This window comes from Prenolepis imparis, unplaced genomic scaffold (genome assembly GCF_030444845.1).
Source record: "Prenolepis imparis isolate NDT839.2.m4 unplaced genomic scaffold, iyPreImpa1.0 SCAF_133, whole genome shotgun sequence".
Taxonomy (NCBI): domain Eukaryota; kingdom Metazoa; phylum Arthropoda; class Insecta; order Hymenoptera; family Formicidae; genus Prenolepis; species Prenolepis imparis.
The window spans coordinates 2,877-74,965 of NW_028141291.1; the positions used below are offsets into that span (position 1 = coordinate 2,877).

The 72,089-nt window shown below is 37.7% G+C and overlaps 2 protein-coding genes and 2 pseudogenes across 2 annotated transcripts in view; 1 reads left to right on the top strand and 3 right to left on the bottom strand.

Moving 5' to 3' along the window:
* Nucleotides 1-8,925: 8,925 nt before the first annotated feature.
* LOC145947738 (uncharacterized) lies at nucleotides 8,926-11,049 on the bottom strand. The gene has a single exon (XM_083057515.1). It carries the CDS (start codon nucleotides 11,047-11,049, stop codon nucleotides 8,926-8,928), a length of 2,124 nt encoding a protein of 707 aa, XP_082913641.1.
* A 1,574-nt stretch (nucleotides 11,050-12,623) lies between these two features.
* Nucleotides 12,624-46,233, bottom strand: LOC145947739 (uncharacterized; annotated as a pseudogene).
* A 12,943-nt stretch (nucleotides 46,234-59,176) lies between these two features.
* Nucleotides 59,177-60,394, top strand: LOC145947737 (uncharacterized; annotated as a pseudogene).
* Nucleotides 60,395-71,821: 11,427 nt separating this feature from the next.
* The window catches only part of LOC145947740 (uncharacterized), a 4,015-nt gene continuing 3,747 nt past the window's right edge, over nucleotides 71,822-72,089 (bottom strand). The window contains exon 5 of the mRNA XM_083057516.1: nucleotides 71,822-72,089. This exon is cut by the window's right edge and continues 91 nt beyond it. Coding sequence (XP_082913642.1) covers nucleotides 71,822-72,089 — 268 coding nt within the window.

Below are 72,089 nucleotides of genomic sequence, written 5' to 3' on the forward strand. Positions count from 1 at the left end.
TTTTAGTTTTATAATTTTATTTTTCATTCGAATTTTATTTGTATTTTCTTTTTCAGACTCATCTAAATTTATGTTGTTGAAATTAATTGCGTGTCTTTTTTTTTTTTGGTTGTTTATTCGGAGTTTTGCTTCAATTCTGAAATGTCCTGACTTGTGTGATAGGATATATTTTAATATAATGTGGTCTTTATAATTGATTACTATTGCAAGTACATATGTGTTTTCTTGATTATCAATTGATATTCGGAATTGTGTCGGTGATTTTTTCAACATAAAATATTTTTCTCTTCCATTTATCTTTCATGAAAGTCCGAATATGTTTCATGTCTTAATATGCAATCAAAAGTGATTGACATAGGCTGTCAAATGCACACGTATTAATCACTCTTACCGATTTGTCTGTCAATTTTATTTCTCGCAGATAATTGTCATTTTTTAAGATTGGTATGTTTGCATTTTTTTTCGATTCCAAAATTTTGTTTTATTTTTTCCAAAATATTGTTTTTTATCGATTCCAAAATATTGTTTTTTATCGATTTTTTCTTTTTCAGATTTATATGAATTCATATATTCGTCGAAATCAGTTGTGTGCTTTTTTCATTTTTGTTTGTTTATTCGAAGTTTTACTTTTTCAATTCTGAAATATCCTGATTTGTGATAGGATATATTTTCACGAAAACATAATGTCGTGAAATGTCCTGATCCTTGATAGGATTTGATATGACGTGGCCCTTTATAATTAATTATTATGCAAGTATATATGTATTTACTTGCTTATCAATTTATAATTGAAATTGTATGGATAAGTCTTTTAACATGAAATATCTTTCTCTTCCATCTATATGTTTCTATAAAAATCAACGGACCTAAAAGAATATAAATTATAAATTTATTAAACGTACAAAATTAATCAAATTTAAATGTAACATTTACCAGCTACTGTAACTTTATCTGTAGTACTCGAAAAACACATCTTGCAATTTTTTGAAATTTTTGACGTTAAGGTTAAATAATTTTGAATTACGTCACCAAATGATTTTTCCAATAATTTTCTATCTTCTAGGAATAACGTATTTATAGTAGTACGTTTTTTGTACAGCCATTTGAGCAGAATATTTCTTGTTCAATGTTCGCGCAGTCGATCATTGCTTTACTCGTAATGTAGCCAATGCTACAATAACAATTAATTTTATTTATTTTGCCTTGAATATTTGGGGTAAATAAATTGGACAAAATCTCAGCTCGCATTTTATGTTGTTTTTTTGTGATTTTTCTAACTTAGAATATTTCTCTTTTCCATTTATCTGCCATAAAAGTTCGAATATGTTCCGTGTCATAATACGCAATCAAGAGATTGACATAAACTATCAAATGCGCATGTATTTATTACTTTTACTGATTTGTCTTCTAATTTTATTTTGCTTCCTCATAGAGGAAGCTTTGTTTTCGTGAAAAATTTTTTTTTCAGATTTCTATGCCAATGTGTTTAGAATGTTCCAAAACATCTAAAAATAACATTTTTTAAAAATGTCCGTATGTGTGTGTGTGTATGTATGTATGTGCCAACCCATGTTTTTTTAAATTTAAATATCTCAAAAATTATTTGACTTGCAGTGCTCCAATTTGTCATACAAGTAAAGTAGAACAACACTTTTATTTACTGTCATTTTTATAAAAATTCATACTGTTTCATTTTTTATAAAATTTTGAATTTTTTTAGAAATGTCTGTAGTTACTCTAACTTCCGTAAATTTTAAGATATCGAGATAAATTGTTTTACATGAATAGGCTATCATTAAAGGATGGTTGGAACTGAATGTGACGAGAATCGGTGAAAGGATTCGATTTTTATAAAATTTTAGATTTTATTAAAAATGTCTTTGGTTGCTCTAATTTCCGTAAATTTTAAGATATTTGGGGAAATTTTTTTACATAAATGGACTATTATTTAAAGATGTTTGGTATTGAGTTTGGCGATGATCGGTGAAAGGATTCATTTTTTATAAAATTTTGAATTTTTAAGAAATGTGCATTTTCATTTTTCGCAAATTTTGAGATATCAAACTAATTTTTTTTTACATGAATAAAGTACCAATAGGATCTTTGGTATTGAATTTAACAAGGATTGGTGAAAGGGTTCATTTTTTATAAAGTTTTTATAAAATTTTTTTTGAAATTTATGTGTTTATTTTATCTTCTGTGAATTTTGAGATATCAGACAAATATTTTTACATAAATAGAGTATCATTAAAGGATGTTTGCTATTTAATTTGACGAGGATCAGTGAAAGTTTTTTTTTTATAAAATTATCAATTTCAAAAAATGTTTGTACATGCTTTAACTTTCGTAAATTTTGAAATATCGAACTTATCGAACTTTTAAAAATTTCATTAAAGAATGATTGATATTTAATTTGGGGAGAATTTTTAAAATGGTTTTTTTTATAAAATTTTTAATTATTTTAAAATTTAAATAATTTTTTGAAAGTTTTGAATAAAATATCATTAAAGCATGATTGATATTAAATTTATTGAGAATTGGTCAATTTGTTTTAATTGTAAATTAACAAATTATACAACATTTAGAACACATTAGCATAGAAATCTTTAAAAAAATTTTTTTAAGAAAATATTTTTTAATTATATATAGGGTTTGCTAGTATTGGAAAAAATTGTGCAAATTGAAATTTGCACATTGCTTTCTCACCATTTTATTTTGCTAATTAAGATGGTTTTTCAATTATAGCTTCCTTATAGAGGAAGCTTAACTTGCACATTGCCATAATTGGAAAACCATCTTAATGAGCAAAATAAAATGACGAAGAAGCAATGTGCAAGTTAAGCTTTCTCTATGAGGAAGCCATAATTGAAAAACCATCTTAATTAGCGAAATAAAATGGTGAGGAAACAATGTGCAAATTTCCATTTGCACAATTTTTTTTTAAAGTTGCCATTTTTTAAGATGAGTACATTTTGTTTTAGTTATATAATTTTATTTTTCATTTGTATTTTATTTTTCAGACTCATCTAAATTTATATTGTTGAAATCAGTTGTGTGCCTTCTTCTTTTTTGGTCGTTTATTCGAAGTATTGCTTCTTCAATTCTGAAATGTCCTGATTTGTGTGATAGGATATATTTTAATATAATGTGGTCCTTTATAATTGATTACTGTTGCAAGTACATGTGTGTTTTCTTGATTATCAATTGATATTTGGAATGTACACGAAAGACGATATAAATAATTATTACCAAGCATTCTGTATAATAATATGCTTAGCATCAATATTATCGTAATTAGCATATTTTGATAAATAATGGCTCTTAAAATTGATTCCGCATTGAATTTCTGTTTCCTTGTAAATTTTTTGAGCTATTATATCTTCCCATTCTTTGCTTTTAAATCGGATGCAGACTCGTCTACCATACACTTTTGTAATTAATAAATCTTGATATTCTTTGTGCGTTAATGTAATTGTAAATGTTTATTCGTTATTTATATTAGTAACATCATTTGAAGCATTGATAGATTGACTACATTTTTATTTTTATTACACGAAAGTATTATTATTTTATTATTTTAAAAAAGTTTGGTGACACGCTAAAAAAATCGATCCATAGTTATAAGGAGCATATTAACAATTGCGATGTCGCTTCCACAAAACACTTTACCAATGTTTTTAGCATACCTAAATAAAAGTATCTCACGCCCGAGAAATCTGCTAATTGTCGTTCCTTGGGAGAAAGAAATAGGGAAACTTACTTTGAAACTTTTTTTGGTCCTTTGATATTTGTTTTTCTTATTTAAAAATAATCCTTTTTGAGGAGATTTTTTTCTGTAAAAAAAAACACATTTATGCTTCCTCATAGAGGAAGTTTTGTTTTTGTGAAAAAAATTTTTTTTTAGATTTTTATGCCAATGTGTTTAGAATGTTCCAAACCATCGAAAAATAACATTTTTAAAAAATGTGCGTATGTGTGTGTATGTATGTATGTGCCCACCCATGTTTTTTTAGATTTAAATATCTCAAAAATTATTTGACTTGCAGCGCTTTAATTTGGCATACAAGTAAAGTAGAACAACACTTTTATTTACTGTCATTTTTATAAAAATTCATAGTGTTTCATTTTTTATAAAATTTTGAATTTTTTTAGAAATGTCTGTAGTTACTCTAACTTCCGTAAATTTTAAGATATCGGGATAAATTTTTTTATGTAAATAGATTATTATTAAAGGATTGTTGGTATTGAATTTGACGAGAATCGGTGAAAGGGTTTATTTTTTATAAAATTTTAGATTTTATTAAAAATGTCTTTGGTTGCTCTAATTTCCGTAAATTTTAAGATATTTGGGGAAATTTTTTTATGTAAATAGATTATTATTAAAGGATTGTTGGTATTGAATTTGACGAGAATCGGTGAAAGGGTTTATTTTTTATAAAATTTTAGATTTTATTAAAAATGTCTTTGGTTGCTCTAACTTTCGTAAATTTTAAAGATAAATTTGTTTACATGAATAAACTATCATTAAAGGATGGTTGGTACTGAATTTGACGAGAATCGGTGAAAGGATTTGATTTTTATAAAATTTTAGATTTTATGAAAAATGTCTGTGGTTGCTCTAATTTCCGTAAATTTTAAGATATTTGGATAAATTTTTTTACATAAGTAGACTATCATGTAAAGATGTTTGGTATTGAGTTTGGCGATGATCAGTGAATCATTTGTTATAAAGTTTTGAATTTTTAAGGGGATCCCTCGCGACTGTTTTCTGACCGACAAAGCACTATTTTCGTACTTTTAGTCTCGTTGCATTGACTTGACAGAATTAAAAATGCTTCTCTACGATTGCAATACATACATCAATGATCTCAGCGAACTTCGATTTCATATGAAAAATGAGAAATAATTACAAAATTACAGTTTTCGTTACATCATTTTATCTCGATATGACGTCTCGAATTGCAGACGAGCTGTCAACTCGTCATAATACGTGCTTTATATAATAAATATACATTTTGTATGAATAAAAAGACAAGTTCCCTAGGATTGAGGTGCACGAAAGAAAACACTGTTATCCTCTAAATCTGAAATAGAAGTCTAATATAAAAGTATAACTTGGACTACGATTCGTACGTATGTGTGCGGAGGCGTTACGACTATCTTAAGCGCCCCTACACTAGGATTTGTTCGCGCGCCCCAATGCCAAGCTACAGAAGTAAAAAATAATTTTAAAAATTCCTGCTTTTAGCGCTACCCGAAATCACGACGAGGACGTAGCAGGATAATGGTTCCGTTTTTTTTGTTCTTTTATATTTTTATATTTTTTTGTATTTTTATATTATTAAATTTTTATTATATTTTTAATTTTTTTTAGTTTTAATTTTATTTTTATGTTTGTTTTAATATTGTTAAAAGTATTAATAGAATATATTTTATATCTTATTTTTTAATAATATATTTTGTAAAAATGAAATAAAAAATAAGTCAACAGTGTAGGCTCCCTGCATTGATAAATTACAAATTCAGAAGGAGGCTATATGGAGCCACGCGTGGGATGTACAGTACCGGCCAAAATTATATCACCTTTTGATTTTTTCAGCATAACTTGTTTTAAAGTGCACGGATCTCTACACGAATCATAACATATTTTGAAGGACGGTATAACATATATTGAATTATAATTCAATGTTATATCAACCTTCAAAACATGTTATGATTTGATAGAGATCCGTGCACTTTAAAACAAGTTATGCTGAAAAAATCAAAAGGTGATATAATTTTGGCCGGTACTGTAGGTACGCAAATACTAAACACAAACTTGTTGAAATAACAAATTTATTAAATTTAAACGTTTCGGTCCTTTCTTTGGACCTTCTTCAGTAACTTTAGTACAATAAATTATAATGGGGAATCTACATACTGACGCACGCAGCGCTAAAAGCCGTGAGCCCCCCGATCGATACCCCACTAAATAGACAAAGTGAAATAATATGTCATGAGGTACTCAAATGTGGACTCTAATGAAGAGTATAGTGAGGAATTTCCGAAAGGGGGCTCACTCTTCCTCACACATTCATCCATCACCCGTTCACACGACCGTACGCGGACGCGTCCGACGCACGAGTGAAGAAGGTATTCGGTTTGATGCTATTTATAAGGCGCCATACAATGGCTCATAGCCTGTTATCGATGTCAATGTCAAACAATGTGTGGAATTTATTTCTCTCCCTCTCTCTCTCTCTCTCTCTCTCTCTCTCTCTCTCTCTCTCTCCCTATCCCTCTCCCTCTCTCATCCCCTTGTTTCCCTCCTTCCCTCCCCTTTTTTATTCCTTTTTTTCCCCTCTTCGCCCCTTCCGTCTCTCTCCCTCTATCCCTGTCCCCCTTTCCCTATCTCCCTCTCTACAACATACAATGTATGGAAATTAATGTTACGAATGATTTATGGCTCTATAAAGGAATTCGATAACAACTAAACGAAGACCGTCTTTCAGGAAATTTGTGGCATATTTGTCACAACAGATATATATGCGTGATTTAGACACTCTGTGTCTTCTTGTCGGTTTAGGCCATTTATCTGGCGCCTGATAAACAGCATCTCCGATACAAGTCTCTTTCTTAGAAACGGTTCCTCATCCAAGATCTCAACGTTATCCCAATCAAATTCGTGGTTATTCAGCCTATGGTCCGTGATCACGGACTTTTGCGCAGTGTTTCTTTTTATGTGATTTCTATGCTCTCTAATGCGTGTTCTCAAGTGTCTGCTGGTCTGACCGACATAAGAGGCATTACAATTTTGACATGAGATTTTGTATAGAACGTTATTATGCCAGTCTTTCTGCAGTGTGTCTTTATGCACGCGGATAAACGAGCGTAACTTATTCAAACTTGTGTAGGACATTTTTACATCTAGATCACGGACCACATGACTAAACCGCTCGGAAAATTTGGGTATGTATGGGACATTAAAATATGCAACGCGGGCCGAATTAGTATCAGGTGTTCTGTTAGCGTCACCTGAATTATTATTTTTATTGCTCGCAAACAAAGTCCTAAGCCTTTCGTGAAGTGTTTCAAAAATCAGTTGTAATGGATACCCATTATCACGTAACATCCCAATGACCAATTCGAGGTTCTTTTGGTGATATCTTGGGTGTGATAACCAGAAAGTCCTATCTATTAGGCCAAATATTGTGCCTCTCTTGTGGCAGAGAGGGTGACAGGAGTAATAATTCAAATATCTTCCCGAAAATGTTGGTTTATGGTACCAGTTGAATTCAACATATCCCCGGTTTAGAATGAATGTAACATCCAAAAAATCGAGTCTATTACCCCCCCTTTCCAAAGTGAACAGTCATCTATTATGACACGCGTTAAACTGTCTTAGTATCTCCCGGCTCGTCCCGGGAGGGACGGCCAACGCGATATCATCAACATAGCGTACGTAGATCGGGAGTTCAAAAGGAAGGTCTCCTATCACCCTGCTCTCCAAATCGCGCATGGTTAAATCGGCTACTATGGGAGACAGCGGAGAGCCCATGGGCGCTCCGAAGGTTTGTTGATAGATTATGCCATCAAAGGTGAAAAAAGTTGAGTGAAGAACAAGCTGGATTGCTCCCAAAAATTCCACGCGCGGTATCGTACAGTTATTCTCTATGAAACTCCACCTCGCGGCTATGCCGTCGACTGCCAAATCCAATGGGATGTTAGTGAATAGAGAGACCACATCCAGTGAAATAAGTTCACAATTGTCACCAATGTAAGTTCCATCGAGTTTGTTGACCAGTCGAAAGCTATTCTCCACATGACTGTCCGCCGCCGGGACCGACTTGTATATGATTTTGTGGAGAAACGTCGCAAGATGGTGCAGCGGCGTGTTCAGTGAGGAGACGATGATTCGCAGGGGGTAGCCCGACTTGTGAATCTTAGGGAGCCCATAGGCTCTCGGCAGTACTCCCTCCGAACAATTCAACGACCTGTATGTCGTATCGGATATGTAATCTAAGTTTTTCCACCTTGTAAGCAATTCATGCAAACTGTTGATAATTCTTCTGGTGGGATCCTTCTTTACTCTAATGTAAGTATTTGTATCACCAAGGAGGACCTTTATTTTGTCCAAATAAGATGTCTTTTCAAAAGCGACCGTTATATTGCCCTTATTGGCTCGCGTAAAAATGATATTAGGATTATCGCGTATAAACGTTCTCGCTGCTAGGGACGCGCCCGAGAGCTCCTTATCAAACAAAGATTCTTCAGGGTTGCAACTGGCCAACTTGTTAACAATTGCCGACGACCTCTGGCGAACCAGGGCCGCTGCTCTGGGAGATCTGCGTCTTCCGCGAAGTCGACGTCCGACGGCCAGGCCTCCGGACTCTCGGTGAGGAAGCGCGGTCCCTCCCACCAGAGCCGGTGGTCCAGCAGTTCTCTCGGGGACACTCCTCGAGAAGCGCAGTCTGCAGGATTCTCTCGGCCAGGTACGTGATGCCACCTCGCATCCTGATTTTCCCGTTGAATCTCTGCAACCCGGTTCGCCACATATGTGATCCATCTCGCAGGGTGACCACGCACCCAGCCAAGGACGATCGTGAAGTCGGTCCACATGTGAACAACCGATGACCTGAGGTCCAGGGTAAGCCGCACTTGCTCTATCAGCTTGGCCAGCAAGGCGGCAGCGCACAGTTCCAGTCGCGGCAGCGAGACTCGCTTCAACGGGGCGACCTTGGATTTCGCGGTGACCAGAGAGATGGCTGGCTGCTCGTTTACCGTCGAGCGCAGATAGACTACGGCGGCGTATGCGCGTTCCGATGCGTCGGAGAACCCGTGAAGCTCCATGACGCTTGCTGGGGCGTCGCAGCGCAGCCAACGCGGCAATCGAATCTTTTCTAGTAAGGGGAGTTACTGTGCAAGGCTCTTCCATGCTGTAGCTTCCTACTTGGCTAAGGGAGCGTCCCAGTCCAGCTGTTGCAGCCACGCTGTTTGGACGAGGAGCTTCGCTCGAACGATCATTGGCGCTAACCAGACAAGCGGGTCGAATAGTCGCGCCGTCTGCGAAAGTACCGTTCTCTTCGTTGGAATGCTATAAGGGACCCTACGGACCGAGAGCCCGAAGACATCTGTCTCCGGGCTCCAACGTAAGCCAAGCACAGAGTGTTCGTCCGACGGTAGTCGAGCGCCCGCCGACGTCCTCAGGCGATGCTCAGGCGGGATCTCCTCCAGGAGGGTCTCGTGACTGGCGGCCCATTTCCACAGCGGGAAGCCGCCCGCCATACAGAGCGCCGATACTTGCGCCAGAAGCCGACGGCTCGCCTCCAGGTTGTCCGCTCCGGTGAGTACATCGTCCATGTAGACGTCGTGTCTAAGTACCTCAGCTCCGAGCGGAAAGCGGTCCTGCTCGTCCGTCGCGAGCTGTCGTAGCACGCGTATGGCAAGGTACAGCGCGCTTGCAAGGCCGTAGGTCACCGTATTTAACTGATACTCTCTGACTTTCTCCTCTTCTCCCCACAGGATTCGCTGAAGATCCCGGTCTTCAGGGTGTACCAGAATTTGGCGGTACATCTTTTTCACGTCGGCGATGAAGACGTAGCGGTGTCTCCGCCAACGAGTTAAGATGTCCACCAGCGCCGGCAGCAAGTTGGGACCGACGTGTAACGAGGCGTTGAGTGACGCGCCCGCAGCGGTGCGCGCTGAGCCGTTGAATACGACGCGGATCTTTGCATCGGCGCCGGAACCCCGTAACACTCCATGATGCGGGAGGTAGCACATCCCTGGAGCGGATGGCCTCTCAGCGACCGGCGACATGTGCCCTAGCGAGATGTAGTCTCGTATAAAGTCGCGGTACAGAGTGCCGAAATCGCGGTCTTGGCTGAATCGCCGCACCATGACACCCAGCAAGCCCGATGCAGCGCGGCGTGTAAAGCTGAGGTCCGGCAGCTCCGGACGGACAGGCAATCGGACCTGATATCGACCGTCGGCCAGCCTCTCATGAGTGCTCCGGAAATGCTCCTCACATGCTTGCTCGTCGACAGTCAGTGGCCAGGCCTCGCGCGGCGGCTCCTCGGTCTCCCAGAATCGTCGCACTTTATCGGCGAGCTCTTCCACGGCGGAGCACTGAAGTGATAGTACTGGAGTCGCGGCGTGACCGTCTCCCACCGCGCCCAAGAATACCCAGCCGAGACTGGTTTGTTGCGCGATTGGCTCCAGTGTGCCTCTACGACGAATGCCCGGCAGGGCGATACTGCTATAAGCGTCGGCTCCGAGTAACAACTCCACTGGATCCTGACGATGAAATTCGGGATCCGCTAGCTCGAGTCCTTCGATGTGTGGCCACGAGCGGGGTCCTCCAGCCAACGCACCACTATAGATCGAAAGGCGCGGCAACACGAGTAAAGACACGGACAGCGAGAACGATCCGGCACGCGCGATCACTTCGACGATGATTCGTCCTCGCGAGTAGCCTGTCTGTACACCGCCGATGCCGAAGATGGCCACCGACGTTGGAGTTCGCGGCAGACGGAGTCGTTGCGCTAGCGACTCGGCGATCAGCGATGTTTCGGACCCTGGGTCGACCAGGACGCGAACCGCATGGCGGGTGCCCGCGCGATCCACAACCATGACGCGAGCGGTCGCGAGAAGAACCGGCCCGCACTCGACTGCCGGTCGCTTGGCGACGTGCACTGTCGGTGATGAGATACTCCCGGCGGCTGGCAACGCGACGACCGCGAACGTGTCGTGCAGCGTCGTGTGATGTCGCCCGGAACACTTGGCGCAAACCTTTGCTGACGTGCAATCGTAGAGCTGGTGGCGACCCAAGCAGTTCCAGCACCGCTGGTGAGTACCCACCGCTTCGCGCTTTTCCTGAGGCAACTTCCTTTTGTACTGATCGCAGTACGCAATAAAATGCTCCTTCTTGCAGAGGGGGCAGTTGCGGCTGAGTTCCGACCCTCTATGTCCTATGTGGTTGGCACGCGTTAAACGGCTGGACTTCTCGCTGGTTTTTTCCGTGGACTTCCCGGACGCCTCCCCACTGACGGTTTGCATAACGTCCTGCGTCATGAGCTGCTCCTGCAGGAACTCGCGAAGGTCCTCGTAGGAAGGAGGCTCGGAAGATTTACCCAACGATTTCTCCCAGTCGCGTCGCGTCTTGAAGTCCAGGAGCTCGACCACAAAGTGCACGAAGATGTCCGTGGATGCGGCGATCGATGCCCGCCAGGCGGCCGACGGTGGATAGCACGCCGTGGAAGATCCGACGGAGCCCGACGGCGGATGGCGCCTTCATCCGCGGAAGCGCCGTAAAGGCGGCCAAGTAAGCTCTCACGAGCAGCCGTTTATTTTCGAAGTGTGCCAGCATGGTCCAGGCACTTTCGAAGTTGTCCTCCGTCGCGGGCAGGTCACGAATCAACTGCTCGGCATCGCCTTTTACACTCGACTTTAAGTACTGCATTTTTTTTATCTTTGATAAGGCAACCTCCTCGATGACCATCGATTTAAACAAATCCCGCCAGGCAGGCCAGTCTTCGAACTTGCCCGAGAATTGCGGCAATTGGAGCCTGGGCAGGTCGCTGCGTGATGACGAGACCTCCTTCGGTGCGGTCTTGGTTTCCGCCGACGGGCCAGCAAATTGTCGCTCGATTTCAAGGAACTTTGCCTGCTGTTGGATGAAGGCGGCCTCGACAGTGCTAACGAGGTCCGAGGTGACGTATTCCGTTCCCGCGAGTTTATCGCCATACTCGCGTTGCAGACTTTCGTGCTGCTCCTCGAATTTATCCCACTTCTTTTCCAGGACCGACATCCAGGCCGACTGGACCAGAGAAACTGATATCTTAGCAGTTCCGGCCTTCCTCAGATTGTCGTAGGATCGGGCAATGCGCCCGAGAAAATCCTTTTGAGACGCTATTAATCCCTCCATTTTTGCAGGACACTCACACTTCACCACGGCGGCACTAGTTCACCCAGGGTGCGACGGTCCCCCCAGTCTGGGAGAGGACCAATGTGGTCCTCACCCCAAAAGGGGGCAGACCGGCGGGCACTCCCTCTGTGTACAGGCCATATGTTTGCTGGACGAGATCGGGAAGCTATTGGAACGCATAATAGCGACCCGACTCGTCCGGCATCTTAAGGAGATAGGACCGAACCTCCACAAGGAACAGTTCGGATTCCGCGAGGGGCGATCAACAACGGATTCGATTCTTCGTGTCCGCTCCCTCGCGGAATCCGGTATGGAAGAGAGCAGGGTGTTGGCGGCAGTGTCGTTAGACATAACCAACGCTTTCAACAACCTGCCCTGGGGAAAGGTAAGGGACGCCCTGATATACCATGGCGTCCCTCAATATCTCGTGGAGGTTGTCAAGTCCTATTTCCAGAATAGGGGCCTGGGGTACCGTGACAAGAGCGGTACCCAACGGGAGAGAGAGATGCATTGCGATGTCCCGCAGGGGTCCGTTCTGGGACCCCTCCTGTGGGACATCGCATATGACCGCATATTACGGACTACCCTCCCCCCCGGCTGCAATGTCGTCTGCTACGCAGACGACACGCTATTGCTAGCTGGGGGAGAAGACTGGGGGGAAGCTATCAGGATGGCGAACCTCGCGATGGCGCAAGTCGTGCGATCCATACGGAACATGGGCCTAAGTGTGGCTCCCAAGAAGACGGAGGCCATCTTCTTTCACGATGGCCTCCATGGGAGACCACCAATGACTCATATCCAGGATGGATGACATCCCCGTCCGACTGGAGAACAGTATGAAGTACTTGGGTGTCCAGTTGGACGGGAATTCATCGACCACACTGATCGTCTGGCCGTGAAACTGGATAGGGTAGCAGCGGCCCTTAGTTGGCTGCTGCCAAACTTAGGAGGACCAGACGATCGTGTGCGCCGCCTTTACGCAAACACCGTCAATGCGGTGGCCCTTTACGGGGCACCGGTGTGGGCGGGCGAGGCGGTGGCCACGAGGCGCATAAGAGATACCCTGCGAAGGGTCCAGCGCCGAGTGGCCATCCGCGTCGTCCGCGGCTACCGGACGGTGTCGCATGCGGCGACCTCGGTGATGGCGGGTCTTCCGCCCATGGAGCTTGTAGCGCGTGCACACCAAAGAGTGCACGAGCGAGTTAAGGGGATCCTAGTCGGATGGTCGAACTCCAACGGATTTGCGCCCTCATCTGTGCGGAACTAAAATTGTCGATAATTATCGATAATTGTAGTTCTGCCATTACCGACAGCGTTATACATGTTACAGGGCAATAAAAAAGCGAATAAAAATTGTGTTCAATATATTGTAAAGACAACATCATATATTTCTATTATTCTATCGCTTTGCACGCGTATCAAAAAGTATCGAAGCGAAGCGCATAGATAACAGTATATCATATGTGTGTCTGCCTTTATTACATGTTTCAACACAATTGTTAGTAGTGATACTAGGAGAGTTCTAACTATGGGGCAATGAGGGGGAGTGAGGGGCGAGGGGAACCCAGGGCGCGGGGGAATGACGTCACGCGGGAGGGGGAATGACGTCACGCGGGGAGGGGGAATGACGTCACGCGGGAGGCGTCCGCGATGTACCGCGATGTAACGCGAGGGGGTCGCGGGGAGAGGGAAGCGTCCGCGATTTTGGTACCGGGTCCGCGAGGGGTCCGCGGGGAGGGGGAAGCGTCCGCGATTTTGGAGCCGGGTCCGCGAGGGGTCCGCGGGGAGGGGGAGCGTCCGCGATTTTAGGGTCTGCGAAGGATCCGCGGGGAGAGAGGAACCGCGAAAGACCGCGTGAAGCTTTATGGGTGAGGGGTCCGCGGGGAGAGAGGAACGCGAAGGAGAGCGCGAGGCACACGTGAGAGAGATGATGCAAGCGAGACGTATATGCAAGAGCGAGAGAGATAGTGCGAGATGGTTAGGTAGCGAGATGACGCGAAGGAGAGCGCGAGGCGCACGCGAGAGAGATATCGCAAGAGCGAGAGAAATAGCGGTCGCGAGATGATGAGGCGATGGAGAGCGCGAGAGCTGATGCAGCGAAGGAGAGCGCGAGGCGCACGCGAGAGAGATATCGCAAGAGCGAGAGAGATAGCGGTCGCGAGATGATGAGGCGATGGAGAGCGCGAGAGCTGATGCAGCGAAGGAGAACGCAAAGAGAGAGGAGTTCGTAAGAGAGACTTTTTTTAAAATAATATTTATAGTAATTTTAATTAATAAGATTTTAATAGGAGGAAAGGAGAGAGGACCTATTCTAAAATAAATACATTTTTTTTTTTTTTAAATATTTAAAATAATGTTTATTTATAAAATGAGTATGTGTGTGTGTGTGTATTTACAAAATGTGTGTGTGTGTGTGAACTTAAAATTTAAAATATAATAATAATATAAAATAAAATGTAATATAAAATATAAATTAATATAAAATCTAAAATATAATGCAATAATATAAAATATGAACTTTAAGTGGCTGGATATGTTGAGGCGGCCGAATGTTAGATGCTGCGCGAAGCGGAGGCGACGGCTGGGCGGGGACTCCTGCATAACAGAAATTTGTTATTAATTAATTTAATAATTTATAATTAAAAAGAAATACTTACTAGATCCAATTTTCCACCACAGGTTCTGGTGGATATGGCTCTAGGCCAAACAGTTCCCGAAGAGCATACATGTTCTCCCATAGCCAATTGTTATTGGCATCCATTTCCCGCGCCTCTGCAGTTTCGAACCACATTTCTGCAAACATTTGTCGATGTTCCCACCTCAGCATTCTCACCCACTCTCGTTCAGTTAAACCTTGCTCCACCATGTGTTGCGGCCGTAAATTTTGCACAATGTTATAGATCATCTGAAAAATATGAATATTTAATATATATCTAAACATATTGCAACATTCTGTACAATAGTTTTAAATAAATTGTACAACTTACTATTTCGGGGAGCGTACGGCGCAGAAAATCTCCAGTCATTTTTTTTTTTTTTTCCACTCTTTTTTACTTTACTTAACAGCACAAACGCTAAAAACTTTATGACGAATATCGCGGAGACAGACCCGCTCTCGGTAGGAAAAGTAGGAGATAAAATATAATGTTACATAGGATAAAATATAAAGTTACTTTTGATAAAAAGACAAAAGTTAGCATAAAAATTAAAGTCAACGTCTGTTCATAAAACGAATTATAATATGCAAACCACCTTCGAACCACCTTCGAACCTCGATCGAACATCAATCAACCACCTTCGAACCTCGATCGAACATCAATCAACCACCTTCGAATCACCTTCGAACCTCGATCGAACATCAATCAACCTCGATCGAACATCAATCGAACCACGTACATACATCGATCAACCACCTTCGAACCACTTTCGAACCATGTTCGTACCTCGATCGAATATCAATCAACCACATTCAAACCTCAATCGACTACATTTAAAAAATTATAACATAAGAATGCTGTCACATGCTGAAATTAATACGAACACGTGTGGACATATAATACTTGTATGCGTATGAGGAAAATGAGCGAACAAAGATAATATTATTTCAATATTAATTTATTCAAAAAAAAGGTGTGGTGAATCATTGCGATGATTTGACCACCAATTAAATATTTTAAATACATTTTCTAAAGCGCAATTTACATGTTTATCGCAACGTAGGCTATAGGTAGTATCTAATTTGTTTAATGTAGGAATATCTTCATAGTTTGCATCCAAGGTCTCAATAATGAAACCGTTTCTCGCATCGTCCATTATATCGGTTAACCATTCTCGCTTTTCATGACCTTTTACGTACACAAGAGAGGATGACTCTTCTTCTTCTTGTATCATACCAGCGATAGCTGTTGTAATCAAAGGCTGAGCCATGCTGTATGGAACGTTTCCATCTTCCCATTGCAATCCATGATGATTTCGAGTCAACCATGAGGCTTGACGTCTCTCCGATTTTATGAGCACACCCCATGGTACGGGGCATGCGAAAAAATAATGTGAAACAATGAATCCTCTTCTCAGAATCGCCGCTTCCTTCACGATAAATCGTTTATTGAGAATAAATCCTTGCAGATCCACAAACGTCGGTACAACCATTTTGTTGCAAGAATGTTGGACGACTGATGTCGATTGTTAAAAATCTCAATCATTTATATTACATCGGAGGAGGGGATAATTGCTGATTATGTAATTTTACGAACTACGTTGGACAAAGGACAATATTCGACAACACGATCATGCAAGATGAGACAATATGCTGTAGTATTTGCCGGTACATCTTCCTTACATTCAAACTCTATTCTCACGTCCACGGTAGAATTTTTGACAGAATCATTTTGTCGCGAACAATCAATAACTGCGAGAGGACCGCAATGTAGAAATTTCGCGATAGTTAGTACATTCTCAATATCACACCCGTAATAAGATTTGCGAAAACGAGAGTACATATCAAACAAGAGGGCGAATCTATTTTTTTCAAAATCTAAATTTAAATCATCATAGGGATAAGATTCCGAGTTTAGATACAGCTTTACGTTGGCTAATTTACAATGATCGAATACAGTAACATCTTTTGTCATAATATTTTTTCTACCAGTCTGCAGTGCAAAGATCACATATCGCGGCTTTTCCAGCTGAGAAGCAGTTTTCACAGTCCATGAATGCTTGGTTGTACTATGTAGCAGAGGAAATTCGTATAGATCCCAAGCGCGAAAACTCATGTTTAAGAATTGCCCGCTTTCCAATGCTCGTAGCAAGGACAGTTTATTGACCTCATTCAATAGTACATGAGGCATACGCCATTGTATCTTGAGTAATTCAATAGCAGCTTCAGCAGGTCCATACAGACAATTGTTGTCGTTGCGCGAACGTATCAAAATTAATTCATGGCGAGCATTAATCACAACACACTTGTAATCTTCGCAAAATCCCAATAGCATGTTGAGCGGCACGCAAAAGTTGAACATACAAATTTCATTACATGACCCATTATGTGTCATATCCCATCCAGCATTCTTCAAGATTTTACTTTTCTCAGTTGTTAAAGAAACATAATTTTTCATCGTTGAAGTTATTCCAACGTTTCTGTTGCGATCAATCTCCACACCATTGAGTTCATATCGAATTTCATCAAACATGAACGCAACACAATTATTTGTTAATATCATCGTTTCATTTGCATCTATTTTAGATGTCATCAACTTTCCCTCGACATACAAAAAGCTTTCGCACGGCAACGTGTACAAATCCTGGTGGTGTATAGGTATCCGTATCTCGTCGCTATGTCCAAGCGATGTGTTAGCATATGGATTGTATGTATGTGTCTCAACCTTGACGATACGATCATCAAAGACTGGTTCACCACCAATATTCAAAATATCAATCATCTTTTCGTACGATGAATCCCAATGATTTTAAAAATTCGCGATTCAATGCGCTGAGTTTCTTTTTAGTGTAACGAGATCTCTGATTATTGTCGCTCACTGCCGCAGCTGCTCTCGCAAAAGTATTGTCCCTCGTAATGTCCCTCGTAAAATTATTATCTCTCACGTGCTCCGTATCATTTAGCACGAGCATCACACGCTAATTTTGTCGACGCCGTACGTGCAATCTTACAGTAACTTCCTCTCCTCGAAAATCCAACAATCGTCCTTCTTGATCAACAATGCGTATCGTTAGATCAGTAATGCTCCGTACGACAATCGGGAGATAAATGATCTGTGCAGGCGTTTCCGATATCTTATATCCTGGCGGCACGCTCGGTGAAAATTCATGTATCGTGTGTACGCGCTTGTCATTACTGTACGCACCAGTGGTGACGCTACATTCTATACGGATAATATTCACGCTAATAATATTTATAGGTAAATCCGAATCATGCCATTTGTGAGGTTGCAATATACGATTCGACGAGAATCCCAACAACGATCCTATATTGTATGGTTTATTAAAGTTTATTCTATAGATGCATTTGATTTCGCTCTTTAGAGTATTATGATTGGCGCGAAGCGCTATTGCATCTTCATTCTGCTCTTTATTGGAAGGATATTGTGAAATTGCACGTCTCAGATACTCATCTATAGCATGTATTTCGTATGACCCTTCGGGTATTGTAATTTCCTTGTCATCGTTATCAAAGTAAAATTTATTATTCTTAGAATTTACATTCGGAATCGTATGATAAGTTCCAAAATCTGTTAAACCGAGCTCATAATCACCATTCGATAAATCTATAGCTGGAAAGTAGCTTACAGCGAGAACGCTACTTTTGCCAGTCAACGTTAGTGTTAGCGACATGTTGTCAAACTGAATCGTGATGATGGATTGACAGGTTTTATATCAACCGTTTGAAGAAATCGTAAACACAATTGTCCACAATTATTCTGATTATAATTTTGATAGGATGTGTGATTGTATTCTATTTTCGTAACATTTAAATATTGCACCAATTCTTTGGGTGGTCGTAGATTACCAAAACTATCGAAATATATTGATCGATTTCCCCTCTTTACATATGCTACCCAATGAGTGCCGGGACCATCAACGTCGTCCAAATTGACGATACCGCTCTCATTTTGTCGCACACCGTTTATCGGTAAATTATTGCGCATGAAAACACCTCTAAAGAATGGTATATGCATACGTCTTGCCAGTTGTTCTAATTGTACATTAGTTGTTACACCCACAGGCATTTTTAGCGTTTTTTTTTTACGTTTTTTTTTTCTTAGTTGAGAATCCCTGTCCACGCTTGTATGGAGCGAGATAAACTCCACGACCTTCCATAGCGCGATTATGACGTTGCATTTCTTCAAGCTGACGTTGCGCAGCCTTGCTATCATTCACAGCCTTTGCGACTCCCGCTGCTCCACCGGCCAACGAACCGAGAACTCCCAACAATGGTAAAATTGGCAAGATACCACCACGCTTCGCTACAGGCAGTATTCGTTTCTTCTTCTTTTTCAAAGATTTTTGCACATTCATCCTTATACCGAATTTTGTCTTTGCTTTCATAGCTGCCCAAACAGTCGTAGCGGCTGCTCTTTCACCAAGAGTTGAATCTCTCGCAGTAATACGTTTTCGCGCTTTCGCAGCGAGTATATTATCAGCAACGTATCGTTCTCTGAGGGCGTTGCTTTGAGAATATGCAATGTCGTGCTCGCGACACGCGGCATCCAATGGATTAATACCTCGATCATCTCTAGCCAATCGCTTTTCCAAATGAGTCCCCGGACCGCAAAACTGATAGCCGGGAATATGTAATTCTATCGGAAGCGCGTTTATCGCGCGATTAAAGAGACCACTACCTATTTTCGTTGACATTCGCTGCAATCCTTTATCATTGGCGCTGGACCGTCGATGTGCGTTTGCTGCCACTGTCGATTGTAATGTTTGAAACATCGACGACAGGTCTGAATCTCTGGATCCGCCTTTATGTGTTCCGGAAGCTTGTCCCACACGTAGTGGATGTGATTTTCATATCGCAATAAAAATGCTTTTGGTACAAATTGCAGCTGTTCGGCGCTTAAACCGTGAATATCGGAAGCACTTGTTAGCAGAACAAACATTTTTTCGATACTGAGTGATTCATGGTTCCGCGCAGCTATAAATAGGCTCTCCATGACTCATTCATTCATTCGAGAGAAAACATGCGGTTCGTTCAGCAATCGACGATAATCAAAGTTACAAATTTCGACGATAAAACACGGTTGATGTCGGAAAAAGAAATACGCAGACATGGAAACATACTGCCGAATACTATACGCGGAATCATTTGCGGTCCTTCGAATTGTGGTAAAACTAACGCATTGATTAGTTTGATAGAAAGCCCGCACGGCGTTTGCTTCGAGTGTACGTATACTCGAAATCGCTTCAACAACCGAAATATCGATATTTGGAAAATTTGCTATCATCGATAGAAGAAATTGGTTATTTTACATTCTCTAATAATAGCGATGTCATTCCACCGAGTGAGGCGCTTCCGAATTCCATTTTTATCTTTGATGACGTGGCATGTGACAAGCAAGATACGATAAGAGAGTACTTTGCAATGGGGCGACACTCGAGCGTCGACTGTTTCTATCTTTGTCAAACGTATGCCAAGATACCCAAGCATCTTGTACGTGACAATGCAAACTTATTAATTTTATTTAAACAAGATGGGACAAACTTGAAACATGTGTACAACGATCACGTAAATACAGATATGTCTTACAATAATTTTCGTGCATTTTGTCAGAAATGTTGGCAACATAAATATGGATTCGCAGCGATTGACAAGGACAGTCCGCTGACTAATGGACGATACAGAAAAGGATTTAATGAATTTGCAATACCGCAAAGTACTTAGTCGCTTTCGATGCATTGATTGAGCAACGTCTAAATTGCAACATGATGAATAACGATCGTGAAAAGATTGTGTTAGAGATTGCGAAAACGAGCGATTCAATCCGTAAAAAATATCGTTTCTTGAAAACTGGTAAAATGGAGGAGGACGATGCATTGGAGAGGCATTTTAAACCAATCTCTGAACCTCTGAAACAGCTTGTTGAAAATACAGTTGGTGTTGAGTCTGGTGAAGAAAAGATTGAACCATTGTATTACCAATATATTATTTAATAAAGTTTTTGTTTCCCATGAAAAATTCGCCTCTCATTTACATAGAAGAAAACGCAATGACTTTTTAGCCAACTTAATAGAATACTTATTTAAAAGTATAAATTATTTTTACACATTATTATAAGGACACTGTTCGGGAAATAAAGCATAAAATTTATGACATTGTTTATTATACTTTTGCATCTCTCTCTCTCTCTCTCTCTCTCTCTCTCTCTCTCATTTTTTTTCTAAATAATAGCTTTCTTTTTGTTTCTTTTTCTATCTCTTTTCTTCTCTCCATCTTTTTTCGTTGTCTATTCTTTGTATTTTCTTTAGCTTTAAATAAAATATTTAAAGATTATTAACTTTAATAATATTTAAACCTTTAATATTTTATATATTATATATTTATATACATACAAATTTGCAAGTTTTGAAGCGCTCTCCTAATTGTTTTGCGTAGTGTAGTCTATCTATCTATCTATATCTATATCTCTCTATCTATTTAATAAAAAAAGTCATGTTTACCGTGAAGTGCGTGTTCGAAGTCGAATATATCGCACGTATTGTTACCGTTTTTCCGAGTATGTAATTGGTGGTCGATTCCGAGCGATCGAGACCACAGTTATGAGAATGACAGTTCGTACCGTGACAGCTTAACAGTGACAAAGTTTAAATGTGTTGTAAAGATGTTGTATGAAATCGCGGTGTTAATATCTCGTTATCGCGGACGATTATTTTGTGAAATATATTTCGCGACATTTAGGCAAGAAAGAAACTCGATTAATATTTTTGACAGTTATAATATGCGATCTTTTTTTTGTAAAGAAAAAAATTGAGATATTAATAAAGATATTATTAAAGATATTAATTATAAAAGATATAGATTAATTTTTATATTTTTCAATACTATCGAAACGGTAAAAAATAAAAAATATTTTAAATAAAAATTTATTGTACTTGAATGTACTGATTTTTAATGTACTTTATAACAATGTAATCAGATTGTTCGAAAATGCCGTGTTTTTCGATATTTCCTTCTTCCTCATAATTTTTAAAAATTTGTTTTATAACAAAATAAATTTAATGTCAAATTTAAACATATATAATTAAAATTAGAATTAGAAAATTTTATTGCTGCCCCAATTGGGGATTACAAGGCCTTTTTTCCTTAAGGAGCGGTCCCAAACCTTTATACACTTTATACATAAACTTATAATCTATCCTTAACCTATAACTTAACCTATATACAAAAACTCCACGCAACTCCGCCTTACGCTTGCCCTATCTCGCCGCACCATTTACCCTCTCGCTCTTTCCCTCCTATCTTAAGCCTAGTCTACAATGGCAGTAAGCAGTATAGAGTAAGAAGCAGTAAGCAGTAAGCAGTATGAAATGGGAATTGCCCATTTCGTTACTCCCGGTCTTTACATCCACTAAAAACAGTATACAATGGCAATAACAAGGCTGTAGAATAGAGAGTATACTGTTTTTAGTGGATGTAAAGACCGGGAGTAACGAAATGGGCAATTCCCATTTCATACTGCTTACTGCTTACTGCTTACTCTATACTGCTTACTGCCATTGTAGACTAGGCTTTACGCAATCTTATAACTAGCTTACAACTAGCTTAATCTAATGTGGGACCTCCGCTTCCGGTTACTTCTGCCTCCTCCACTCTCTCTCTCTCTCTCTCTCTCCCTCTCTCTCTCTCCCTCTCTCTCTCTCTCTCTCACTCTCCCCCCTTCCCCTCACCTCCTTCCCCGTCCCCTCTCGCTTCCTCCAACAATTTTACCCACAATTCCCCTTCTCCTTCCTCTCCCAGTACCTCCCTCACCATTTCCTGCCAGATCTCTCCCCTTCCCCATTCCATACATTCCTCCCACACATGTTCCCACGTCTCCACCTCTCCCCCACACATCCTACACCTCCTTTCCTCCTCCTTCTCCCAATATCTATTTCCCCTCATCCCATTCCCCAATCTGTACTTCGCCATCCTCTGCCACCTTCCTTCCGTCCACCCTTTCCTCAGATACCTCGGTACTCCCTCCCCCTTTACCTGCTTGTACCATTTATTATATTCCGAATTCTCAATCTTTTCCCATCTCTCCTCCCTCTGCCCTTTCTTATCCCATTCCTCAACCTCCTCCCACCTAAACTCCTCTCTTTCCCTTCTTTCCTCCACCTCCCTTTAATTCATCCCTTTACCCTCAAAAAACTCTCTTCTTTCTTTCTCCCATTCCGATAATTCCCCTCCCTTTTTAGCCCTCTCCTTAATTTCCTCTAAACATATTCTTGCCAACCACCCCCCTTACCCTCCTCCAACCTCCTCTCATATCCCCACGCCCTTCTTCCCATCCTTGATCTTATCTTTTCCCTTTGAAGCTCCTCCCTTATCATATATCCCGGCGTTCCCCAATCCACTCCTAACATCTCATATACCTTTCCTTACTCTTTCCAATCCCTCTCTCTCCTCCCACCCCCATATCTCAACCCCATACCCTAAAACCGTCCACACTAACGCATCAAAAAGCCATACTCTCCTCCCCCAATTACCACCAAATCTCCTCTTTCCTATCCCCCATACTTGCCCCATTACTGCTGCCCCCCTCCTCAACCTCTCCCTCACCTGTCCATCCTGCCTCCCATTCCTTTGTACTACATAGCCTAAATACTTGTACTCCTTTACCTCCTCCAACTTCTTTATCTTCCAATACCAACTAGCTTTCTTCAGCCTCCCTCCCCCCTTCCTGTACCTCATCACCTTCGATTTGCTCTCATTCAACTCCAATCCCTTCTCCTCCAAATATCTTCCTAATCTTTCCATCATACACCTCATTCCCCCCTCATCCTCTGCCATCATCACCACATCATCCGCGTACGCTAGCGTGCATATCCTATCCTCTCCCAACCTCACTCCTCCCCATCTCCCTTTCCTCATCTCCTCCTCCAAGTCCGCCATCATCATATTAAAAAGCAGCGGACTCAGAGGACACCCCTGCTTCACTCCCCTCCCTGTCCAGAACTTTTCTCCCCTCTCCTCCCCTATTCTAACCCTGAATCCTATCTCCCCTACTATCTCCTCACATCTCATTACCATCCCTTCCTTCACCCCCCTCCCTCTCAGCGCCGCTATTAATCTCACCCTGTCCACCGAATCCAACGCCGCCCTCAGGTCCACAAAAAATAGCACCATTTGTCTTCCTTTCCTGCTTATCTGTCTATTTATCAGGTAGTTTAAAACGTAAATATTATCTACTGTCCCCATCCCTCTCCTGAACCCCGTTTGATTCGGTGGCACCATCCCTCCTTCCTCCACTTCACCCCTCAGCCACTCTGCTAACACCGTCGCATACACTTTGTATAACGACGGTGCCAGCGTTACTCCCCCGTAATCTGAGACCTCCCTTCCCTCTCCTCTTTTCAAAATTGGTATCACCAACCCTCACACCATTCCCTAATCCACCCTTCCCCCTTCCATATCCTATTACATAATTCCCACACCCACTCTTCTAGCCCCTCTCCGCCATATTTCCACACTTCTCCTGGGATTCCACCCCCACCGCCTTCCTATCTTTTATCCTTCCTATCGCCCTCCTAATTTCTCCCCTTTCTATCTGATCTTCCTCCTTCCCCCTTACCCTCCTGCTTCCTCCCAACACCACTCTCGACTCCATCTCCCCTAATAAATCCCTAAAATAACTGTTCCATTCTTCCATTTCAATCCCTTCTCCCCCCTCCTTTCCCTCTTCTCCTCTCTTTTCTAATTACCTCCCATACCTGCCCCTCCGTCCTCGCTTCCATTGCCCTCCTAGTCCATTCTTCATTCTCCTCCTCTTTCTTCTTCCTACATAATCCCTTATACTCCTTCTTTCTTCTCTTATATTCCTTTCCCTCCCCCCTTCCCTCTTCCATCTTTTCAACTCCTTTGCCACCTCCCCCTTATCTTCTCTGCACTCCTCGTCAAACCACCCTCCCCTTTTTCTTTTCTCCTCCTTATTTTCCCCCCCATTTCCCTTACTTAGAACTTCTTGTATTTTTTTTTCATCCTCTCCCATTCCTCCTCTACCCCTCTCTCTTCTTGTTCGTCTCCCTGCCTCTCCCCTATCACTCCTAACCTCTCCCTGAATTCCTTCTTCCCCTCGACCGACCAGTTCCACCTCCTTTCCCTCTTTTTTCCCTTCTTCTCCAATCCTCCTCTTTCCCCTCTGATCCATACCACTACCGGCATGTGGTCCGAGTCAATCCTATTTCCTATCTCTACCCTCATAATTTCCTCCCTCACCTCCTCCTTCCCTATCACGTAATCAATGACTGATCTCCCATTCGGCCCCATGTACGTCCAGCTCCCCTCCTCATCCCCTGCTTCCCCTCCATTCACTATTGCCCACCCTATTTCCTCTAATCTTCTCACTAACAATTTCCCTTCCCCATTTACCTTTGCATCCTTCGACCTTCTTTCATTTCCCTCCTCTTCTCCCTCCTCCCCTATCCTTACTATTCCCCCCAAATCTCCTGTTCTAGCATTAAAATCCCCCCCCCCCTATTATCGTTCTTATCCCACTTCCCTCCTCCTCCATCCACTCCCTCATTTCTCTTAATTTTTCTTCTAAATCCCCATTTATGTACACACCCACCAATCTCCATCCCTCCCCCTTTTTCTTTATCATCACCTCCATCATTCCTTCCTTATCCGCCCCGCACTTTCCTTCTATTCCTAACCCTTTTCTTACCCCCACTATTATTCCCCCCATTGCCCTTCCTTTCCTATTTTTCTTCCTCGCATATTGCACTTCCCACTTAAATCCCAAAGGCAACCTCCCTTTTATCTTCTCCCACCCTTTTTCATCTACCCATGTTTCTAACAAGAACATTACATCCCATTCCCTTATCGCTTCCCAGAATTCCGCATCCTTATTCTTTAGCCGCGCCACATTCCAAAATGCCACTTTCCATCCTTCCTCCCTTCCTTCTTCTTCGCTCTTTCTTTCTTCCCCTCCTCTCCCCAACTCTCCATCTCTCCCTCCCCCTCTCCCTCTCCCTTTTTTCTTTTTCACCTTCCTTCTCCTATTCGTTATCTCCCTCCCTTTTTTGCCTCCTGCAATATGTCTACCTCCATTTCCCTCGCGTCCCCTCCTCTCCTCTCTTCCCCCTTCCCTTCTTCTCCCCCTTCCTCCTTCAGCTCCTCTCTCACCTCATCCCACCTCCACCATTTACCCCTCATCCAAATTCTTCCATATCGTACCCACGCCCTCCTTCCCTCTCTTTCTTCCCCCCTAGCGATCTCTCCTAATCTCCACATCATCCTTCTTTCTTTCCACGTAAGATCTTCCTCAATCCTCTCCTCTCTCCCCCTCAATCTTCTTTTCTTTTCCATTATTTCCCTCTTAACCTCCATATTTCCTACCCTTACTAATGCCATACTAGTCTCTCCTCCCCTCCCCTATTTTCCTCACCTCCCCCACCGGCCCCTCTACCCTATCTCTTTTAATATTCTCTCCACTTCCCCTTTTACTCCTCCTTCCCCACCCTTTATACCTTTTACTATAATGTTCCCTCTCTTTTCCCCCTTTTCCTTCCTCTCCCATCTCCATTCCATCATATTAATCCTACCTTTCATCTCAACCATCTCCTCTCCCTTCCCCTCCCCCCTCCTCTCCCCACTCTTCCTCAGCTCCAATTCTTCCACTCTCTTTCCTAATTCTATAATCCTCCCCTCCAACCCCTCCTTCTCCCTCCCCCACCTTCTCTCCTTCTCCTCCATTTCTTTCTTCAGCTCCCTTATCTCCTCTCTTATTTCTTCCTGTCCTCTTATTCCCTCCTTAATCTCCTCTTTAATTTCTCTTCTCATCTCTCTCATCTCTCTGATTATTTCCTCCTTCCATTCCCTCCCCATCTCTCTTAATCTCTCCCCCATCCCTCCTGCCTCCTCTTTCCTTTCTGTCTCTGGTGATCTTATCACCTTTTTACTTCTCCTAAATATCCACTGTAAATCCCCTTTCTCCTCCATCTCTTTTCTCAATCCTATATCTTTTAATTCATCCCTTTTCCTTTTCAAAACCTCTTCCGGCGTCCCCGTGCTACCCCTTCTCACCCTCTTCTCAACATTCTTTATTCTTTGCACCTCATCCATTTCCCTTCTATACTTCCCTTACTCTATGTCTAGTGACTTTTCTCGCGCCACCTACCTCTTTCTCTTTCCCTATACCTACTACACCTGCTCCGATCCCTCTACACCTGTTCTCACCTTTCCTAGTTCCCCTCCTCTCCCCCTGCACCCCTGACCTATCTCCCTAACTGCTGACTCACTCCACCTGCACCACTTTACTCCCTTCTCACCGCTCTTTTCCCTTCTCACCCAACTCGCCTGCACTCCCCCTGCATGCACTCACTCCAGACTCTCACTGACTCACTCTCTCTCACCTTTTCTCTTCCTCCTACCTCTAATATCCACTCAAAACACACACTCTGATAGCACTTCAACCTTCTATCACGCAACCGGAAACGGAAGTCTTTAAACATATATAACAAAGTTGCATAAAATATTAAAATGTCAAAGACTATAAGTTAAGACTATAAGTTAAGATTATAAGTTTAAAGCAAATAGCAGTGATAAATTACTTTATAATTTTAAAGTCGAGTACATATCGTTATGTCATGTCACGTATTTTTTATTATCGAACGAAGGAACATTTTAACATACACCACCTATATTTTTAAACACGTTAGTTTATTTTTTAAAAAAGCTTAAATCATTAGTGACGATAATTAATCTTTTCATAATTTTAGGATCGCCATTTAGCCATCATAACGTTACATTAAGTCACATGTTTTTTAATATTTTTTATAATCGAACGAAGGGCCACTTTGTTTTTCTATATTTTTAAATGCGCTTTCTCATTTAATGTTCTAATCATTAACGGAGATAATTGATTTTCCTAATCTTAGGGTCGAATCCTATATATATCTTACGTTATAATATCACGTGTTGCTTCCTCATAGAAAAAGCTTTGTTTTCGTGAAAAAAATTTTTTTTCAATTTTTGATGTCAATGTGTTTAGAATGTTTTAAAATGTCGAAAAATCATATTTTTACAAAATGTCCGTATACATGTGTATATGTATGTATCCATCTACGGAAGGGCGTGATTGCTCTAACTTCCGTAAATTTTGAGATATCGGGTTAAATTTTTTTATATGAATAGATTATTATTAAAGGTGAGTTGGTATTGAATTTGGCTTGGATCGGTTAAGGGATTCTTTTTTTATAAAATTTTAAATTTAAAAAAAAAGGGCGTGATTGCTCTAACTTCCGTAAATTTTAAGATATCGGGTTAAATTTTTTTACATGAATAGATTATCATTAAAGGTTGGTTGGTATTAATAAAAAACAAAAAAAATTTAAGATAAATAAAGAAAAAAAAACAAGTGTGCAAATTAGAAATTTGCACATTGCTTCTTCAACATTTTATTTCGCTCATAAAGCTTCCTCTATGAGGAAGCCAAACTATTATATATTAATAATTATGATTTAATTTTAAAACAAGCTTCCTCTGACGAAGAGCTTTGTGAGCGAAATAAAATGTTGAGAAAGCAATGTGCAAATTTTTAATTTGCACACTTTTTTTAAAAATTAAATTAATTATTTTAAGATATATACGCATATGCATTGCAGTAAATTAATTATTTGTTATGTTAAGATATATTGCAGTAAATTAATTATTTTAATTTACTGCAATATATCTTAATCGTTCTTTTGAATCTTTTACTTTGTAATTAATTATTTGTTACTTTAAGATATATTACAGATAAGATACATGACAATAGATTTTTTTCAATATTTTTATTACCTCTCGTAGGACTATTTCATTATTTTCGATATTATTTCGATATTCGATAATATTTTGTTATTATTAAACGCGTTTTTTCATTTTTTAATAAGTTTTTATTAGCGGCAATAATTAATTTTCCAAAATTTTAAGGTCGCGATTTAGATACTATAACGTTAAGGTTTTACCATGTCTTTTTTAAATATATTTTATTATCGAACTGAGCATTATTTTATTAATGTTTTCATATAATTTTAAACGCATTATCTAACATTATAATAGATTTTAATTAACAATGGTAATAATTAAATTTTTCGAAATTTTAGGATCGCGATTTACATATCATTAAGTAAGGTCACGACATGTTTTATATATATAATATATATATATATATATATATATATATATATTATATATAAGAGAAGTTGCAAGCTTTTATAATTTTAATACAAAGATTGTTTACAGATTATTTTTATATCAAACGAATCAAAGTCTGCAAATTTTTTTATTTATATATATTATATAAGAGAAGTTGCAGGCTTTTATGATTTTAATACAAAGATTGTTTACAGATTATTTTTATACCAAACGAATACAAGTCTGCAAATTTTTTTTATTTAATATACATAATTTAAGAATGCGCAGCGTAGAGTCTGCGGCGACAGTGTCGACTTTTAATATTTTAAGACAAGCTGTTGTGTGCCTCGAGCAAGGCACTGGGGTTGCGTCGAATTAAGGATGAGGATCCTCGGGTCGACCGGGACTTCGTAGGAAGTTAGGACGATTATTCTCTTTTCTTTTTTCTTTAAATATTCTTTTATTGCGGATTGAATATGGTTTCAATTTATTTCTCGTCCTTTCTTTAAATATATATTCGCGTAACATTCGATGAGCGTATATTTAAATATTAAAAATCAACACTGGGTCGCAGCGGACACTAGCGCAGCGGCGCATCCTTATATTATGTATATTAAATAAAAAAATGTGTGCGCTGGTGTCTCCTTGGTACAAAAACATTCTGCAAACAATGTACTGTCGTACTATTCAAAAAAACAAGCGATAAATTTTTGGCTTTTTTTAGAATATTAAAAATTGATGCTTTGTAGCCGTGGACTCTATAGGGCGTAGACTTCTATTATGTATATTAAATAAAAGAATTTGCAGGCTCCTATTTGTTTAATATAAAGAGCCAACAATTCATCGCTTATTTTTTTTAATAGTACATTATTTGCATATTATTTTTCTACCATACAGATACAAGCTTGCAAATTCAATCCGTTAGTAAAATTAATTATTAATAATAAATAAGTTAATAAATTAATAAAAAAATAAATAAATAAATAAATAAATTTTAATATAATTTTTTATAACTTATAATAATTTGAAATAATAACTGAAAAATTAAATGTTTAATATTGAATGTTAATAATTACTTAAAAAATTGTGCAAATGGAAATTTGCACATTGTTTCCTCACCATTTTATTTCGCTAATTAAGATGGTTTTTCAATTATGGCTTCCTCATAGAGGAAGCTTAACTTGCACATTGCTTCTTCACCATTTTATTTTGCTCATTAAGATAACTTTTCAATTATGGCAATGTGCAAGTTAAGCTTCCTCTATGAGGAAGCCATAATTGAAAAACCATCTTAATTAGCGAAATAAAATGGTGAGGAAACAATGTGCAAATGGAAATTTGCACAATTTTTTCCAATACCAGCAAACCCTATACATATATAATTAAAAAATATTTTCTTAAAAAAATTTTTTTTAAGATTTTTATGCTACTGTGTTCTGAATGTTGTATAATTTGTCAATTTACAATCAAAATAAATTCTCAACAAATTTAATATCAATTATGCTTTAATGATATTTTATTCAGAACTTTCAAGAAATTATTTAAATTTTAAAATAATTAAAAATTTTATAAAAAATAAACCATTTTAAAAATTCTCCCCAAATTAAATATCAATCATTCTTTAATGATATTTTCAAAAGTTCGATAAGTTCAATATTTCAAAATTTACGAAAGTTAAAACATGTACAAACATTTTTCGAAATTGATAATTATATAAAAAAAAAAAAAATTTTCACTGATCCTTATCAAATTAAATAGCAAACATCCTTTAATGATACTCTATTTATGTAAAAAAGTTTATGTAAAAATATTTGTCTAATATCTCAAAATTCACAGAAAATAAAATAACCATATTAATTTTTTAAAAATTTTATAAAAACTTTATAAAAAATAAACCCTTTCACCAATCCTTGTTAAATTTAATACCAAATATCCTATTGGTACTTTATTCATGTAAAAAAAATTAGTTCGATAACTCAAAATTTGCGAAAAATAAAAATGCACATTTCTTAAAAATTCAAAATTTTATAAAAAATGAATTCTTTCACCGATCATCGCCAAACTCAACACCAAACATCTTCAAATGATAGTCTATTTATGTAAAAAAATTTATTAAATATCTTAAAATTTACGGAAATTAGAGCAACCACAGACATTTTTCATAAAATCTAAAATTTTATAAAAATCGAATCCTTTCACCGATTTTCGTCAAATTCAGTACCAACCATTCTTTAATGATAGTCTATTTATGTAAAAAAATTTATCTCGATATCTTAAAATTTACGAAAGTTAGAGCAACCACAGACATTTCTCAAAAAATTCAAAATTTTATAAAAAATAAACCCTTTAACCGATTCTCGTCAAATTCAATACCAACAATCCTTTAATAATAGTCTATTTACATAAAAAAAGTTTATCCCGATATCTTAAAATTTACGGAAGTTAGAGTAGATTAGAAACGTTTATTGCTGCCCCACTTGAGGATTACAAGGCGCTTTTTCACTTAAGGAGCGGTCCCAAACCTTTACACAATCTTTACTTCCACTTATAATCTATCCTTAACCTATGACTTAGCCTATACAATATACAAAAAAACAAAACGCCACGCAACTCCGCCATTACTCTCGCCCTATCTCTTCGCACAATTTACCTCTCTTTCATCTCTCTCTTTACGCTCTAACTACCCCTCCACACACACTCTCACCCTCCCCCTCCTATCTTACGCAATCTTATTACTAGCTTACTCTAATGTTGGACCTCCGCTTCCGGCTACTTCCGCCTTCCCTCCTCCACTTTCTCTCTCTCTCTCTCTCTCTCTCTCTCTCTCTCTCTCTCTCTCTCTCTCTCTCCCTCTCTCCCTCTCCCCCTCTCCCCTCACCGCCTTCCCCGCCCCCTCAAGCTTCCTCCAACAGTCTTACCCACACTTCCCCTTCCCCTTCCTCCCCCAGTACCTCCCTCACCATTTCCTGCCAGCTTTCCCCCCTTCCCCATTCCATACATTCCTCCCATACATGTTCCCATGTCTCCACCCCTCCCCCACATATCCTACACCTCCTTTCCTCCTCCTTCTCCCAATATCTGTTTCCCCTCATCCCATTCCCCAATCTGTACTTCGCCATCTTCTGCCACCTTCCTTCCGTCCATCCTTTCCTCAGATACTTCGGTACTCCCTCCCCCTTTACCTGCTTGTACCATTTATTATATACCGAATTCTCTATCTTTTCCCCTCTCTCCTCCCTCTGTCCTTTCTTTTCCCATTCCTCAACCTCCTCCCATCTAAATTCCCCTCTTTCCCTTCTTTCCTCCACCTCCCTTAAATTCATCCCTTTACCCTCAAAAAACTCCTTTCTTTCTTTCTCCCACTCTGACATTTCCCCTCCCTTTTTAGCCTTCTCCTTAATTTCCTCTAAACATATTCTCGCCAACCCCCCTCCCTTACCCTCCTCCAACCTCTTCTCATATCCCCACGCTCTTCTTCCCATCCTTGATCTTAACTTTTCCCTTTGGAGCTCCTCCCTTATCATATACCCCGGCGTTCCCCAATCCGCTCCTAACAACCATCTCATATATCTTTCCTGCACCCTTTCCAATCCCTCTCTCTCCTTCCACCCCCATATCTCAACCCCATACCCTAAAACCGTCCACACTAACGCATCGAAAAGCCATATTCTCCTCCCCCAATTACCCCCAAATCTCCTCTTTCCTATCCCCCATACTTGCCCCAATACTGCTGCCCCCCTCCTACTCCTCTCCCACACCTGTCCATCCTGCCCCCCATTCCTTTGTACTACATAGCCTAAATACTTGTACTCCTTTACCTCCTCCAACTTCTTCCTCTTCCAAAACCAACTAGCTTTCTTCAGCCTCCCTCCCCCCTTCCTGCACCTCATCACCTTCGACTTGCTCTCATTCAACTCCAACCCCTTCCCCTCCAAATATCTACCTAATCTTTCCATCATACACCTCATTCCCCCCTCATCCTCTGCCATCATCACCACATCATCCGCGTACGCTAGCGTGTATATCCTATCCTCTCCCAACCTCACTCCTCCCCATCTTCCTTTCCTCATCTCCTCCTCCAAGTCCGCCATCATCATATTAAACAGCAGCGGACTCAGAGGACACCCCTGCCTCACTCCCCTCCCTGTCCAGAACTTTTCTCCCCTCTCTTCCCCTATTCTAACCCTGAATCCTATCTCCCCTACTAACTCCTCACATCTCCTTACCATCCCTTCCTTCACCCCCCTCCCTCTCAACGCCGCTATTAATTTCACCCTGTCCACCGAATCAAACGCCGCCCTCAGGTCCACAAAAAATAGTACCATTTGTCTTCCCTTCCTGCTTATCTGTCTATTTATCAAATAGTTTAAAACGTAAATATTATCTACTGTCCCCATCCCTCTCCTGAACCCCGTTTGATTCGGTGGCACCATCCCTCCTTCCTCCACTTCGCCCCTCAGCCTCTCTGCTAACACCGTCGCATACACTTTGTATAACGACGGCGCCAGCGTTACTCCCCTGTAATCTGAGACCTCCCTTCCCTCTCCTCTTTTCAAAATTGGTATCACCAACCCCTCACACCATTCTCTAATCCACCCTTCCCCCTTCCATATCCTATTACATAATTCCCACACCCACTCTTCTAGCCCCTCTCCGCCATATTTCCACACTTCTCCTGGTATTCCATCCACCCCCACCGCCTTCCCATCTTTTATCCTTCCTATCGCCCTCCTAATTTCTCCCCTCTCTATCTGATCTTCCTGATCTTCCACCTTCTCCCTTATCCTCCTGCTTCCTCCCAACACCACTCTTGACTCCACCCCCCCTAATAAATCCCTAAAATAACTGTTCCATTCTTCCATCTCAATCCCTTCTCCCCCCCCTCCTTTCCCCCTTCTCCTCTCTTTCCTAATTACCTCCCATACCTGCCCCTCCGTCCTCGCTTCCACTGCCCTCCTAGTCCATTCTTCATTCTCCTCCTCTTTCTTCTTCCTACATAATCCCTTGTACTCCTTCTTTCTTCTCTTATATTCCTTTCCCTCCCCCCCTCTTCTCTTCCATCTTTTCAACTCCTTTGCCACCTCCCCCTTATCTTTTCTGCACTCCTCATCAAACCACCCTCCCCTTTTTCTTCTCTCCTCCCTACTTTCCCCCCCATTTCCCTTACTTAGCACTTCCTGTATTTTTCTTTCCATCCTCCCCCACTCCACCTCTACCCCTCTCTCTTCTTGTTCATCTCCCTGCCTCTCCCCTATCACTCCTAACCTCTCCCTGAATTCCTTCTTCCCCTCTCCCGACCAGTTCCACCTCTTTTCCCTCTTTTTTACCTTCTTCTCCAATCCTCCTCTTTCCCCTCTGATCCTTACCACTACCGGCATGTGGTCCGAGTCAATCCTATCTCCTATCTCTACCCTCATAATTTCCTCCCTCACCTCCTCCTTCACAATCACATAATCAATGACTGATCTCCCATTCGGCCCCATGTACGTCCAGCTCCCCTCCTCATCTCCTGCTACCCCTCCATTCACAATTGCCCACCCTATCTCCTCTAATCTTCTCACTAACAATTTCCCTTCCCCATTCACCTTTGCATCCTTCGTCCTTCTTTCCTTTCCCTCCTCTTCTCCCTCCTCCCCTAACCTTACCCTTCCCCCCAATTCTCCTGTTCTAGCATTAAAATTCCCCCCTATTATCGTTCTAATCCCACCTCCCTCCTCCTCCGTCCACTCACTCATCTCTCCTAATTTCTCTTCTAAATCCCCATTTACGTACACACCCACCAATCTCCATCTCTCCCCCTTTTTCCTTATCATCACCTCCATCATTCCTTCCTTATCCGCCCCACCCTTTTCTTCTATTCCTAACCCTTTTCTTACCCCTACTACTATTCCCCCCATTGCCCTTCCTTTCCTATTTTTCTTCCTCGCATATTGCACCTCCCATTTAAATCCCACAGGTAACCTCCCTCTTATCTTCTCCCACCCTTTTTCATCTACCCATGTTTCTAACAAGAACATTACGTCCCATTCCCTTATCGCTTCCCAGAATTCCGCATCCTTATTCTTTAGCCCCGCTACATTCCAGAATGCCACTTTCCATCCTTCCTCTCTTCCCTCTTCTTCGCTCTTACTTTCTTCCCCTACTCTCCCCACCTCTCCATCTCTCCATACCCCTCTCTCTCTACCTTTTCCCCTTTCCACCTTCCTTCTCCTACTCATTCTTTCCCTTCCTTTTTTGCCTCCTGCACTATTTCAACCTCCCTTTCCCCCTCGTCCCCACCCCTCCTTTCTACCCCCTTCCCTTCTTCTCCCCCTTCCTCCTTCAGCTCCTCTCTCACCTCATCCCACCTCCACCACTTACCCCTCATCCATATTCTTCCATATCGTACCCACGCCCTCCCTCCCTCTCTTTCTTCCCCCCTAGCGATCTCTCCTAATCTCCACATCATCCTTCTTTCTTTCCACGTAAGATCTTCCTCAATCCTCTCCTCTCTCCCCCTCAATCTTCTTTTCTTCTCCATTATTTCCCTCTTAACCTCCATATTTCCTACCCTTACCAACGCCATACTAGTCCCATCTCTTCTTCCTTCCCCTATTTACGGAAGTTAGAGTAACTACAGACATTTCTCAAAAAATTCAAAATTTTATAAAAAATAAAACAGTGTATACATTTTTATAAAAATGACAGTAAATAAAAGTGTTGTTCTACTTTACTTGTATGCCAAATTGGAGCGCTGCAAGTCAAATAATTTTTGAGATATTTAAATTAAAAAAAACATAGGTGGGCACATACATACATACACACACACATACGGACATTTTTTAAAAATGTTATTTTTCGATGTTTTAGAACATTCTAAACACATTGGCATAGAAATCTAAAAAAAAATTTTTTCACAAAAACAAAGCTTTCTCTATGAGGAAGCAAAAATTAAACAAATTTATTTTGACATAAATGATTGCTTATTAATTGAATTTTATATTAAAAAATAAGTATATTATTGAAATTTTTAGTAATTTAGTTAATAAGCCGAAGAAGGCGCGCGCATCAGCGCGGGCTGCGTACTAATCCCTTTCTAAAAAAGGCATATTAAGTCGATTTTCGAAAGTCTCGAAGTTTGTTGCCTCTTTCCCGCAATGCTGATTGGCTCTGTCGACTCGTGTTATATTTGTAGCATTGAAAGGCTGTCAATACGAGGGTTAGCAGTTAGCAGTTTGACAGTTTGTCCAAAATAAAATAAAATAAAATAATAATACGTTTTAAATAATATGTTATGATGGGAATTTAATAAAGAGGGACGATTGTGATTTATATGAACATGATGTGAAACTTCGATCTTGTCGGCTTGACTGCTCGCGAAGAAGAAGAAAGTCCGACACGCGGTATTTATTAATATATTGATCCTGCCACGTATTTATCGCGCGCATGCAATGTATATTATAATGCTTTTTGAGCCTGCGTGACATGTATACCGCGTATATTTGATATCTACTTAACAGGTGATGACGAGAAGCAATGAATAGAAATAATAAGTCGCAACATGTTATAATACTTTAAACTTGATTATTATATGTAGCATGATTATATTCGTAGCATGGACAAGCTGTCAATTAGCAGTATAACAATTTGTTTAAAATAAAATTAAATAAAGTAATAATATGATTTAAATAATACATATATTATGACACTTTAAACTCTATTAATATTTTTGATACTTATATATCAGCTGATTTCTGTCAAAAATTATTAATCGCAATTAAAGTACTATAATATATTATATATTATTTACAACATATTATTATAATTAACAAATTTATTTTTAATGCGATTATTAATTAAGTAAATATTAATAATTCCTGTAATTACCTTGTGCTAATTAATCATAAAATAAAGGTCGTGATTTAGAACTTTTCACACTCTTCATTATTTTACCTGCAAACGTACAAAAAAGATATTTAAATTCTCATATTACATACACGTACATACATACATACATACATACATACATACATACATACATACATACATACATACATACATACATACATACATACATACATACATACATACATACATACATACATACATACATACATACATACATACATACATACATACATACATACATACATACATATATATATAATATTTTATATATTATAAGAATTCAAAAAAATTATAAAATATATAATAACACATACTAAATAATTTCAAAACTTTATCGCAATTTTCATTCTTTCCTGCTAAATTTATTGCCATTACTGCCAGATTTATTCCCATGACATATTTCATCTTTCTACTAAAAATGATTAATATTTATATACATTTCATATATTTAATTATACATATAAAATACTGTAAAATACTTTATAACATCTTCTTGCTTGCATTGGTTTAGTGATAGATAATTGCTATTGCAACAATATAAATAAATCACTCAATATATAAATCACTCAAAGTTCCAATATATTTCTTTAAGTCTAAAGCAATCTATTTTCTCTAATAAAATTCGCAGATAATTGCATTGCGATACTAAACAATCATTTTCAATTTTATTCCATTTTACAAAGTATAGTTATTGCATGTTTTTTTCCTTTCTAACTGAAAAACTGTAATCGAGACCAATCAATCCCAAAATTAATAAACACGTGTTCTTCAGATTTTAACAATTTACTCGCAAACTAATTGCAATTATATACACAAAATCTTTTGATACACATAACTTTCAATACACAATTAACTGCTCGATGCACACAACTGTCAAAATAATGACAGCCGCTCACAAAATAAGCGCATAATGACAGAACCAATCGGCAACGCGGAAGAGAGGTAACAATACGTTTCAAGATTTTCAAGAGAACTTCGAGACTTTCAAAAATCAATAATATGCCTTTTTCAGAAAGGGACTAAAGAAAAACACAAGCGCGCACGTCATTCTTCGGTCTTATATTAAAAAGAATATTTAAAAAAAAATAATATAACGTTTATTTAAACTCGATTAATATCTTTTGACAGAAATTAACTGATTAAAGCGTTAATTTGCTAATTAAATTTTAAAATAAAAATATGTTATAGAAATTAAAATAATAATGTTGTAAATAATATATTATAATACTTTATAAACTTGAATAATATTTTTTACAGAAATCAACTCTGATAACTGTCAAAAATATTAATTGAGTTAAAAGAACTATAATATATTATTTAAAACATATTACTATTTTAATTTTTAAAACATATTATTATTTCAAAATTTAATTAGCAAATTAACGCTTTAATCAGCTGATTTCTGTCAAAAAATATTAATGAAGCGTTAATTTGCTAATTAATTTTTAAATAATATGTTATAGGTGTACAACTTTGCTTCCGCCGTTTTCCTATAGATGGCTTTAGCGGTAAGTAGTGGTCGAAATAAATAGATCAGGCATGTCAAACACGCGGCCCGCCAACAAAAAAACTGCGGCCCGCCGAAACTTCTTGAAAATCTTTTCAAAAAAATTGTTTTGTGAAAAACGATGTCAAATATCTTCTAAAAAATAATATTAAATTGTGATTTTGTTTATTTTTCATTATAGTTTCTATTTTTGTTTTTCATAAAAAAAAGTAAAATATTTTTTATTATAGTTTCTATTTTTGTTTTTTTATTTAAAAAATCGTAAAATTTTTATTTTAAAAAGTAACATAAGATATAAATATAAAGCGACTACACAGTTGAAAAATTTCTGTTAAATTTAACAGATATCACCTGTCCCAAACGGTCCACAGAAATTTTTGTGTTAATTTAACATAATACGGATATGTTAAATGATGACACGAATACTCTGTTAATATTTTAACACAAAATAAATGTAAACTCCAACTAATTTGAAATAAATTTTATGTAAAATTAACATAATTTTAATGTAAAAATTAACTTAAAAGAAATGTTATTTTTACATTTGACAGATGTAATAATTCAAACTTTTGACTAAAGAAATATGTAAAATTTACACTTTTTTTTGTTAATTTAACAAGAAAATAATGTAAATTTAACATAAATAAAATGTAAAATTTACACTATTGTTTTGTTAATTCAACAAGAAAATAATGTAAATTTAACATAAGTAACATGTAAAATTTACACTATTTTTTTGTTAATTCAACAAGAAAATAATGAAAAATTTAACATAAGTATCATGTAAAATTTACTCTACTTTTTTGTTAATTTAACTAGAAAATAATGTAAATTTAACATAAGTAACATGTAAAATTTACACTATTTTTTGTTAATTTAACAAGAAAATAATGTAAATTTAACATGTTACTTAAGTTAAATAGTAACAAATAAAAAATGTTATTTTAACATTTTAAGTGTTGATCAATTTTTTTACAATTATACATATAGATTATTCCAAAACCATCAATAGAAATTTTAATGACAGATTCTATAGAATATTTTAAAAGAAATATTGTAATATAAAAATCGAAGCTGCAGGAGAGAAACTTTAATCGTTTCTCATTTTAAGTAGCCCCTCCAAATTTTTATATTAAAATTTTCTTTTTAAAACTACGGATTTATTATGAAATTTTTAATCGGTGGTTTTAGAATATCCTATATGAAAATGATAATATAATAATATGACAACAGCAACCAATAATAATAATCATAATAATATAATAATAATAATAATTCTTTGATATGGCAATATGCAATCAATGCTATTTTTATAATCTTGAGTTACCAACATTTCAAATTAGTACTGCTAATAATTACTATTATTATTATTTTTATATAATTATGATTGGGTTTATAATCTATTTAAAACTGCATTGTAATTAAAACTTTTAATTTTTTAATTTAAAACTGTTTATAAACTATAATTAATTAATATATGGATACATGTGTGTAATTGTGTATGTGTATGTGTACGCGCACGTATGTATATGCGTGTGTGTTGTATCATATTTATAAATTTTCGTTTATATAACATAATTTTCATTCATCTCTAAATTATGTTTATAAAAAGTTATCAGTTATAATTACTAAATCTTTTTCCAACGATTCGTAAATCTCCCAACTTTTAGTATATGGTATATCAATTATTTTTATTACAAATAAAACAGATGTATTTTTTACAATATATCCTAAACAAGAAAATGCTATTTTCGAAGTATTCCAACTTTCACGTACAGCATATATTTCAAAATTTACAGAAAAAATAAACAAAATTTTGCTAAAATTGGGCAAATCGTCAGAAAAAGATGAACATATAAATTTATTTAATGTTAAGTTAGTACCTCGAAACTCTACTCTTTTTCCTACATAAATAGTTTTTTCAATAGTAATATGTAAGCTATTCATAATAATTACATTGTAATCAGTAAAGCTTAAATTTTCTCTTTTAAAATTTTTTAATATTGGTTCACTATTAAAAGAATTTTTATTTTTCCAAAGCGTCATCATATATTTTTGGTGACGTATGGATAATGTATATGCAACATCTTTAAAATTTTTTAACTTGTTTGCTAAATCCTTCAAATAACCATGTTTACTTTCATATCTCATTGTTCAATAAGTTCTGGGAGGCCCCATTTTTTTAATGATCATTACATAATGAGTAACTAGATGATCTTTTGGTGTTAAAGCAACAGAATATTCTTTGATTAAAAGTTCATGATGTTCTTTAATAATCTTTTCTAATTCATCTAACATATTATTTGTAATTGTAGGTGCTAGTACAATTTTTAACATTTTTATTACTAATAAAACTATCTTCCATTTATTAAAATTTTGACCAAGTTTTGGAATTATATCTCGTAAAATTATAGGTAAATGAATAATTAAACAAAGTGTTTGTGCTGCACGTTGTCCTATTGTATTCGATTTTTTATTCAAATTTATAACACTAGGCAAATTAGGTCTATTATGTAATCCATAGTCAAAAGCTTGTATTTTATCATTTAAATCATTTAAGCTGATAATATTATTTATATCGCAGAAATGAAAGAATAAATTTAAATCCCTTTGGCAAATACCTTCTAAAAAATCATGCATTATATCAACATTTAAATTTTCACAAGGTTTAAAGTAAGCTAAATCAAATAAAGGACTTTTACTTTTAATTCCAAAAAAATTTATTGTATCACTATTCGCATAATGAAGCTGATTTGAAAGATCAATAAAACTTTCAAATGTACGTAAAAGATTATCATCAGCAGTACAAGGTTTTTGAGCATCTTCTTTATGAATTGTGCAAATCCTACAATAGTAGTTAGCATTAAATGACTCATTCATGCCAAATAACATATTTCCACCCAAATTATCAAAAGCTAACGATACTAAAGTGCCTTTCATAAAGGTATTTAAAGATTCGATAAATATTCCTTCTTTTTCTAAAATTTTGATATCATTTACGATTTTATCTAATACAGGATTTAATCCAAATTGTTTAATATCAAGATTATAGCATAAAGCTAATAAATGAATATTTTCCAAATTCGAATTAATATAAAAAGGAAGGTTATTAATAACAAAATAAAATGCACCAATTTTATGAACACTTGTCTTACTTCCTAAAGGGTTACAAACTTCAAATTCATCAAAAAATAATTGTAGTTGAATTGCATTGTTATTATTTTGAAAAAAAGAATTATTTTTATAAACATGTCCGTCAACAAAATGTGTATATTTATTTTCATTTACTTCTATATTAGTAGTAAAATATTTTTGGATAGCTGCATTATTTAATAAAACTTTGAGAGTTTCTAATAAAGGAATATAAGTAAAAGTACTAGTAATAGGAATTTGCTTGTAACATTGGGCTTTACTGTCGTATCTTTTATCGAGTCTAATACCATGTGGCACTCGTATAGGCTGAACTATATTTCCTTTAAACAATTTATTTCGATTATATTTAGTTACGTGATTTCGGAATAAATATTTAAATTTATCTGCAAAAATTTGACGTTCATCTAAATTTGAAAATGACACTATATTTTCAAGTAAAAAATTAATTAGCTCTGATGTTGTTTCAAGAATTTTGGTTATTGTAATTTCTGGTAAATTTAATGAATACATTTCTGTAATATAGTTAATTATATATTTTTCTGGATCTTGGTCATTGAATTCTGGATCATTGCAAAGAAAATTATCAATAAAATTATCTTGTTCATTTAATTCAGCATCAGTATCGTTAGCTGTTGATAAAAAATCAAGATCATTATTAATATCATATGATTGTTCATCACTCGAAGATGGGTTTTGTAATTGCTGACATTTTTAAAAATGTTTTCTGAATCCGTTATAAGTTTTTAATACAGAAGGACAACCTGCACTTGCACATTTTAAATTAAGATTTGAGCTATCAAACAACATATGTCGATTTCTTAAATGGTCACATATTTGTTTTATTTCTGTTGTTTCGTAATTGCACAAATAACATTTAAAAGCCATTATTATAAAATAGAAAAATGTGATAATTGAGGTACTAATTTAACTATAATTATACTTTAAACATATACTGTAAATAACTAATTAACTAAAATAATATTATAGTTTTAAAATGTTGAATTTTATAGAAACTTAAAATTAATATCACAAAATTATTTAACTGCGTATTCGTTTGCTTCATACAATTATATTTTAATTTATTTCAAAATTATAAAATAAAAAAACTTAAAATTCTTTTCTCATAAAAATAATACAACTGAAGATTTGTTTGTTCAGTCTTTAAAAAAAGAAATATGTGATTCAACTAACCTTCTTGCATTGATTCCTTTTTTGCACTTTCAATTTTTGTCAAAGTTTCAATAATTTTATTAGTACATTTACTAGATATTTTGTAAAAATAATGTTGTATTAATATCCAAAAATTCTGCAAATCTCCGTCATATTCAGTATGAAAAACATAGTGAGCTTTCAAAAGATAATCAATAGCTTTAATGATGTCTGTTGTGTCTAATAAAATTAAGTTTTTATCAATTTTCAAAAAATATTGGCGAATTGCGAGTTTGTTTGGCCCAACTGTGATTAATTTTGGTTGAGTTTTATTTTCATCAGTATGCAGCGGTGTTCCACTCTAAGAAAAATAGATCAAATAATATTAGTGCAATGAATCTATTTTAGTTGATTTAAAATATATAATTCAAGGAATCAAGATGTACATATATGTATCTGTATATAGATAATTAATTTTTTAATTATATTTTTTGCTTTTTCTCTCGCCGCAGACTTTTTTCCTCTAGCAGTCGAAGGTACTAATTGCGTTAGAGCAATATATGAATTCGTAACACGATCCCAATCTAATGAATAAAATGAAAAATATTAGAAATTTACACACTAATATATTTAATAATTTCAACTAGTAATTTTAATTAATAATTTTACCAAGTAAATTTTTATCTTGTTTTTCGGTATTGTAAACATTTAAAATATGATTGACGTAGTTTGGATATGATGTATTCAAAATATCTTTTTGAATATGAGGAAATAATAATTCAAATTCAATATCGATCTAGAAAAAATGTTTTAAATTACTTTTGATTATATAGCTACATACATATATTGATATTATTAAAAGTTAGAAATTATTTAAAAAATTAATTATAAAAGATTGAAAACTCACCAATTCGGGAATATCCAAAAATCTTGGAAATACTTAAAAAAAATGTTCATTTAAATATAAGTACCTCCTTGCTTTAAAAGTTTCCTTTACTTTTTCAATTATGTTATCTTTTTGCTCAATAGTCGCATATTTCATAAAATTAATTGCATCTTTAATAGTATCTGTTTCATCCACAGGTTCAATAGCTACGCTAGTATCGGGTTTTTTTTTTGCATTCATCCGGTGGAATAACTTTATTTTCTTTCCTTTGTACATTAGCTAATCGCGAAGCGATATATCCCTTTCCAGTTTTTGGGTCATAAAAGTGTTCCTAATAAAAATAAATTTATTATTAATAAACAGTTTAGTAAAATTAGTAGAATATTAAAATATTGGCGTGTGTCTGTGTGTGTCAACTAAATAAATATTTATAACATGATATTTTGCTGTTTACTACGGGATACACTCACATAACCCAAATTCCCTTCTGGATTTTTTAAATTTGGAAAAACTTCAATAATTGTTTCAGCATATTTGCATTTTTCAGAAGACAAGATTTGTCTACCAACTTTTTCTTTATATTGTAATAAATGATGAACCACTAGTTTTACTAATAATTTCCTATATTTATCAGGCAAATATTTATTTATCTCATAACTTTGGAGAATTTCTTCTCCACATGAAGAATTTTTAATTAATTTGTATAAGCTCTAAAAGGACAAAAAAATAGGAAAAGGATATTAATAAGATAGAAATGTTAGTAACAAGAATAGATTATTTAAATAAGAATGTAGTGCAAGTCAGGAAAAATATGTGTCTCTTTTCTGGCTTATACTATATTTTCATCCTTATATGATAACGCAATAATAATAAAGCAATATGCTAAAGATGTTATTTTTTTAGCTTTTAAATTTCTATCAATTGCGATAAATACAAAAAATTTTTAAACTTTTTTCTTAAATGTGTTGAAACGTAAATTTTATATATATGCGCAAAGAGAGTTGCAACTAAGCATATTAACAAAAAAAATCATCTATTGAAACAATGGATAAACTTTGAGACTGATCCTATATGATATTTTAAAAAGTTTGAACATGTTAACAATAAAAAGCAGTAAACAAATAAAAATAATATGTGGGCTCATAAAAATAATTATTTCAAACAAACCTCTTTTGATATTATGTCGTCCTTAATATGCATTACTTTAGATTTTTTTGAACAAGATGCATATTCTTCAAAATTTGATGTAGTCTGTTCTTTAATGTTCGATATATCGGTTACATCTGAACATTGTTCGTCACATTCTTCATTTTTATTTGTAATGTTTAATAAGGTAGGTGTTGATGTGCGAGAAAGTAATGGATTTGATATCCTCGATGTTGATGATAGAGAATCAGCTATAAAAATTGTTATTTTATATAAAAATAATGTGAAAAAAACGAATTAGAATAAATATTATTTCAAAAAATTAAAAATAAAATGTTAAAAATTCTCTTACAAATATCAAGAAAATTCTTTGTATGTTTGATCTTTAATACAACTCCTCGTGCACTTGATCGAACGAATTCTGTTAAAAAATCAGGATCAAGTCTGGCATCATACGCATCAGTAAAATTAAAATTTACATTATTTAATGAAGGAAATATTGTTTCAGCTGTAATATAAATAAAATTATAGTAAATAATTTTATAGTAAAGCATTTTAGTAATAGTGCTATTATTTAATACAAGAATAAGAAAAAATAACTGAAAGAACGAACCTTTTCGAACAAAATCTTCATACAAACATGACTCTTCCAATTTAATCCATACTTTTTCATCAGCGTATTGTAACACACAAAATAGATATGTTTTATTTTCTTGAATATCCATATTAAATGCCATATTATTAATTCCACAGACAAAAACCTATAAATTACAAATAAATTTCAATGTTTGCAAAATCACTATGAAAAGTACTAACAATAAATATAAATAAAATAAAATAAAATAAAATAAATTCTGCTAAATTGCAAGAATGTATTAAAAATGCTTTGAAGATTGTAATTAAATTTAAACTCAAATTACATTGAAAATCAAATTAAAGTCTTTCTGTTATTAATATTTTATGATCATAGATAAATGCTATCTATCTCTAAAAAAAATCTGATTAAATTTGGAAATTGGCTATCATATATGCATCATATAAATTGATAAATGACATGAATATAAGCTATACCATTAGCGTTACGTTCGGAAACCACGCTCTTAGCACACTAAGTGTCTATCTTTGTTTATCTTTTAATAAGTAACAAAAATAGAACGACATTCAGTGTGCTAAAAGTGTGGTTCCCGAACGCAGCTTATGATTATCCTGCAACTTTTATGATTGCTTGTAATGGTTATGTATCGTTGCGCAGAATTTTCTAATAGCTGCACAACGATACATAACAATAATAATGTCGTTATGAAAGGCATAAGTCTACAAGCCCTTTTCTCTTTTTAATATTAGTATACAAAGATTTCAAACTTACTACGTTACCATATAAGGAATTAAGGAAAGAATCTCTCATTCCTATTCTTTGACTTTAAGCGATACACTCACGCGAAGAGCATAATGTCCGGCGTAGATAGGTTATATTATGAAGACGCGTAATAAGTTGCTCGAAGAAGCATAGCACAGATAGATATAAAAACAGCTACGAAGCGTTGCCAATCTATGTAGTTGGCGCTACAAGCGCTACTTTATTAAAAAATAATATAATAGTAATTCATAATAATTATACATACTTGACAAAAGGAAGCAAACGAGACACATCGAGACACGTCGAGATCACGTCGAGAAGTAACGAATAAAGAAAAGGAAGCAAACGAGACACATCGAGACACGTCCAGACACGTCGAGATCACGTCGAGAAGTAACGAATAAAGATCTGTACTTATCACCCCCACTTATTCTATAGAATAAAATCAACATTTTTTTCCTGTAAATTTTAACAGATAAATTTTGTCACAATGAATACGGAACATATTTATTGTGTAAAATTTAAAATAGATGCAGATTATGTTATTTTTACATTTTTTTTCAGTTGTTCTGATAATTTAACAATTGAGTTTAATTAACATAACAGCAATATGTTAAATTAACACATGAATGTGTTAAATATTTAACACAAAAATTTTAACGGGGATTTTTTTTAACAAGGAAACAATGTTTTCAACTGTGTATGTATAATATACATTGAATATACTAAATATAATAATTTAAAAACTCGTATTTTATTTATTCTAGGAACATTGAAAACATGCGGCCCTCAGCTTAATACAAAATAGATTATGTGGCCCGTAATGCAAAACGAGTTTGACATGCCTGAAATAGATCATAGACGTCATGCAATAAACTTGGGCATCTGTCAACATAACCCCATAGAAACATTAGTCGATTTGTGTCTGCATCATAAAGTTATTCTCGATTGAAAATGTCAGTTACGCCAAATTCTCGTCATTTGCGGGAGGTTTTAATTTTCTGCTTCAATATGAAGAAATCTGCGGCTGAGGCTCATCGAATGCTCTCAAATACTTATAGTGAATGGTGAGGCCGCTATTAGTGAAAGAACGTGTCGTGAGTGGTTTCAACGCTTCAAGAACGGTGATTTTCACGTCGAAGACCGGCATAGCGGTGGAAGAGAGAAGGTTTTCGAAGATGCAGAATTGGAGGCATTACTTAATGAAGACTCGAGTCAAAGTCAAGAAGAATTGGCACGATCATTGGGAGTGATTCAACAAGCAATTTCAAAACGCCTCAAAGACATGGGAATGATTCAGAAGCAAGGAAATTGGGTGCCGAGTTGAAACCGAGAGATGTTGAACGGCGTTTGTTTGCTTGTGAACAGTTGCTTGAAAGGCAAAGATGGAAGGGATTTCTGCATCGCATTGTGACTGGGGACGAAAAATGGGTTCATTACGAAAATCCCAAGCATAGAAAATCATGGGGATATCTCGGCCATGCTTCCACGTCGACGGCCAAACCGAATATTCACGGCTCCAAGGTCATGCTCTGTATTTGGTGGGACCAGCTCGGCGTAGTGTATTATGAGCTGTTAAAACCGACTGAAACAATCACAGGCGATCGTTATCGAACGCAATTAATGCGTTTGAGCCGAGCATTAAAAGACAAACGGCCGCAATACAACGAGAGACACGATAAAGTGATTTTGCAGCATGACAATGCTCGACCCCATGTTGCGAAAGTGGTCAAGACATACTTAGAAACGTTGAAATGGGAAGTCCTGCCCCATCCGCCGTATTCTCCAGACGTTGCTCCCTCTGACTATCACTTGTTTCGATCAATGGCACACGGCCTGGTTGACCAGCACTTCCGGTCTTATGAAGAAGTAAGAAATTGGATCGATTCGTGGATCGCTTCAAAAGATGACCAGTTTTTTCAACGCGGGATTCGTACGCTGCCCGAAAGATGGGAGAAAGTAGTGGCCAGCGATGGACAATACTTTGAATCATAAATGTATAACCAGTTTTTTACAATAAAGCCTCGAATTTCGGAAAAAAAAACGGCGGAAGCAAAGTTGTACACCTAAAATAAAAATTAAAATAGTAATGTTTTAAAATAGCAATATGTTTAAATAATATGTTACAATACTTCAAACTTAATTAATATTTTTGACAGTTATATTTGCTGATTTCTGTCAAAAAATATTAATAAAACGAAAATTTGATAATTAAATTTTGAAATAATAATTATGTATAAAAAAAAAATTATAATACCTTATCTGCATTTAATATTATTTGACAGAAATTAGCTGATAACTGTCAAAAATATTAATGAAGTTTAAAAAATATTATAACATATTATTACAATATTATTATTTTAATTCTTATAATATATTTTTATTTTAAAATTTAATTAGCAAATTAACGCTTTATTTAGCTGATTTCTGTTAAATCATATTAATAAAGCGAAAATTTGTTAATTAAATTTTAAAATAATAATATGATATAAAAATTAACATAATAATATATTTTAGATAAAATGTTATAATACTTTAAACTTGATTAATATTTTTGACAGTTATCAACTGATTTCTGTCAAAAATTTTTAAAAAATATTAATCAAAATTAAATAAACTACATATATATATATATTTTTTTAAATATCCTTCTTAATATAAAGCCAAAGAATGGCGCGCGCGCAGCGCGCGCTTGTGTTGTTCTAGTATTATATAATTCAGGCCTGCGGCCGAGTTGCACATTTCAACCGATTTTTGCTTGCTGCTATCTTCACTTTTTTTATTTTATAGCATCTAGATTGCTTGCGGAGAAATAAGACACTCGAGCTCAGGAACAATACTAATTGTAAATCATACAGGGCGTTAGCGCATATTGTCCCGTGCGCTGTTCACTGTTTACAGAATTATTATTATGTTATTAAATTAAAGATAACGTTAAAATACGTATGTTAATTGCATATATACACGCGGCCAAAAAAAACTGGTACACTTAAAAAGTAATAAAATATTTTAATGCCCAATTAATAACTCGTTAATTATAGCGAAAATTGCAAAATGGTAGAGGACTTTTCGACTCAGTTTTGCCCGCTCTACCTGCACACGAATTTAGTCCCCATCATTCTGAGACACCCTGTGTGTGCGTGCGCGCGCGCGTGTGTGTGTGTGTCAAAGTCTCTCTCTCTCTCTATATATATATATATATATATATATATATATATATATATATATGTATATATCAGAGGCTGTACCTATATAAATTTATTATACACACATATAATAAGACATACATATATAAAATTAATATTTTTATTTAGTATAACTATATATATTGTAATAAAACAAACATTATAGGTGGGACAGATGGTATATATTTAAGTTTAATGGCAACAGATTTCCACATTATTAATTACTATTGTTGCGTTTCTTTTTTTTTTAGTGGTTTCCCCAGTAGGCCTATTCCACTATAAAGTTAAAAACTATTTACATTTTGTTGCTTTAAGCTTCGAAATATCAATGTTAGTTTTGGATGAATTTATTCTCATCAACGAGGATAACGATGCATCATTTAATGACGATTGTGTACTTGATTTTATGTATTTCATTTTCGAAAATGAGGATTTACATAGATATGTAGATCCAAACATTGAAAAAATTTTTATAATGCAAAATTTTGTAATTTTGGATATTTAACTTTGTTTAAAAGTTTGAAAAATTCCACACCTGTTTCTTACCGATATTTCAGTAAAATCTGAAATATTACTTTGTAGATCACACAGTTCTAATTGAAAATCTACACTCTGTTCAATTATCGGAATTGTTCTAAGATTTTCGTAAAATAAAAGGTCTTTCTTCAACTCTTCAAAATCACGAAATTGATGATCAAATTGTGCAATTAATTAATTGATAAGATGCAGATATTTTTTAAAGTCGCATTTCGTGCCATATTCTTCAACGAGAATGTTACAAGAAGGAAAGAAAAGAAAACTATTTTTTTCCCAATTTTTAATTTTGCGCAGAACAAATCGACATGACTTATTAACTCGAATATCGTTGGATTAGTCTGTTGTAGCTTTAAATTTAAAGTATTTAGGTGACAAGTTAAATCTGTGATGAAAGATGAAAGCTAATTCCAAAAGTGATTCCACATCTTCAAAAAATAATTTAAATGTTTCCAGTTTCGGGATGCACTTTTCTTGAAAAGATATATTTCTTTTCTTATAGAAAAAACTTTTTGCAAAGTTTTTCCGATATTTAAACATCGGACTTCATAGTAAAGTAATATGTTTTTGTAAATTGCATCATACTCTTCGAGGAAATTTTGAAATTTGCGATAAATCAGGGATTTGTTACTACCTTTAATTGCATTTACAATTGCAGTAGCATGTAATGGTACGAAATCTAATATTTCTTCGGTACACAAAAAATCTTCTTGCACAATTCGCGTAAAAATGCTTAATTGGCTTACATGTCGAACATCCGTGCTCTCATTGAAGCACAATGAAAAATAAGTGCATGTATTTAATAATGATTTTAATTTTTGTTCTATAGAACTGGCTATCATAATAATTCTTGATCTTACTGTGTCACGAGAAAGTGGAATGTTATTAATGTCTTCAAGTGTCACAGTATTTCCAAATGCTGTCACTGCTACAAGAATACACTCTTTTATGAACACACCATCGGTAAACGGTTTTGAATGTTTCGCAATTAGATATGAAATATAATACGACGAAATATGCATACGACACATGTATTGTTTTATCTTAAATATCTTCATCTTTATTATTACAAATGTCCGAAATGGCACCAAAACGTCGCTGATACTAATTTTAATGCTGCAATCACAGCAGATTTTTCGTGTCCCGCATATGCTGAATATTTGTTTAAATGTTTATGATTATAATGTCTATGAATCACATATTTTGTCACATAAGCAGGTTCAAAACCACATAAAAGACAAACTGTTCGCTTTGCAATACATGCGAAGAAACTGTCTTCCCATGTTGTATCAAATAATGCTTATAATCCTTTTTAGTAGCCATTTCTTAAAATTGGCACAACACAATATGTATTACATACGAATTGCATAACTGCATACAACATGACATATACAAATACGCATACAAGAATTGACATACGAAAATTAAATGTGTTTTGTCGTAGCACTTCTCAAATATTATCAATATTCATTACATACTTTACGAATTGAACATCCACAATAAAATTAAAATTAAAAATTAAAATCCATAATAAAAAATTTGACTATTAAAAAGATTTCTTAAGTATCATTATGATATAACATGAGAAGACAGTTTCTTCGTACGTATTGTAAAGCGAATATGTATTTAGTGATTTTTTGAATCTGCTTGTGTAAAAAAAATGTAATTCACATAAACATTATAATTACGAACATTTAAAAGAGTATTTAATGTATATAACCGATGGTGTCTTTATAAAAAGTTTTTGCAGCTGGAAATACTGTGATACTTAAAGACATTAATAACATTCCATTTACTCGTGACACGGTAAGATAAAAGAATTATTATGATAGCCCGTTTTTATAGAAGAAAAATTGAAATCATTTTCATATATACACTTATTTTTCATTGTGCTTCAATGAGAGTACTGATGTTCGACATATAAGTCAATTAAGCATTTTTGCGCAAATTGAGCAAGATGATTGTTCATGTACCGAGGAGACGTTAAGTGGGCATTATATTGAGCGTCCTGCCCTAGGTTCCGTGGGCAAAACGACGTCGTTTCTTTTTACTGCGCAAGTGCTAGACGATCAGCGCGTTAAACAAAATCAAATAACGTTGTTGTGATAATTAAAAGTGATAAATTTACAAGTTTGTGGTTTGCGATAAGTTTTTCCTTTATATATATATATATATATATATATATATATATATATATATATAAGTAGGGATACTATGAGAGTTCTAACCCATGGGGCTCCGAGGGGGGCGCGGGGCGGGGGGGTTCTCCGTGGCGAGGGGGTATGACGTCCGCGGGGCGGGGGGGATCTTGTAGGCGAGAGGGATGACGTCACGCGGGGCGGGGGCGCTTATCGCTGTGCGGGAGACGCTTATCGCGTATTGTTTTTCATAAACAAAACAGCGTATTGTATTACTTTGAATTATCTAACATGTTTTATTATAAACAAAACACCGCAAAGTGAGCGCCGACATTCGGCCACCCTCGCGATACCTCCCCCACCCCTCCTCCATAAGGCGACGCGCTTTGGCGGTACTTCCGCCCTCCCCCTCCCCTGCCCATATGTGACGTTTCTTCCTCATTGTTTAGGAAGAATTCTTTTGCGATAATTTTGCCGGCATTCGGCCGCCCTCGCGGTACCTCCCCCTCCCCTCCTCCATCTGAGGGGATCTTGGGAGGTCGCGCTTATCGCAATGAACACGTCGGGACGTGTTTTTTTTCGCGGTAAAAGACCGTGTTGCATTACGCGCCGATATTCGGCAGCCTTTGCGGAACCTTTCCCCTCCCCCTAAGCGGAATTCTTTCTCATTGTTTAGGGAGCGCCGATTCCTTTGCGAACATCTCTCTCGCGTGCGCCTCTCGCGTTATCTCTTTCTCACATGTGCCTCTCATTCTCTCATAAACGCCTCACGCTCTTTCTTCTAAGCGCTCTCGCGCTATCCCTTCCTCGCGTGCACCTCTCGCGCTATCTCTGGTGGTCCTTAGCATCGCGTTCCCCTTCCCCATCTCTCGCTCTCTCATAAAACGCCTCGCGCTATCTCTTCTAAGCGCTCTCGCGATCCTTAAAATTTTATATACTCATATATTCTTATCTTTATATTCATTTATATTTTTAAAAATTTTATATTCATTTTATATTATAATTTTATATCCATTTTATATTCACATTTATATATTCACATTTATACATTTATATACATTTATATACATTTATATTCTTTTAAACACACACACACACAAACACATACACACACACACACAAATGTATAATACACATTTATTCATAATTAAAAATAATTGATATTAAATTAATATATTCATTTTAAAAATTCCTGTTCTTTTCCCTCACTGCGTCATCTCTCGCGTACGCCTCTCGCTCTCTTTCTCTCGCGTTCACCTCGCGCTCTCTCTTTCTCTCCTAAGCGCTATCTCTCTAGCAGTCCCTAGCCTCTCGGTCCCTAGCCTCTCGGTCCCTAGCCTCGCGATCCCTAGCCTCTCGGTCCCTAGCCTCGCGATCCCTAGCCTCTCGGTCCCTAGCCTCGCGATCCCTAGCCTCTCGGTCTCTAGCGTCACGTTCCCCCTTCCCCGCATGACGTCATCCCCCGCAAGGACCACGCAATTATTGAGGAGCTATACGTATAAGAGCTGGGACTGTTTACGGGTGGGAGAAAGATAGAGATTGGAAATGCATGCAAACAAATTACATCATAATTTAAACTTAAAAACTCTTTTATTCTTTTACATATTTTTTTCTTACATATTTTTTTCTTACATATTTTTTTCCTACATATTATGAACTAAAAACTAAAGCTGCCAGCTCACAATCGATGAGCTGATGCTTGTTGAAGGCGTCGCTAGCGTGTATTACATTTAATACTTCTTTATTATCCTTTACAGTGGACGCGATATTTGAAAATTGCGTAAACTTGATATCGACTGTATTGGTAATTTTAACCAATCGGTCAAAAGTTACATCGATGCATGGATCGAGATCGAGCATACGGTGTAACGTCGATTCGATCATCATCATGCATACACTTGAAGATTCAAGACTTATTAACTTGGCGTCGTTAATCGTACGAACTCGCACTGTTAGTGGTCCAAGGCTTATAAAACTGTAGGCATCTTTAGAGTCGTTTCGAAGCAGATTCTGAATATTGTAACGTTGCTCGTAGAGTCCCTTCCACGCTTCGAGAGATAGTATCAATTCCTTTCCTCGATGATCTCCTATGGCGATTTCCACGTAACTCGATGGATCCACTTTGATACCAATTTCGAGGAATTTAAATCCCGTAGTTGTCAATGCATATCGTTTGCATAGTATACGAACCGCATGAGGCTTTAATGAAAAGCTGTAAAAATGAAATTAGTTTAAAAATAAAACAATTTGTAAAAAATATAAAGACATAAAAATAGAAAAAGTTAAACTTACTTGTCGCATTTGTTCTCAAACGATGGAGTTTCATCACAATTCGGTATGTAATTATTCACATGTCCGCCGGAGCCGCTGCTTCTTTCGGTGGAGTACATTTTTTTTTCTATGTTATTAAAGTGAAACCACCAGTACGAACGGTTAACGCGACACTGATCGTATAAAGAAATTAATCGAGTGTTGTACATGACGCTTATTTTTAAAAGTAGTGAGGTAAATGTGGTGGGAGATTCTAGAATACTATTGGCGCTATGAAATTTAGGAGAAGGGGAAACGGCGCTCGGATAAAAAGAATTCTTAGAAACGATTCGTGAGGAAAGGATTGGGGAAGGGGAATAAGAGATAAAACACATTAATGTTTAAATATTTTATTTTTCCAAATCTTGCAATTCTTTCTGGCGTTGCGACCACCAGTTAAATATTTTGAATACATTTTGTAATGCGCAATTCTTAACATGTTTTCCACATCGCATAATGTTTTTAGCATCTAGATTATTTAGAGACTCGATATCGTCGTAATCAGCATCCAAGGTCTCAATAATGAAACCGTTTCCCTCATCATCCAATATATCGGCTAACCATTCTCGCTTTTCAAGTCCTTTTACATATACGAGAATGGATTCTTCTTCTTCATGTGGTCCACCAACGATAGCTGTTGTAATCAAACGCTGAGCCATGCTATATGGAACGTTTCCATCATTCCATCGTAATCCATGATGATTTCGAGTCAACCATGAGGCTTGGTGTCTCTCCGATTTTATGAGCACATCCCATGGTACAGGACATGCGAAAAAATAATGTGATAAAATAAATCCTCTTCTCAGGATTGCCGCTTCCTTTACAATGAATTGTTTATTGAGGATAAACCTGTAGATCCACAAACGTTGGTACGGACATGACGAAATCTCTCTCTTCGATGTATCAGTTTAAAAAGAAGAATGACAACCATCTCATAACACTTTGATTTATATTCTGCTATGCTTCCCCCTCTCTAAATTGTTGGTGCATTTAGGTGATTTTGCGCACAACGTTGGTCAACGGGTTGTACTGGATCACGCGATCATGTATGATGAGACAGTATGCAGAAGTATTCATCGGCACGTTTTCCTTACACTCAAATTCCAATCTCACATCCACGGTTGCGCATCGATTCGTTTTGTCGAGAACAATCGATGATTACGAATGGGCCGTTACGTAGAAACATTGAGACGGTGAGACTCGGCTCGAGATACTCGTATCCGTAATAGTTTTTGCAGAAACGCGCATACGTGTCGTACAGAATCGACCATCTGTTTTTATCGAAGTCCAGATTCATGTCGTCGTACGGATAACATTCCGAGTTCAGATAGAGTTTCACGTTGGTCAATTTACAATCGTCGAATCGACTCATATCCTCAGACATCACATTCTTCCGGCCTGTCTGCAGAGCAAAGATAACGTATCGTGGTTTCTCCAGCTGAGTCGCGGTTTTAATGGCCCACGAATGCTTGGTTGTACGCTGCAATAGCGGAAACTCATACAGATCCCACGAGCGAAAACCCATGCTGAGGTAGCGTCCGCTTTCCAGAGCGCGCAGCATAGACAGCTTCTTAATCTCGCTCAACAACACATGTGGCATTCGCCATTGTATCTTGAATATGTTGATCACAGGCTCCAGCGTCGAATCTCCAACCAGACAATTGTTGTCGTTGCGCGATCGTATTAAGATCAACTCGTGACGAGCGTTAATCACCACTCGTCTGTAATCCTCGCAAAATCCCAATAACATGTAGAGCGGCACGCAAAAATTGAAGTTTCCATTCACAGTAGTCGGATCACTCCAACTGGCGTTTCTCATAATCACGCTTCTATCGGATGATATCGTTACATAGTTTTTGAGCAAACTTGTTATTCCCACGTTTCTATTGCGATCAATCTCCACGCCATCGAGTTCATATCGAATCTCATCAAACATGAATGCGACGCAATTATTTCCCAGTATCACATCAGATCCTTCGGCTGGTCTATTTATCCTTAATTCTCCTTCGATGTATAGAAAACTGTCAAACGGCAACGTATACAGATCCTGTTGTTGTATGGGTATTCTTATCTCATCACTGTGTCCGAACGTGGTGTTGGCGAACGGGTTGTACGTGTGAATCTCAATTTTGATGATGCGATCGTCGAAGATTGGCTCTTCCCCGATGTTGAGGATGTCGGTCATTGTTCAGATATTTCGCACCGCGAATCCCAAAGATTGTAAAAACGCAACGTTTGATGCGTTCAGTTTCTTTTTCTTGGCGCAACCGGATGATTGGATATTAGCGAATGTCGACGTTGTTGTTGTTGTCGCTGGCTCCGTAAAGATTGTGTTATCTCTCGTGTCTTTCGATCCGTTCAACACAAGCATCTCCTACGCCGCACACGTACGTTATCGCTGTCGTCGTCGTACGTGCAATCTAATGGTGATCTCTTCTCCTCGAAAATCGAGCAATCGTCTGTCCTGGTCGACAACGCGTAATGTTAAATCCGTAATGCTCCGCGCGATGATCGGCAAGTAAATGATGTGCGCCGGTGTTTCCGATATCTTATATCCTGGTGGTACCCTCGGTGAAAATTCATGTATCGTATGAACGAGTTTGCCGTTGCTGTATGCACCCACGGTCACGTTACACTCTACGCGGATAATGTTCACGTTGATAATGTTAATCGGCATGTCCGACTCGTACCATTTTCGCGGCTGCAGTATACGGTTCGAGAATCCCAGCAGCGATCCAATGTTGTTAGACTTGTTAAAATTCATTCTATAGGCGCATTTGATCTCGCTCCTCATCGTATTGTAATTAGCGCGGAGCACTATCGGGTATTCTTCATCTTCAAAATCACCATTGTCAAGTGTTTTTTATCGTCATCACGAACAGCGTGTCGCGGATGTTTTCGTGAAATTGCATGTTTCAAAAACTCATGTATCGCTTGCAGCTCGTACGATCCCTCGGGAATCGTAATTTCCGCGTCATCTTTGCCAAAGTAAAATTTATTATTCGAGGAATTCACGTTCGATATCGTGTGATAAGTCTCAAAATCCGCTAGACCGAGTTCGTATTCATCGTCGCTCAAATCTATGGCGGGAAAGTAGTTTGCCGCGAGGACGCTACTCTTTCCAGTCAGCGTGAATGTCATAGACATATCGGCAAAACTGTTTAACGAATACTGAGTTAAATAATGCAATGTCCGTCTTTAAATTCACGTGTATCGACCGTTCGGAGAAACTGCAAACACAATTGTCCACAGATGCTCTGATCATAAGTTTGAACAGGTGTGTGATTGTACTGTATCTTTGTCACGTTCCGCCCGAAATATTGCACCAATTCATTCGGTGGTCGAAGATTGCCAAAACTGTCGAAATATATAGCGCGATTCCCCCTCTTTGCGTACGCCACTCAATGAGTACCCGATCCTTTAGCGTTATCCAAATTTATGATGCTGCTCTCGTTTTGATATATACCACCGATCGGTAGCGAATCACGCATGAAAACATCTCTAAAGTATAGAATGCGCATACGTTTTGCCAGTTGCAGCAATTGTATATTAGTAGTTTCGCCCTTTGGCATTTTTAGCGTCTCTTTGACGTTTTTTTTTTTCCCTTTTTTCTCGTTGAAACTCCTCGTCCGTGTTTGTATGGAGCGAGATACAATCCGTGACCTTCCATGGCGCGATTGTGACGTAGCATCTCTTGCAACTGACGTTGTGCAGCTTTTCCATCGTTCACCATCTTTGCTACACCAGCCGCTCCACCAATCATGGATCCAAGCGCGCCCAACATTGGTAGAATTGGCAATATGCCACCGCGTTTCGATACCGGAAGTATCCGTTTCTTCGTCGTCTTTTTCTTTGTCTTCGTCGTCGTCTTCAGGCCCATACCGAGCTTCGTCTTGGTTTTCATCGCTGCCCAGACAGCTGTGGCGGCGGCTCTTTCACCGAGAGTCGAATCTCTCGCAATGATACGAGTTCGCGCTTTGTCGGCGAGTACCTTATCCGCCACGTGTCTCTCGGTGAGATCGTTGCTCCGAGAGTACGCAATATCGTGTTCACGGCACGCCGTGTCCAATGGGTTGATACCTCGATCACCTCTGGCTAATCGCTTTTGTAGCCGCGTGCCCGGACCACAAAACTGATAGCCGGGGATATGGAATTCGATTGGAAGTGCGTTTATTGCGTGATTTAATAGTCCTCTACCTATTTTTTTCGCTGACATTCGCTGCAATCCTTTATCATCGGCGCTGGACCGTCGATGTGCGTTCGCTGCCACGGTCGATTGTAATGTTCGAAACAGCGGCGACAGGCCTGAATCTCTGGATCCGCCTTTATGTGTTCCGGAAGCTTGTCCCACACGTAGTGGATGTGATTTTCACATTGCAGTAAAACTGCTTTTGGCACAAATTGCAGCTGTTCGGCGCTTAAACCGTGAATATCGGAGGCACTTGTTAGCAGAACAAACATTTTTTCATTACTGAGCGATTCGTGGTTCCGCGCAGCTATAAATAGGCAAGCTTTCGATTCAATCGGGGAGTGGGAAAATGAGATTCGTGCGACAACCTTTGACGATACGCGTGACGAATTGCGACGACAGATTACGCTCGGTGGGGGACAACGCGGAGATGCGCAGACATGGTACGATGTTGCCGACTACTATACGCGCGATCGTATGCGGTCCCTCGAATTGCGGTAAAACTAACGTCTTGATTAGTTTGATAGAAAGCCCGCACGGTGTTTGCTTCGAAAACGTGTACGTGTACTCAAAGTCGCTGCAACAGCCAAAATATCGGTATCTAGAGGATTTGTTGACGTCGATCGAAGAAATCGGCTACTTTACATTCTCCAATAACAGTGACGTCATTCCACCGAGCGAGGCATGTCCAAACTCGATTTTCATCTTTGATGACGTGGCGTGTGACAAGCAAGATACGATAAGAGAGTACTTTTCAATGGGACGCCACTCGAACGTTGATTGCTTCTATCTCTGTCAGACGTACACGAGAATACCAAAACATCTTATACGCGACAACGCGAACTTACTGATCTTGTTTAAACAGGACGGTACCAACTTGAAACACGTGTACAACGATCATGTGAATACCGACATGTCGTATGAAGATTTCAGTAAATTATCTCGTATTTGTTAGCAACAAAAGTATGGATTCCTAGTGATAGACAAGGACAGCTTGCTTACAAACGGGCGATACAGAAAAGGATTTAACGAGTTTGCGATACCACAAAACGATTAGTCGCTGCCGATATTCTGTCGAGAAGAGTGAAACGCGAACACTCTGCAGACATGGCTGATAACCATAACATTCGCGAGCGTGAAAAGATTGCGAAGGAAATTGTGAAAACGAGCGAATCGATCCGTAAGAAACATCGTGCTTTAAAGACTGGTAAGATCGATGACGATATTGCAGTCAAGACTCACTTTAAACCTATTATCGAACCACTACAAAAGATTGTCGACAACGCGAGCTTGATCGCAGTGAAAAACGAACCTGAGAGTAAAGCTGACGTGAAAATTAAAACGTTACCCGCTGTTAAGCGGTACGAGGAGGAGGAGGAAGATGCGACACCGAAAAAGAGAAAACGACCAAACACAAATCGCTCATCGACATCACGTACATCGGACGGATTTTTACTGGATGAACCACCGATAAGCTCTACACCGTCCACCTCTACACAGTCCGCGACAACGAGAATCCTATCATTTACAATACCCGAATCACTCGCAAACGAAAATGTTTTCGAAACCACAAGCAATTCACTTGAAACATCCGTTCGAAACACATTACAAACGTCGGAAGGTCAAGAAATGTTGCGAGAGCACTTCGGACCACTGGGACAAAAATACATGGGTGCTCTCTTCGGTGGCGATAAAAAAAATGAGATTGATCACGTATATGGTGTCTATTTCGAAAAGGATGGAATGTTGCTCGGTAACAAACAATTCGACATGGATAAATATGACTCTATAATTATAGACAAAGTAAAGTACATTGGTACACCTGGATTATACGAGCTAGTCTTCAAGAGGATTCCCGATGATGTTATTTACACGGAAGACGATATACAAAAATACAAGAGCATATTATTGGCGACGAACGCGCATAAACGCTAATATGATGCGCAAGATCAATTACGGAGCAACAGGGGATACAAATACAAACAAATAATCGCACCGTTGATGTCAATTGAAAAGAAAAAATCTGGAAAGGGTGTATTCATGCCTCAAGCGATGACGCTAACCGACAATAAAATTGATTACGTGCACTGGGACGACCCCAACGAGCTAGTGGATCGGGTACGATTGCTCGATGCTTCGCGCCGAGCTGGCCACAACGCTCACAATGAGATCCTGTCGATCATCGAGGAACTTCGCGAAGCAGGCATTATTATAAATTAAACGGGGTCTCGGCAAAACTAATCAGTCGATCGACGTCATTCGCATCGAAAAATGCCTATCAACAAATTTGGATTATTCGAACGGAGAAATGATGCAACTGGCATAAGCGATCATTGGGATAGATTGGTGAGAAGTTATGTGCGCGGAAACGCTCTGTGTCGTATCGCTACAAACTATGATGCAAGATCGCGCAAGATTCGTCGTGTAGCGCAATCTGAAGCTGACACTGATGCTGTCAACAAACTGTATGTGGAATCCTGCGTTAAAAGATTGATGAATCAACAGAAAGAATCAGATGAGAAGCTGACTTCGTTCGAGAAGGACGTGCGAGCAATACAGACTGCGATAAACGAACTTCAACGTACAGCTAATGCTAACTCAAAAACGACTATCAACCTGAATGAGCAGCAGTGAACGGGTTAGGAGCGGCTATCGAACCGTTATCAAACATCTACGAAGGGTTATCGAACGGCTACGAACAATTATCGAACGGCTACGAAGGATTATCGAACTGCTATCTAACTACAATGAGTGGTAGTGGTAGTGAACGGCCTAGCAACAGCTGCTAACGAGGGTACGAACAACTCAAGCAGGGCTGCGAACGAGGCTACGAACAAGTCATTAAAGGCTACATACAAGGCTACTATCAACTCTGGAACGGCTGCGAACGGGTCAGGAACGGTTGCGAACGGGTCAGGAACGGCTACGAACGGGTTAGAAACGACTGTGAACAAGGCTGCGAACGAATCAAGAACGATTTTCGAATGGGTCAAGAACGGAAGTAAACAACGCAAGAACGGCTACGAACGGCTCAAGAACGGGTCAAGAACGGCTACGAACGGCTCAAGAACGGGTCAAGAACGGCTACGAACGACTCAAGAACGGATCAAGAACGGGTCAAGAACGACTACGAACGGCTCAAGAACGGGTCAAGAACGACTACGAACGGCTCAAGAACGGGTCAAGAACGGCTACGAACGGCTCAGGAACGGGTCAGGAACGGCTACGAACGGCTCAAGAACGGGTCAAGAACGACTATGAACGGCTCAAGAACGGGTCAAGAACGGCTACGAACGGCTCAAGAACGGCTACGAACGGCTCAGGAACGGGTCAGTAACGGAAATGAGCGATAAAACAAGCAACAGTAAACGACGATCGGGAAAAACCGACGAAGCGATGAAACAACATAGTTTGGAGAGACGGCAGTTGGTGAACGAACTGCACGCGCCGGCGAGAAAAAATTTTCCCCGAAGACATGTCACAGTGCGAGGATATGATGATCTGTGGCAAGCCGACATCGTCGAGATGCGTCCGTACTCTCGTTTCAACAAAGGTTATCACTACATACTCACCATCATCGATGTGTTGAGCAAGTACGCGTGGGCCGTACCACTCAAGAGTAAAGGTGGAAGCGAGACGGCTGACGCTATCGCCGAAATAATTCGAGATAGCAAGAGATGCCCGAAAAACATGCAAACTGATATGGGGAAGGAATTTTACAACGCTGACGTGCAACGGCTTATACGGAAACATAACATCAATCATTATTCTACATATTCGGTAATGAAGGCATCGGTCGTCGAGCGATTCAATCGTACGCTGAAGAACGACATGTGGAAGATGTTTACGCTGAATGGAACTTACAAGTGGATCGACGCGTTGCGCGACTCGTATCGGATTATAACGCGCGCAAGCACCGAACAATCGGCATGCGACCCGCCGACGTCACCCCCGCGATCGCTGATAAACTTTTAAAAACGGTATATAGTAACATAAAGATTGCCGCTCCGGCGAAATTCAAAGTAGGTGACTCGGTACGCGTTAGCAAGTACAAGAAACTTTTCGAAAAGGGTTACACGCCAAATTGGACGACGGAGATTTTTAAGATTGTTAAAGTGCAGCGTACTAATCCCGTAAGCTATCTACTCGAGGACTATCGCAAAACATCTGTCGCTGGAGCGTTTTACGAGTATGAGTTGCATCGCGCGAATTATCCGGACGTGTATCTTGTGGAGAAAGTACTGCGCAGGAGGGGTGACGAGGTTTACGTGAAATGGCTGGGATTTGACAATTCACACAATTCTTGGATACATAAGGACAATGTGATTTAATTCATATAGATTATTTATTTTAAGAAAAATATAATGTGTACAACGTATAAAATATATAAAATATACATGAAATATATGAAATACAAAATCTTTATTAATACATCCTTTCCTTTAATCGTTACAATATATTACACATATGTTACATAACAATATATCATATACACACACACACACACACACATTATACTACATTATATTTTATAAGGGTATCTGGTAATGTCCCCATGGTAATGTGTCGGTCGAATCAGGTATAATATACCGCTTATCGTCGTACGGACTTAGAGCAATTTTTGTCTCGCGGATGGTGTATACTTCATGCAATTTCGATCTTATACACGACTGACTACGTGTCATTACAATCTCTTCATTCAAACACCGCGTATAATCACCAAACGTTATCGTTCTCGCGACAACGTTACTCTTGACTCCTTTTACTTTTTTCGTATCTTTCTTGCCATCCACTCGCAAGGCATACATTTTTGCTCTAAGCCCTACAAATTCGGTCATAATCACACCGTTATTTTCATCTTTCATTAGACCAGGTACTTTTTTATTCACGAGCGGTATACCATACACATTGTCCGCAGCGTAATCGCTCGTATCAAATTTGCTTACGTCGCGCTTTATATTCTCGTACACATCTTCACATTCGATGTGGTATATTAGGCTGTCTGTGTCGGTGTACATTACCCTGCATCTGTCGCGATATAGCGGTGACATGTACTCGTGATGAAATTCGTATAAACATGTTTTGGAGATGTCGAGTATGCACATGCCGACATAGATTGGTTTGTAAAATTTTACTTCGAGTTTACGTAATTCTACAGCGATTAGATTTTCTGAAAAGATGCTTCTACTGTGGAAATTTGGTTTCGCAATCATTGCCTCTGCACCGTATCTTCCTTCCCAATGTGTGATAAGTTTTACATCAACCCGATTACGCACATTTTCCATCGTTTTGCCGAATACTGCATTATTCATCAATTTATATAAATTTTTTTCAAAATCATATTTCGCGTGTGTTCTAAATTGCGTATTAAGTTCGATATAATTTCGAAGCCATGGAGATTGCGCGAATTGTAATATGCGATGTATTTTTGCAACGCGAAGGCCGTGACGCGTACATTGCTGCAGGTTGCGGTAGTGTATCACATATCGCTTCTTATCATATAGCGTTGCGAGAAGCTTATCTTCCCGCTTGCCTGGCGGCTTGTCGCGTGTCGGGCAAAACGATAGGTCAGTGTGCGTGTCGTGAAGATGTCGCGGATATTCTAAATCTACCTCGAGGATGTAGCCTGTGGGTGAATCGAGCGTGATAGATGATGTGTCGAAATTAGATACATCGTCGACCCATTGAAAATCAGCATAAGGCAATGGTTGACACATTGCCCATCCATACAAATTATTTACATCGAAATACATTAGATATGAAGATGGTTTCGATGGATCGTACGACTGCATATACTTGTTATTAGCGTGTGCATATCTGTTTGAACATTGACTCAGACCACCGCGTATACCCCGTTCGATAAACATTACCATATCAATGTCTGTGAGCAGTTCGAAATTTACACGTGTATGCTTTAACATGGCGTCCCACGTATACCCGGGGAGAGTATAATAATACGCGGGGTCGAGCCCATAACTCTCGATACATTTATCCCGGAAATTTTCAAAAATGTCGGCTAATAACAAGACATCAGTTTTTAAATATAAGTCGCTATATTCGCCCAGCGTTCGAATGGAGAACTGCTCCCATACGTTTTCGGCGTGCGCGTAATCGTTCTCGGATACAGTGTCGCCGGTCAAGGAACTGTAAAATGATTCGCGCGGCGGTAAACACGTATCTTGCAACTTGTCGGCACAGTCAATGTATTCGTATGGAAAGACACCTTTCCGTGTTAATAATTCGAAATTTTCGGTGGATAAATTTTGAAATTTCAATTGTAAATTTTTGAGTTTGTCTTTATCCAAAAAAGATGCCAATTTGTCGAGACTTGTCGTGAGAAATTTATATGAATCGATAAAACGTAATTTAATATTTCTGGATTTGTCTTCTGCAATTTGAACATTTTTTGTAAATGATATATATTTTTCTTTAGTTATTGGAAGTAATTCGATTCCCCCTTCGAACGCTGTAGCTATTTCCTTAATTATGAAATGTGAGTCGTAACCGGATAAATTATGAAATACTATTGGAATGCAAAAAGAGTTTCTATAATTTAAGTTGCAATTTGAGTGTGCTGGACCTCGGTACCGCCCGGTCAGATGGCAATGATCGCGTACGCGTGTATCGTCATCTTGCATGAATGGTTTCTCACATATATGACAATGCGTTGCACTATGAAATTTTTCCCACTCGTCTGATGTTAAATTTACCATGGGGACGTTAGTTGCTAAAATATTCTTTACGCGTATCGCTAAATTTTGTAGTTGTTCGGAAAACCACGAAACGCAATCTACACTACGACGAAAATAATACTCGGATAATGAATCGTCATATGAGCAATGTACATAATATGCTATACTAAATACTTGGTGATGTTTAAAGTTTTTTTCTTCTTCCGTCTTTGCTAACACACATTCGAGATCTGCGTATACGATAAAAGGAAGTCGCTCTTTGCGATTAAAGTTGTTGAACGCGAGCCACTTGTCCTTATCGCTCGGTAACCGGATAGCGCAGTCATTCATCTTTCCGCAGTCTACTGTATGTGACTGCAACTTGTCTTCCGAATGGAAGTAGTGTAAGCATCTGTAAAACAAATAATTAGTTTTTTTTTCCACATATATAATTTATATATATATTACATTTTTATATATTTTATATATTGCGTTTTTAATTAAATATACGTACCGATCGCAGATATATTTCTTGTGATCTTTTTTGCTCAATTGCGAGCTCACGAGCCGGGAGAGATTCTTGATCCATGCGAAATGTCCAATGTTGTTGCTGTCTTCCACGTACAGCAAGTTGATGTGTCTGTCTTTCTTCTGCTCACTGAGACGTATCGAGACAATGTTCTTTTCTTCGATGCTGTACACATTTATCGAAATGTTGTTTGATAGTTCAAACTTTTTAATTTGATTCACAGTCACTGGAAACTCAATGTCCTGGAGATTCAGCACTGTCGTATAATGTGGATATGAAGATTCCCGTTCCACTTTTCTATCGGCGGGGTACAGAGCAGCGACCACCGCCCACGCAAAACATGCATTGTCTTTTGATTGCACATTAACCACTGCTCTTTTCATCATTATTTCTCGCGGTAATTTAATGTGGCATCCCGCACGCATTGGATTATACTTGTTTATATTTACAATTAAATTGATTATTCGCGACAATGCCCAACCACTATCGCGTTCTTGAAACTCTTCTAGCGATGCTAGTGTGGGATCGATAACGCGGCGTTTGTACCAATCATATAAATCGGAGATGCGAAAGATTTCAAAGTTTTTCGTATTGATACTTTTATTAGCACACTTATCGCCTGACACAAACTCGCCATTAAATATAGTGTTCACTTTCACACTAGTGTGTTTTTGCAACACTTTTTGCACGTGTCCGATCACAATGTCTTTGGCATCCTCGAGAAATTGACGAGGTTCGATGTGGTTGCTGTTTATCACCGCACCAGTCAAGATGCGGCTCTCGAACGCCGTATCAATCTTTCGCCATATGAGTCCGACGTCTCGCGAACTGCTTCCGGCACCTACGTGTACAAAACGTCTGCGTACCGAATTCTTCAACCCTTCGAGACGCGCGATTTGGGAGACAAGCGATTGTCGAACTCCGATCGGTAATCGTGGGCGTTTTATTCGACTTTGTTCTTCCAGTGATTCGATGTATTCGTCACATTGCTGCTCCCACACAATATATTCTTCCACCGAATTCATCCTTGTGGCTTGCTCCAACAAACTTGCTTCCAATTGTGCCATTTTTGAGATGCTCTTGCTGAACCTCTGACAAAGATACTGACAGAGTATGCCTCCTTACCAACATTTTTATTTGATCACTGACACTTGAAAACTCGAGTATGTTGCATTTTGCACATTTAACCTTGACAATAATTCTAATATTTCATTAAGGATGATGTCATAGCAGCCGTGCATCGGCGCTTGAAAATTGCAATTTTGCACATTTTGAACACCTGGGGGATGACAGCAGCCGGTGCATTGGTGCTTAAAATTTGAATATGTTGCATTTTGCACATTTTGACCTTGACAATAATTCTAACATTTCATTTGAGGATGATGTCATAGCAGCCGCGCATCGGCGCTTGAAAATTTTGAATATGTTGCATTTTGCACATTTTGACCTTGACAATAATTCTAACATTTCATTTGAGGATGATGTCATAGCAGCTGCGCATCGGCGCTTGAAAATTTTGAATATGTTGCATTTTGCACATTTTGACCTTGACAATAATTCTAACATTTCATTTGTGGATGATGTCATAGCAGCCGCGCATCGGCGCTTGAAAATTTTGAACATGTTGCATTTTGAACACCTGGGACTGATGTCATAGCAGCAGCTGTGCATCGACGCTTTGATTGGTTGAAAATAATATCGGATCAGCAATAATCCCCACCCCATCACAATGGATATTATGGATAAAATTTAAAAATAATTTAGTATTACATTGATCACTCGATTGAAAAGGTTCTTTTAAAATGTACTCCGCCAGCATGAATTATTACGTTCCAGTACAAGAGAGCAATGTTTTGTACAAGAAGAAATGTGACAAGTAAGTTTCAATATTATCTGTTAAATGAATTTTTCAATAAACAACTTTTTTTTTTGTTGTTAAATAATTTTTGAAATATTATTCTAATTATTTTTATAGCATTCATCGTGCGGCTCGTATACTTGGAAGAAGATACGTCTTAACCCCAACATCATACAAATATTTGGAAATAGGAATCAGCGTCGGAATAATATCCTATGTGGAATTGGCTCTCGGTGATAATCGAGGCAATCAAATAATATTACCCATTGAAACATGGAAATCTCTAATGCGGAAACGAGCAGACGTTGAGCAGCTAACTGAAACTCCGCTATGGATTAGTGATCTGACACTCGAAGCGGTTAACATGTATACTTCAAAAATTATAAAAATTACTTCATCTGATAATTCTTTGTACATGAAACCATCAACGTTACTACATTTATTCGATTTCGACAAATGTATTGTTCATATGTATTCCTGGCTGTGTGAGAATACTCATAGTGTTAATGAAAAATTTAAACAATTAAGAATGGGATTTTTTCGGACTGCCTCCACATAAAATTGATAAAACGATTTACTGGATGTGGGAGCCAGATTGTGATGGTTGTATCAACTTGTTAGAAGGACAATGCCCGCAAGAACTAATGAGAATTTTCGGAATGCAAATCAACCCCAAGAAATTATTAATTGGAAATTTGCAGTCACGGACAACTCGAATCGCGCGACTTGAAGAAATAAGAAGATCGCTACGCAAACGTTTCTTAAGCATAGATACCAGTGTTCCTGCGCTTTCGACACACACTCCGGTTAATTCAATTGTGCAGGCGATACATGGGCGTGAAATCGGTTTGAAAAAACCTCATACTGATGCTCTAAAATATCAACTATGGGATATGAAACTATGGGATGATCCGAAAAAACGCTCTTTCCTATTCGAGTTGAATGTTAAAAGATTTTCCTATGCTGAGCATAGAGAATTCTCTGAGGAGGAATAATTGTTGTAAGTATTTCTTTTCATTTAAAAATTATTAAAATAATAAATTGATTAATAAAATAAATAATAATATATTTAATAAAAATTTCTGTTATGTAGGAGTTCCGCCCTGCCGCCTCATAGCCACCATCGCGCTGCAGTAAATTTTATATACTTTTTTACATTTTATATTATATTTTATATCTTATTTTATATTATATTTTATATTTTATATATTTTATATTTTAAATTTTTAAAATTTTTTAATTTACACACAAAATTGTATGATTGCACACACACATAGTTATATAATAAAAATTATTTTAAATATTAAAAATATATAGTTTATTTTAGAATAGGTCCTCTCCCCTTCCTCATCCTAAAAATATTAATTAAAAAAAATATTATAAAAAAAAAGTCTCTCTTACGAACGCCTCTCTCTTTGCGTTCTCCTTCGCTGCATCAGCTCTCGCGCTCTCCTTCGCGTCATCTCGCTACCTCTCATCATCTCGCGCTATCTCTCTCGCTCTTGCGTCATCTCTCTCGCGTGCGCCTCGCGTGCGCCTCGCACTCTCCTTCGCGTCATCTCGCTACCTAGCCATCTCGCACTATCTCTCTCGCTCTTGCATATACGCCTCGCTTGCGTCATCTCTCTCGCGTGCGCCTCGCGCTCTCCTTCGCGTTCCTCTCTCCGCGCGGACCCCTTACCCATAAAGCTTCATGCGGTCTTTCGCGGATTCCTCTCTCCCCGCGGACCCCTCGCGGACCCTAAAATCACGGACGCTCCCCCTCCCCGCGGACCCCTCGCGGACCCGGTACCAAAATCGCGGACGCTTCCCCCTCCCCGCGGACCCCTCGCGGTACATCGCGGACGCCTCCCGCGTGACGTCATTCCCCCTCCCCGCGTGACGTCATTCCCCCGCGCCATGGGTTCCCCTCGCCCCTCACCCCCCCTCATTGCCCCTGGGTTAGAACCGGCCTTATATCACTACTGATTGATGTTAAATTTATATCATCTATTTGTTTTATTACAATATATAGTTATACTAAATAAAAATATTAATTTTATGAAATACGTAATTTCATTTTAATGTTATTTTTAATTTAATAACATAATAATAATTCTGTAAACAGTGAACAGCGCACGGGACAATACGCGCCAATGCCCTGTATGATTTACAACTAGTATATTCCTGAGCTCGAGTATCTTATTTCTCCGCGAGCAATCTAGATTCTAGATGCTATGAAATAAAAAAGTGAAGATAGGAGCAAGCAAAAATCGGCCGAAATGTGCAATTCGATCGCAGGCCTAAATAATTAATCATATTTAAAATTATAAAATATTAAAATATGATAAAATATTACAAAATATTATATGTATACGTTTAATATTATATATTTATATTTTACCCCACCAGAGGTGCCACGACCTTTGTCATCCGCTGAAATTCAACGTCATCTACCGGATTTATATCGTCCAGAGTCCAGATGGTAGTGTGATACTGAATGGATTCAGGCAAATTTGCGAGAGAACGTCTAGATAGGTCTTTATATCACAGCCCACCGGAGCAGACGCAGCAATGTAGCCAGGAAAACCGCAAGAAGTGGTCTTGCAATATTATTTAATCACATTTAAATTATATTACATTTAAATGAATTAATGTAATATATTTAAAATATATAATAAAATATAATAAAAAATTCAAAGAAATACAATGTTAATTTAATAAAAGAAAATGATATTTGTATTATTATATCACTTGATATCTTGACTTTCGTTCCTTGTTATATAGACATGTCTCCACAGTCACGTTCAAGATTTGTTGTAAATAGGAAGCTATAGTGACAAGAACCTTCATATTAACATAACTTAATTGTAAGTGATCACACTTTTATTTCAGAGAATCTTGTCATAATTTATAAGTTTATTATTATTCACATTATATATATATATATATATATATATATATATATCACAGTTTTAATTCAATGTTAATGGAACACGTCTTACCAATTATTATGGACCACGCCAATTTTTATCCAGTGACATTATCTTTCAAATTGACGCAATTATCTGGAAAAATTCGAACTAACTCATTCTTGCCTTCCAACGAAGAATCTGTTTATATTAATTTTATTATATTAACAACGCTCATGACAATTATCACCAATCTTATATGTTCCATTTTTTATCTTTAACTTTAACTGTTCATTTTATTCCTAATTGTGTGCCTAATTTATAAAATTTAATCGTTAGAGTTTATTTAAATTAATTATGACATTCCTTTTTTTGTCGTGATTTCCTATATGCTATACCATCGCACTTTGAATTCGTTTTATATAATTTATAACATTTGTTTGTCCGCCAAACACAACATCATGTTATGCTATTTATTATTTATCTAATTTAAAATGTGACGGAAAGTTATTGACCAATTGGTACAGGAAACCCACCTTTTCTGGTAGATATTTGAATATTTATCTAGCCACCCCTTAAAATATAAAATTAATACTATTAGGAGTCTGGTGGATCGCGCCATTTTACTTTCTGATGGACGTTTCCATACTGATAATTTTGACTTTACCATACATAAAAAATCTGAGCAAAAATTTAAACTTCACTCTTAAAAAATGCGGCCTCAATACATTGTATACAATCTCGAAAAAATTAAATAACTTAATTAAAAGAGGTAAAGATAAAATTGATAAGTCTCAAAAAATTAACGTTGTTTACATGATTGAATGTGGAGACTGCGATGCAACATACATTGGTCAAACAAAAAGACAGTTATTGACTCGAATAAAGGAACATTGCAGCAACATAAAAAACCATCCCAGTAATTACAATATAATTAGTAAACACAGGACAAAATTTGGACACGATTTCAAATGGCTTGAATCAATAATTTTATATTGCGAGAAGCATAAAAGAAAAAGGGAGTTGGCTGAAATGTTTTTTATTAAAAAATACAACAATACAATAAATTTGCAAAAAGACACCGAAAATTTAAACCCGATTTATGATAAGTTAATACATAGCGTATGATTGTTTGTTTGTGTCTCGATACCCTCACTTTTTTACGACCTTTATTATTATTTCGACAATAATCATACTATAAGTATGTATTTATCTAAGATCTACTCGTTTCTAACAGTGTTTAAGTACATTCTGTTTAAATTAATTTTTATTTAATTAATTTTTGTTGGAAAAATACATTAATATCAATTTAATTGCGACATCTCTATTTATTACTCTTGTTATTCAGATATGGACTTATTTTCGTTTATCTAATTGTGCCTTACTTATTATTTGTATTTGTTGTGTATTTCGTTTATTAGACAATATAAAATGTGTACAGATATCCCAATTACAAGTAATTAGAATACTGGGAGAATAACGGGATAAGTACGATACGTCCGGTCGGAACACGTGTGTAATAGCAACTCGCTTCTCCTCCTTCGTACACGCACACACGATCCTTAAACCCCCGCGCATGAGCTCTCCTAAAGGTGGTATTTAGATTTAACCGCGTACGTTCGTATTACGTCCGCGCGCTATACAATCGAATATATAACAGCTCTTCTCCCCGTAATTATTACAAGTTACAATATTTAATTAATAAGCAAAATAATCACCGAAACGATCCGGTGGTTTACGCTTTCGCGCTGGCCGCTCTTGACGCGGTTCTGACGCCGGTGGTATCTCAGGGTGGACAGATGAGTCTGGCGCCTCGACCAACTCGGAGTCCGATAACGACTCCTGCACTTTTTCTTGCTCCGAGTGTTCTGAGGAATTAATTAACGGTCTTTCTGTCTCTGTATTCGCATTTATAATCGGGCCGCTATCCCACGCTCGTAATTTCGCATTGTCGTCCACTGCCGGA

What these genes read in the sequence shown, in the direction of transcription:
- LOC145947738 (XM_083057515.1), bottom strand. Translation starts at nt 11,049, where the DNA reads ATGACGCAGGACGTTATGCAAACCGTCAGTGGGGAGGCGTCCGGGAAG.